Source organism: Vidua macroura, chromosome 2, assembly GCF_024509145.1.
Source record: "Vidua macroura isolate BioBank_ID:100142 chromosome 2, ASM2450914v1, whole genome shotgun sequence".
Taxonomy (NCBI): Eukaryota; Metazoa; Chordata; class Aves; order Passeriformes; family Viduidae; genus Vidua; species Vidua macroura.
In genome coordinates this window covers 4,397,709-4,469,285 of record NC_071572.1, presented here as the reverse complement: position 1 = coordinate 4,469,285, position 71,577 = coordinate 4,397,709, and the positions used below count along the sequence as shown (strand labels likewise).

General features: G+C 43.1%; 2 protein-coding genes across 4 annotated transcripts in view; both read right to left on the bottom strand.

Annotated features, from left to right (window-relative positions):
• The window catches only part of FAM3B (FAM3 metabolism regulating signaling molecule B), an 11,254-nt gene extending 4,626 nt beyond the window's left edge, over positions 1–6,628 (bottom strand). The window contains exons 1-4 of one of the 3 annotated variants that reach the window (XM_053970466.1): positions 6,522–6,628; positions 1,796–1,933; positions 928–1,051; positions 171–229 (exon numbers count right to left, since the gene is read on the bottom strand). In XM_053970466.1, coding sequence (XP_053826441.1) covers positions 171–229; positions 928–1,051; positions 1,796–1,933; positions 6,522–6,540 — 340 coding nt within the window. In that variant the 5' untranslated portion in view covers positions 6,541–6,628. Of the gene's footprint in view, positions 1–170; positions 230–927; positions 1,052–1,795; positions 2,208–6,521 lie in introns of those variants that run through there. The other 2 variants (XM_053970467.1, XM_053970465.1) reach the window with 2 other exon arrangements.
• Positions 6,629–16,127: 9,499 nt separating this feature from the next.
• BACE2 (beta-secretase 2) lies at positions 16,128–66,648 on the bottom strand. The gene is made up of 9 exons (XM_053971004.1): positions 66,271–66,648; positions 42,649–42,737; positions 35,600–35,816; positions 33,683–33,811; positions 32,330–32,464; positions 29,427–29,528; positions 25,904–26,053; positions 24,494–24,662; positions 16,128–18,585 (listed from the first exon to the last, which is right to left on the bottom strand). The coding sequence occupies exons 1-9, from the start codon at positions 66,583–66,585 to the stop codon at positions 18,332–18,334; spliced, it is 1,560 nt and encodes a 519-aa protein (XP_053826979.1). The 5' UTR covers positions 66,586–66,648; the 3' UTR covers positions 16,128–18,331.
• Between the last annotated feature and the right edge of the window lie 4,929 nt (positions 66,649–71,577).

Genomic DNA, 71,577 nt, shown 5'->3' with positions numbered 1-71,577 from the left:
TTTGTTTTTCTTACAGTAACGTGAATCAAGTTTGCAATATTTTCCTTTCCCTTCCATACTAGCTGGTACAAAAACCCCACAAAACAAAATATCCAAGCCCTCCAAGAACACTGGTAATTTATTGCAGTACACAAGTATGTCTCTCTGTAACATTTTTTTCTCTTACTTACAATTCACAATGGCAATGTTTATACCACTTCCAGCCTCATGATTCCCTGCACTTATAAGCCTGGAATTGAAATAAATACAATGTCAGTAAAATAAAATACATCTGTCCATCAGCTCTGTTGCAAAGTTATGTTTACCAGTGCAAAGTAATTTTCTGATACTTATGTTTTCTTCAGTTATTTAATTCAAAATTCTATTTTAAACAAGAGTTTAAAAATCTTGCGCAGTCTATCAGTCAGTATCCTTTAACAATGACTCTTTCAAAACGAGCCAGATCAAGAAAATATTTCATACAAGTGCAGCCAGAAAGATAAAGGAGGAAAACAAAACAAAACAAAACAAACAAGATGAAGTGGTTTTGTGGCTGCACTCTCTCTGGATTATGTCTCCAGGAAAGGTCACTGCAAGGTTTTGAAGTTATTTCACCTGTCCAGTTTGAAAAGCTGTGAAAGAACCTGGCTTTCAGAAGGTGCTGAGCAGTCAACATTCTGTAAATCTGCTATCCTACACCATGAAAATTAAAAATCCTGCTGAAAACTGACAGTCATCTGCAGCTTATATAGAAGAACAAATAAAATCACTGGAGATTAGGTTAAAAAAAAAAGAAGAAGAGTTAAATACTGTCAGATAAATTCTGAAGTTTTCCACCAGAATAGGAGCCCCTGGTAGCAGCTCAGTTGCTGCTACTGAGCCAAACCCAAACACGTTTGCTCACAACACAAAGCACTTGCTTAGGTGTAAAGTGAGAGGGGTACTCACTCCTCGTCCTCAAAACAAATTGTAGGCCTCCTCTGTTTGCCACCGCCACTGAGGATGCGATAGGCGAAGTTCCCAGGTGGGCAGGGAGACCAGAGGTCACACTTCTGCCTTTTGGGGGCTGGGGCTGCAACAGCAAAGATGAAAGAATGTTTTATTGGATGCTGCATGAACAATTTCTACATGGGATGAATCCCCTAAAGTCAACGTGCTGAACTCAAACATCTGAACACAGAATCCTGAGATCGTGGCAACTTCATCAGAGGTTGGTTTGGGCTGGAAGTTATCACTGATTTCCAAATAGGTATAACTGAAAATAAGGTGATTATTATCTGCTATTCCACATCACAGGAAACAAGGGCTACCAGGATGAAGGTTTCCTACCAACAGCTTGAAGTGAATAGTTATCGTTCTTATTTTAAGCCCTTTTTAAACACAATGACTTAGTCATAGAATGACAAAAATATACACATTAAACCACCTGGTCAGAGCTCAAAAATAATGAGAGTTTACTCACAAAGTTTAGTTAATGATTCAGCTGTTTAACACAAATATAAAATATGTGTAATAGAAACAAAGCTGCAGCTTTGCACTCTTTTGCCTGCAAACAAATAAGGTGTTCTTACATCAGTGTTCAAATAATTGCCTTTGTACACATGTAAAAATAGGCTGACATTGTGTTTCTTCAAAAACAGTGTCTGAGAAAAGGTTTAGCTTTGTTTTAATTAGCTTTACAGTTAACTTCATTCGTATAATAGCACATACCAAATAATTTCTTAGCTAACAAGCCATTCATTATTTAGCACATAAATACACAATATCAGATACAGTATAAGAAAGAAAAAAAAAGGAAATAAATACAACTACATACGCCTCAACACTGGTTTCTTTCCAATCTCTTGAAGTGCAGCAATAGATACTGTATTTTGGGGTACATGAGCAGCAACAAAGTATCCCAAATACCAAGCAGCCAAGGATGTCAACAGGAATCCAAATAATCTCAGAACAACTGTGAAGGGGGAAATAAAAAGGAAAAAAAATCCATCCAACAAAAACATAAAAATGTTTTCATAGCAACACAAAAAATCTTGTTATTTTTTTCTGGCATTGCTACCCAAACTGGCTGTTTTTTTTTTTTTTTTTTTTTTTTTTTTTTATTTTATTCACTGTGCTAACCACAGCCTTCAGAGATGTGGCAATAGAGTATTTGGTGCATTCCTGTCTCCAAGGAGAACCCCTTTTGTTTCTAAAACTTGATCTTCAAGCAGAAAATTCCCCCCAAGACTCCCTTTAATCTACATCCATAATACCTCAAATAAACACAAGGTTTAACTCAATCCTAGCAGGATTTTGACTCTGAAAAGTAAGTACTGTGTACTACAGAGGTGTTTTGCAGTTACTATTGATTTTTTGAGATGTGCAAACACTCCAGGAATGGTTTTAAATGCTGACCAAGCAGGGAATTCCCTGCACCCACGTTTTCAAAATGCTGGGATAAAATAGAAGGCCCAAACAATCCCTTTCACACAATGAGCTCTGATTCATACACAGAACCACAGAATAACCTGGGTTGGAAGGAACCCTCAAAGTTAATCTAATTTGACCTCCCTTCAATGAGCAGGGAAATCTTCAACTGCATCAGGTTGCTCAGAGCCCTGTCCAGCCTGACCTTGGGTATTTCCAGGAATGGGGCAGCCACCACTTCCCTGGATGACCTGTGCCAGTGTTTTGCCACCCTTGTTGTGAAAGGCTTCCTCCTCATATTGAATATCTGCTTTTCCTCAACACCAGAAGTGCTGACGGCTTTCCTGATGAAATACACCACCTAATTTATGATGCTAAACGAGGAAATATCACACTGCAGTAGTGGAACAGGATGTTTTAGAGGCCTGAGTCACTTCCTGATCTGCAAAGCACCATCCTTGAAAACAAGGGTCTGTTAAAGTGGAAAAAAAAGAAAATTATTCATTTTATTATCCTGAAAACTGAGTTCAACAGGACCAATGTCCAAAAATATGCAGTATGTTTACTTTGCCAGCCCTCTAGAAAATTTCTAGTATTTTGTATGTATTTTGTATGTATTATCTAGTCTGAATCTTCCTTATAACAGTTTACACTCATGAGATAGTTCTCTCCTTTCCTTCTTAGCACTGCCTTTTATAAACATTAAGATTTCTGCCCTGCCCTTTCTTTAGAACAAGGCCAAAGTTTTCACTTGTCCTCCTCAAGTCCTGTTTTGCGAGTTCTGCTACTCCTGTGAATTCTGCTCAATTGGTCTGCATCCAAGTTCTGAAAAATTCTGTTATTCTGGTTATTTATGCCAGAAGGAACTTTGATATTTTTTTTCCATAAGAGCAGACTTTATTCACACAGGTTCTGTTGATAACCCACCATAAAGACTGAATTTTTCCTTGCTGGCTACCCCCTCTTTGTATTTCTCCATGTGGTTTTTCCTGCATCCCAGCTTTAAAAATAAAAAGCCCAATGATACATTGCAGAAACATTTTGTGACTGCAGGGAAAATATTGTGAGAAACTTGCTGTGTTTTCATCAAAGGATTAAAATTGAGAGTTACGTAATGGATCTTCAGATACTATAAATTTTCCTCAGTATTACTCATGAGAAGTCTCTCACTCCACCACTAGTAGTGCTGCAAACCCACACTAAAATAATACTGAAATTACTCTGACACTTCATTTCTGCAGTGATGTGAACACAAACACTGACAAGGCCCACATGCACAAATCAGGAAGCTGCTGGAACCAAGCAGATTAACACAAACTTTAGGTCTTTTTTAATATTAAAAAATTACGAGATTTATACACAAAATATATTTAATTCATAAAGGAGGCCAAGTCACAAATTTCAAAGACAAAACCCCGGAAGAATGAAGTGAAAATGACAATTTTATTTAGAGATTTCAGTGACTATTTTTGGGGAGAGGATAGGGCATGGTGCATTGCAAAGATCTATGAGAGCACCAGTCAGGTTTTGTTTTGCTCATTCCACAGTTAGCTTGGCAGGTTTACCTTTACCATATATTTGCACTATTTTTCATCATTATTATGGAGCAACTCTGTTGCAAAACAGGCTCAACAGTGGAGCATTTTATCTAAATAGAAGAGAAAGTACAAAAGTCTAACTGCTGTTATGCCTGATGTTATTCCGTGGTGGCTGAGGAAATCATGGAACAGATCATCCTGAGTGTGATCACATGGCACAACCATGATAACCAAGGGATCAGAAAGGGCTTAGGAAAGGCAGGTCTTGCCTGACCAACCTTTTATGATCTCCTTGATGCCTGATCTCTTTTTATGACCAGGTGACCCCTCTGGGGGATGTAGGGAAGGCTGTGGATGTTGTGTGCAGTGACTTCAGCAAAGCCTTGACACTGTCTCCCACATCTCCTGGAAAAGCTGCAGCCCACGGCCTGGACAGGAGCATCTTCCCTTGCTTAAGAATTGTCTGCATGTCTGAGCCCAGAGAGTGGTGGGGAATGGTGCCACACCCAGTCACCAGTGGTGTTCCCAGGATCAATTCTGGGGCCGGTCAGGTTCAATGTTTTTATTGCATGAGGGGATTGAGGACACACTCAGTCAGTTTGCAGACAACACGATGTTGGGTGGGAGTGTTGATCTGCTGGAGGGCAGGAAGGCTCTGCAGAGGGATCTGGACAGGCTGGATTGATGGATGGAGGCTTGAATCAGGAATAGGGTGGCCACAGGAGCAGGACCCGCCTGTACTTGGCACTGGTGAGGCCACATCACAAATCCTGTGTCCAGTTCTGGGCTCCTCACTACAAAAAAGGTATTGAGGGGCTGGAGTGTGCCAGAATGGAGCTGGGGAAGGGGCTCGCCCCAGGAGGGGCTGAGGGAGCTGGGAAGGGGCTGAGCCTGGAGAAAAGGAGGCTCAGGGGGGACCTTGTGGCTCTGCACAGCTCCTGCCAGGAGGGGACAGCCAGGGGGGTCAGGCTCTGCTCCAGGGAACAGGGACAGGAGGAGAGGGAATGGCCTCAGGCTGGGCCAGGGCAGGCTCAGCTTGGCCAGCAGCAGAAATTTCCCCATGGAAAGGCTGCTCAGGCCTTGGCAGGGGCTGCCCAGGGAGGTTTGGAGTGCCCATCCCTGGAGGAGTGAAAGAAACAACTGGATGTGGCACTCAGTGCTTCTACCTAGTTCACAGGGTGGTGATCGATCAAAGGTTGGACTCGATGATCTTGGAGGTTTTCCCCAACCTAAATAGTTCTGTGAATCTATAATATTTATATAATATTTATATATCTGTAATATTTATTCTGTATTTTACTTAGGACACAAGCTTCTTAAACATTTTTTGAAATATGCCTTTTAAGGCTCAAGGAACACATTTCCCAACTCTCCTGCATAGTTTGTACCTGGTTCTCAATACTCATGGAATATTTTCACTGTCAACCAACTTTTAGGTTTGCTTTCTGGGACTCAGAAGGTATCAAGAGACCTCACTGACCCAGCTGCTGGGTCCAGCTGGCTCTCTTAGGTTTACTGAAGTTATTTATCCTGCACACATACATTCATTTTTGGGTTTCTCTGCAGACATGTGCAAACCTCGACACAGTTAAGAGCGAAGCCATAAGCTCAGAGAAAGTTAAGATAGTCAAGAGAGCTTAATATTTGTGATTAAACAATTAAAAGCTATAAAACACAAAGTCCAGCCTATATGCAGGAAAGTCAGACTGTGCTTTTGCTGACATTGGAGGCTGTGGTTGCTCAGCACCAAGGAGCAGTGTGGGGATGCTGAGCTGCAGAGGTGTTGCTGTGCCTCCCTCACTCTGTTTCTGCCACGGAGGAGCTCCCTGAGAGTTACATCTTGTCACTGTCATGAGGCAGGGACACTCACAATACTCACAGTGCCAGGCAGAGGAGGTGGCAGAGAGAAGCCAGGAGGAAGGACAGTCAGGATGGAGGCACAGCAGGACATGTAAAAAAGCAGAGCATAAGGAAAAGATGACATAATCACAGAATATCCTGAGTTTAAGGGGACCCACAAGGATCATCCAGTCCAGCACAGGACAGAACCCCAACAATCCCACCCTGTGCCTGAGTGCGTTTTCCAAACCCTTCTTGAGCTCTGTCAAGTTCAGTGCTCCCCACTTCCCTGGGGAGCTGTTCAGTGCCCGACCACCCTCTGGGTGAAAAACCCTTCCCTAGTATCTCCTCTCCTAATATCTCCCTATCCTAATATCTCCTCTCCCCCGAGAGAGCTTCCTGCCCTTCCCTCGGGTCCTGTGTCAGCAGTCCCACCTTCCAGCAGCTCACAATTTCCCTTGTCCCTCAGGTGCCTCTTGGCAGCAACGAAATCACTAAATGTAAGCCCGGTATTGGGTTATTCTGTGTTTAGCTGATTCCAAACCCCCATGCAGCCACACTTTGCTAATAGACACACCCATCCGCACGCAGCTGGGCTTGAGCAGAGGAAAAAAGTAAAAAAAGAGAATATATTTAAGACTCGAGCATGACTTATTCGAGTCTAAGAGCTGAGTTGGCATCAGCCCTCTCGCCCCTTCCCCTTGGCCATGGGGGTCTCATCCCGCCCGGAGCGGCTCTGGGGCGCATCCTACTCACAGTGCCGGGTCAGCTTCATTATTCCTCCTCCTCCTCCTCCTCTTTTCGTCCCTCTGCCAGCCTCCCCCTGCCAGCACCGGGAAGGCAGCGGGAAGGGGAGCGGCCGCCTGTAAGCGCCGCACCGCCCTGGTTTAACAACTTTAAATTACTGTCCGCAGAGAGCACCCAGCTGGCCTGCGGGACAGAAGGAGAGCACATATACCTCTTTCTTTTCTTTTTTTTTTCTTTTCTTTTCTTTCTTTTCTTTTCTTTTCTTTTCTTTTCTTTTCTTTTCTTTTCTTTTCTTTTCTTTTCTTTTCTTTTCTTTTCTTTTCTTTTCTTTTCTTTTTCTTTTCTTTTCTTTTCTTTTCTTTTCTTTTCTTTTCTTTTCTTTTCTTTTCTTTTCTTTTCTTTTCTTTTCTTTTCTTTTCTTTTCTTTTCTTTTCTTCTTTTCTTTTCTTTTCTTTTCTTTTCTTTTCTTTTCTTTTCTTTTCTTTTCTTTTCTTTTCTTTTCTTTTCTTTTCTTTTCTTTTCTTTTCTTTTCTTTTCTTTTCTTTTCTTTTCTTTTCTTTTCTTTTCTTTTCTTTTCTTTTCTTTTCTTTTCTTCTTTTCCCCCTTTCCCCTTTCCCCTTCCCTTCCCTTTCCCCTTCCCTTCATTTTCCCTTCCTTTTCCCTTTCCTTTTTTTCTCTCTCTGTCTTTCTTGCTTTCTCGCTTTCTTTCTCCCTTTCTCCCTTTCTCCCTTTCTCCCTTTCTCCCTTTCTCCCTTTCTCCCTTTCTACCTTTCCCTTTCCCTTCTGTGGTGAGGCTCCTTTCAGATCATTTGCTCCCAACACCACCACCATGGCCAGGGAATGTCTCACTACGTCAGGTTACTCAGGCTTTGAACACTTCCAGGGATGGGGCAGTGCCCCACCACCCTCACAGGGAAGAATTTCTTCCTCATATCCAACCTAAACCTACTCTCTGAATTCGGATCCATTCTCCAGGTGAACCAGTTATTTTTGAGTCAGTTGAACCCAACCCAGGGCTTTTTCCATTGGAGACCCCTCCTCCTTTTCCCACCCCTTGTCCCAGCTCTGCGATGACACAATTTCCACTATGAATTCCAGCCCATCCTTGGCTCATCTTTTCTTGTGTACCAAGTGTTGTGCACCATCACCTGAAGATTTCCTTCCTGCTGGGGTAGCTGTGTCACTAATTTTCATTTAGAAAACCACTCAAACCTCTCTGTGATTCTGCAGTTGCCCTTAAAACCTCTTAGATTTAGTTTCCTCTAAGCTCTTTTGCTCCCTCTGCCTCTAATGATGCACAGGAATTATGTTTAGCTCAGCAAACAGATGAATAAATCCTGCAGGGGGGCTCATATAGGAACTGCAGCCAGAGAGAGGCTTTTGCATTCCTCCCAGGACACTGCTGAAAGCTGTAAATGTTTCCAGTCCCTGGAGGAGAGGTGTTTCTTGTCCTTGTCTGCGAGTGGTATATTATAATACCCTGTAAATTGCAGGTAAAACCTAAGGGAGTAATTGCTGCAGGTTGTTTTCAAATGTACTGGAGCTTGCAAATGAAAAAGCAACATCCCATGAAACCTGGGCATGTGAATAATTAAAGTGGTAACATGGGACAAATAAACTTAAGCAATGAGAAGCATTGGACAGAAAGGAAGAAGTTATGAGATGGCAAGAGGAAGTTAAGGACAACATTAGTCTGACATACTTTTTAAAATATGCAATTACTTCTGCAGGAAGTTAACCTGCAAGCTGGCATATCAGAAAATGATGCCTCTGTTAATAAATGATTGAAACGGTTGAAGATTGCACTTCTAGCCCTTAAAGTAACAATAATACAGCTCTAAACCTAAAACACCGTGTGGCAACCAAATGAAAAATTAATATGTTTTTATTAAATCAAAGAATATTAACTAGGACTTGGGATAATTTAATTTTGAAATAAATTTATTGTATGAGTAGTGGTGGGTCACAGATTCCATAGGGAAAAATTTTAAGCCCTTTGGAACTTTGTCACCACCTCAATACAGTGAAAAACCCACTTCACTGGCCATCGATGTCTGTAGGAAAAGATGAAATTTTACCTGCTTTAGCCCACAAGAAAAGTGTAGCAGGTTACTTTTCATTACTGCCTAAACCACCTGGAACTACACCCAGGCATTTGCTCCAAATCCTGGTTTGCCTGGCCTGCCAAATCCCAGGGATCCAGTGGCTGAGAAGATTTTAAGTGCCTAAGGAAGAGGAAACTCTAAAATGTTTTACTTCAGGTATCTCTTCTGTATCTGCAAAAAACCCCAAATTACACTTCTTTAGTGATTAATCGAAGATGTGGGGTGCAGAACCCTTCTGAAGGATAATTTCTGATTTCATTCTGCAGACGTTCATTCTGTAATTTGAAAGCTTAGAGAAAAACTTACAAAATAATAATCTGCACTCTCAATTCCTGTAAGACCCTTTGGTGATAAGCAAGACAGGAAATCAACTCAGGAAACAAATGACACTGAATGGAGCAGGTGAATGCATCTACAGGGTCTTGCTCTTCTCTTATCATCACAAAACCCAGTCAGCAGAGGAAGTTTATGATCTAACACAGTAAGAACTACACCAGCAAGTTCCTGCTTGCCCTTTGAACCACAGCACCAACAGAGATTTTCTGCATCCACCTCACTTGACCAACAGAAGTGTCATTCCAACCCTTGTAAGAATTCAATTTGTGTTTTCTCCTTGCCCACAAATGGCCAGCAGTGGATTTTCAATCCTGCCAGGACAAGTTCAAAGAATTTAATGATTTAAAATGGAGGCAGAGTTAGCAAGGCAGGGAGACAACACTGGACTAAATCTTTGCCTGTAGAGCTCACAAGAACTTAAGAAAAATAGACCTCCTACATAAAATGTGCAGCTGGTATCTAATTTTACCTGACACTTGGGGCAGACAAGAACATGCACGTGGACAACAGGGGCAGTGGTGTGGAAGAGCAGTTATTGAACTCACCCATAATTCACCATGTGCCTGTGCCATAATGCAGCATCCTGTGTGGTGGTGACATGAAGGGGAACAGAGAAATAGAGCTGTAAATGTCTATTATAATAAAATTACTGTTGGTTTGTTTTTTGTTTTTTTTTTTTTTTTTTTTTTTTTTGTTTTGTTTTTTTTTTTTTTTTTTTTGTATACCTTAACTGTCTGTATGACACGCAGGAGCATATAGTTAAAACAAGATGAGAACTTTTAGATGCTTCTTTTGTGGATATAAAGGATTAAAGACACCTTCCACAAGATATGCAAAAATGGATCATTTAACAAAGGGCAAAAAGCAAGCATTGATTACTTTCAGTTGATAAGCTGGAAAACCTGTAAGGTTTGTGAGGCTGAGGCATTTCTGACCTGCTGAGCAATACAAAGGTGTGGCTGATTTCTGTGTTTTTCTTCTGCTTTGTTAATCCAGAGGATAAACATGTGGAGAATATATTTAACTACACTTGATCCAGATAGAAGGTGGATACATCAGCAGTCAAAAATAAATCAGCAGTTAAAAATCAGTATAAACCACCAGCCTAGAGAATGTTCAAGCTGTCCAACAATAAAAAGAATCTCATTCAATAAGAATACAGAAAGCTGAAAGTAATGTTAAATTTACAATTAAAAAGCAATCAAGGGAAAAGTAAATAGTATTCCTACTCATAGTACTTCAGAAGAATTCTGGGTGCATGAAAAGAAAGAATTTGAAGTCATAATACTTGTTTATTCATAGAAAGCAGTCTCATCTAGCTGACAGCTGTAAAAATCCAATACTCTAATGTTTGTGTAAGCACTGGCAGCACAGATCTCTGTATTCTTTACAATAACCTGTATTTCTTGGGGAATGCTATTGAATTCCCTAGCCAAACAGATGAAGAGTCAAGGTGTAGGCAAGTGGTACTTGTCAGCCTCTACAAGGAAAAAAAAAAAAAAAAGAAACCACAAACAATTTATTTTTAAAGAGTTTGTTTTGGTGGAGAAAGGGGAAAATAGTAAAAGTTTACTGTTTTAAGTGGCCATCAGAATTACACATTGTACTGTAAAATTACACAGAGCACTTGCATTGCCACCCTTCATGTATTTGTGTACACTCCACTGTCATTATCAAAAAAAAAGCCGTATTCTTGCAACAAATTCTTACTTTTGTGTTTCACACACAAACTTAAAAGCTGTTTTGTCTAAACAGGCTGGTTTTCATGGGCAAAGATGAGCAAGGGAAGTGTGAATAAACAGTTTTGCAGTTTTGGATTCAATGAGCCTGAAGTCTGGAGGGTTCTCTGAAGATGATGGTAATTTCAAGAGCATAAGTTTAAGCACAAGAAAAAGAATGAAAAGTTGTGAGCAGAGCTGTGTAATAATGGGATCATGGAATGGTTTGGCAGTGACCTTAAAGATCATCCAGTTCTGACTCCCTGCCATGGGCAGGGACAATTTTCACTAGAACAGGTTGCTCAGAGTTCCATCCAACACCTGAACACTTACAGGGATGCAGCATCCACAACTTCTGGATATTCAGTGAAGCTTCTCCTTTACTGACACAGGTGTGGCAGTAAAGGAGAAGCTTCACTGACTATCAGGACAGAAATAAGCAAAACCTGCCAGCTTTGAAGGAAAAATATTAAACAGTTGGTGTGACTCCGTGTAATTTGACTAATGCCCTAAACTTATAACACACACAATAAATACACTGTGCTGCCTTTAAAAAGTTCAGGGCTTAAAATAATGGATTTTGTAAAAAGGTGTTTAGGTGGAGGGAAGAGGGAGATAAATGATCAGAAGACCCTAAGCTAAGGGTCTTTGAGGTCGGATATTCAAAAAAGAAAATGAAAGTAACTTTTAAGGGAATTCAGGCAAAAAATCAGAAAGTGATGAAAGGGTTTGATGCCTTGTGAAGGCTGACCTAGAGCAGAGGCTGGACAGAGCTAAAGAATAAAATAGGGATTTATGAAAAGGCCTCCATGGATCCACCTTGGGCAGCACCAGAGCCCAGCCAGGGCTGCACCCAAGAGGAACCAAAATGGTCCCAAAATGCACGAGCGCTCCCGGGGGCTCTCACTGGGATCAGCTCTGCTCCATTTGCACCTTGCAGTTCATTGTCCCATTCCAGCTTTAGCCCATGCACTCCCATCCTGCTTGTTTTTCTCTCTCCAGCCCACGCTGTTTGTGCTCTTGGGCCTGAGCTTTGGATCATTTGTCCTTGGTGCCCAGCTGGAGAAGGAATTGTTTTGTCTCCCTGCTCTGTGAAGAGAGCTCACCATCCCATAATATGAAGGCCAGACCCACACACTGAAGCAGCACAGAATGTGAAACATAGAAAAGTTAAAACCTGAGGAATCAGATTTCCAAGAGTTGGAAAACGCCGCTTGGGCTCCACCTGGCGAGGAAAGAGCGCGGAGCAGGGACTGGGGACAGGGACAGGGATTTGTGTCCCTTCCCCATCTGCATCCCAGGGCAGGAACAGCCCTAAGTATTTCCCCAGTCCACGCCAAACCATCAGCAGCTCCACATTCTCAGCGTCATGCTTTCTCTGCTCGGTTCTGCCCTGTACTGAAATGGAAAGTTGAAGCGGGAATATCCGTAATTCCGCAATAAGCAGGAAAAAAAATCACCTCGGAGCTAAACTTGGCTGCCTCCCCCTCCTGCCAGGGTCAGATGGGATCTACACAGCCAGAAGCAGGAATTGAGAGTTATAGGAGGAATTTGGATGGATATAATTTATCAGCTTTGAAGTTCTTCTTAACAGGATTTTAAAAGACACACAGAATAGGTTGAAAGAATTAATCATTTATTTTACGCAGCATAAAATCTGATTTTTTACATAGTGTTTATCTGAAAATGGCAAGAATTGAAAATACAAAGTATCAATTTTTGGAAAATTGAGTAATGAGGCTTGACAGTAAGTGGGATAGAGATCCTAACATAACCTGAAGATTGAATTAGAAAGACTATACCCCTTTGCTCCAAAGTTTGATCCCATTTTCTTTTCAGTCAGTGCTAAAAACATTGCCTAATAAAAACAAAACAAAACAACAGGTGAAGAAATGCCTCTCTAAGTTGACCTTAAAGGTGAAATCCTTTCCACATTTCCTATATAACATAACAGTTATTGAAGTTTTAAAAGCCTTAAAAGATCTCTGCATCTCCATATAAAATTTGCAATAAAAAATGTGAACTGCCTGTTTTCAGGTAAGTCTTAAACACTGAACTTTGTATAGTTTATGCACACACAGAGTATTGGCTACCAAAGCAATATTCCATCACATATTGCAGTACTCCACACCTTTGTGATATCAAGAAATTGTTAGTGTCTTTTTGTTACCTCTAAACATTCTCAACTCTTTTTTTTTTTTTAACCACAGAATTTTCCAAAGGACAACCACACTACAAATACAGCCATTTAAACATTCAGCTCTATAATCCCTCTCTGAAAACACAGGAGTAAACATGCCCTTTGTAGGTTTGACTTGGCCCTGTGAAAATTTCCCTCATCAGAGGGGGACGAGATGAGAGGATTGTTACAAACAATTTCCTTTATTCAAGTGTTTTGCCTAAATACACATTGCTGTAAAATCAGAGCAAACTCAGTTGCTCAGCTGGAGTGGTTTTTAGGACAAAAAATGTCATGGATGGAGCTCTAACAGCTCCTTGTGGTTTTCCTCTCCACCCCTGTACTTCCTGAGGATGGAGAAAAAAGAGAATATGCAGGACCAGGGCATATTTCCAAGGGGGATGTGAAAGAAGTCCAGGGAACATAATCGAATGCACAAAGGAGTTCTTGGCACACAGTAAAATTCAGGGACCATTGGCACAGGTAAAGTTCTGGCTCCAATTCTTCTCTTAAGGACACTGCAAATATTTTCAACCTACAGTTATTTTTCAAAGCATTAAAGAACTACTTTAAAGCAGGTTTGTGAATGGCAAACAAGAAAAATGTATCTTTTGTTAGAAAGCTGAAAATGGAAAATGAAGACCTTAATCTTTTAGCAACTTTTTTGGGAGGGGAAATGAGAAGGGGTGAATGGCCTAGAAGACAAATCAGAAAAATCAGATTTAGAGCCAGTGAATAAGTAGGACAGCAACTATACTAAAATATATTTAAGTGATGGTTATCAATTAAAAAAAAAAAAAAAAAAAAGGAAGAGAACACTTTTTGAGAGCTACTTTTTTTTTATTATTATTATTCTAAAAATTACCTTTTGTGTTTTACTTTTTGGCTAGCTCAAAAGAAATTCTGTGTGTGCCTTCATGGTCTAATCTAAAATTCCCAGTATTTCAAAGACTACCTGACCACAAAGATCCAGGCAGATACAAACCATTGTTATATTACTACTGCACAGGCATTGATGTCAGCATGTTTTATGGTTTCCTGTCCTGCTGCTTCCAAATGCCACTGCTGAGGGTGAGAAACAGCATTGAGTTACATGGAGAGGGAAATATTCAGCAGCTGGGCAATGATCCTCCCTAAAGATGATTGTGTCCTGTGTTCACCTGGGAGGGGATAATTCCCAGTAGCACCAAAAGGCACCTTGGAGTGCTGGTTTCCAAAATATTCAGGCAGGTGGACCCTTGCCAAAAGAAATGGGGACTGTTGGATGTTGCACCTACAGCAGCTGCTGTCTTTCTGTGGCTTTTGTGTTTTGGATCCATCTCACCCAGGGGTTTGGCTGAAGCCAAGTATTTCTGCTAGCATTCCCAAAGAGCCATAACCAGGATTACTCACAAGCCTGGATTAGCATCTAATTAAGCCTCAAAAGCCAGCAAATCTAACTGGCTCAGAAGATTGCTCATATCCTGTTACCAACCTGTCTTCACTTCTCTCAACAGCAGCAAGGACTTCAGCAGCCAGAAATGAACAATTTATCAATCAGAGAGTCAAGTATGACAGGAACTAATGTCTTGGTGAAAAGTGCAGCCTTTTCTGAAAAGGATGAATCTGTTATGCTTTTGCAATTTTTAATGAAGCTAAAGGCATCCTGATTATTTTTCTTTCTGTAATTCCCTTTAATTGCACCTCCATAGGTCACTGTACCAACACCCTTCATTACACTGCTCATATTACTATTTATATTTGTATCTGAGGAGAGGATATGACAACCAAGAACAGCCCAGTTGTTGGAAACCCCTATGGAAATCAAAGCAACTTCCAGCAGCACAACCATTTTTTAATATTGGAAAATTTAAGGACCTGGCTTTCTCTCCCTGGAACTGTGCAGTGCTATGCAACTCTCAGAAGCCTTTTAATATTTAAAAGGAAAAGCTTGGTAGACAAATGGCTCATCCTTCAGTAAGACAAAACCAGCCAATACACAGCAGGGAACCGGATCAACTCATAGGTTGATTTTCGCTGATGAATTTTACAGATGTTGAGCACAGGAGATACCAAACCCCCTTGATACATTGCATTTAGGTTGATTTGACATGCACATCCTAAACACAATCCTTCACCTTAAAAACAGAACAATCCTCTCCACGTAACTTTTACAGCACCTGAACAAAGGCCTTATTAAAATGCTTCATCTGTTTCCCTCAGCATTTAAATTGCACCAAAAACCCCATGATAATATTTCTAAAACTTGCGAAGGCAGCGGGATAGAATTAACCTATTCCCGGGGCTGGGCTCAGGTTTAACCACTGGAACTCAAACCACACCCCCTCAAATCTCTGGCATGGCACCGATGGTTTCAAATTACCTGCGAGGCTGCGGCCAGGGGAATGCCGCTTTCTGACACTTTCCTGGGACGTGGTGTTACATTCCCATCAGGGGAGAGCTGGGTCAGCAAGAAATATTGATATTTCTTACAAGGGATGGTTTGGAGTGCTGTGATTTGGAGCATCCTCATAATAAATAAAGGATATTTTCCCGTATCATCTTTATTCAATGCTCTGGTTTTTTTCACTCCTCTTCCATTTTTTTTTTTTCCCCTTATGGTGTGGTTTATTCTTACACCTGAAGTTGGTTAACAGGAGCATAATATATCTCACAACATATATATTTTTTAAAATATATGAGGGAAAGAGATCACTATGAGTTACCAAGTGACTACACTTGGTTATAGCGTAGTCTATCACTGTGTTTCATCTTCCATACAAAACTGCTCGAGAGCATTATTTTTCTTAATGTGTTGTAGGCTAAAAATGAACCCTCAAGGGTTTCCATTGCTCTCCTTGTTGCCAGAGCAACAAAGCAATGCTCACCTGAGTTTCTGCCACTGTAAGTATCAATTTACAAGCCCAGATGAAGTTTGTGCTGCTCACAGGTGTCACTCACAGCATTTTTACTACAAGCCACATTTTTAGTGGGAAAGAATGCCAGGAAAACTCAAGAATATATCAGTATTGCTACTTGCTTATTGTTCCTCTTAATTGAAGTGTTTCCTTTAAAATATCTTGACCAAGGACATTCAAAGTGAAAGGGTAATACTTAAATCTTCTATATGAAATCCAGTGCACTAAGAAGACTTTGTTCACCAACTCAGAAGAAATCTCTTTAAAAAGTCTACTCAGAACCTTTCCCAAGAAATGCCTTCCTAAAGCTCTTTGTGGCAAGGAGATAGGAGGTTTTGAGGTGAGGGGAGCAGTGATGAAACTTTTTATCAGCATACAAGTTGTTTTCACTTTCTGAATTGAAAAAGGGTTTATTGTTTAACACTATCCATCCAAAATCCATACAGTGTTTCTGTTTGAAACAAGTGACAGAAGCATAACTTCTATTGCCATACTGTAGGAAAAGGAGGAATACAACTCTGAAGTTATTTGTTACATGTAAAACCAAAGCCAGGAGGACGATATGGAACTCTTAATGAAAAGATATTAATAAAGAGATATGGAAAATAGAACACTGAGAAAACAGTTAAGCTCTATGGCTTATTTAATGGAATTCACAATTTTTCTCCTCTTAGAAACTAAGAGGCAGAGGAAGAAGGAGACAAACTCACAAGTCCTTCCTGTTTCCAACTTCAAATTCCACGAGAAATCATTTTCAGACATTGGATCATAGTATCAATTATTTTACTCTACTGAGCCAAGCAATCTGAAAGTGCAAGAATTGAAAAGAAAACCACAGGCACTTCCAGTTATGACGTGAAAGACATAAGTTAGTTAAAAAAAAGCCCCACAGTGTTTTATTTTCACACACATGATGTGCACCTCTGTAAATGCACCATTCCTGAAAGAAAAAAATAATCTTTCCTTATTCCATGCAGACTGAGATGCAGAGGCAGTGTGATCACAGAGCTGTATGAAGGGATTTTGGGCAGAAAATTGTCTAGGCAAGGGATTGAGAAATTCAGAGCTAAGCTTTTTTTTTTTTTTATTTCCTCATTTCCCATACAGATATGCAAACTGCTCTGCTATCAAAACGAAAACGAATATTTTTTCCTTTTTTAATGTATTAAAAAATCTTCAGCTTTGCAATGTTTCTCTTTCCAATCCAAACACTTAGGCCAGTGTTACAGAGAAACCTGCAACTAGAGAAAAGAAAAACTGTCCTATCTGCAAAGAAAACACCTCGTTCTGACCTCAGCATGATGATCTGCACTTGCAGAATGGAAGCCTGGTCAAATATATCTTCTCCTGCTCTCTCCCACTATTGTTTCCAGTCCCACCACGTGTTTGTTTTCAGCCAGGCAGGACACACACACTTTTGATTTGATTGATGCCAAGCTGAACACTTCAAGCTGAAAAACAAGCCAGCATAAAGACTTTCACTTCACAGCCTGTCCATAAAGACAGGTACTTCTCCTTTGAATTTCTAGGTTGCTGAGCTCAGCCAAATTGAAAACGTTGTCATTCTACAGCAGAACACAGACCCCACTGTCTTGTCTGTCCATACATATGCAGATCAGCCTTTTCTAAATATCAAACTCGGAAAAAAAACACAAAACCCCACACGAGGGGGAGAAACTGAAAGGTTTCTTTTTTTTTTTTTTTTTTTTTTTTTCACCAAAGTGGAAAGTCAGGAAGTATTGATTTTTATAAAATCCCAAAATATTCAAAGCCAAGTAGTTCCATTTGGTTGTATGGAGCATCTTTTGTGCTTCAAGACCAGTTCTAATCCACACACTCACCAGTGGTAGCATCCTTGTAAATTAAGAGAGGTAGTCTTGTTTTACTCTAAGGCTGAACAAGTTTGTTTCCCAGTTTTCACCACCTTGGACTATTCTGTTACAGCTCTCAGGGAGGGTGACCCTCTCAAGTAGCAGCAGTGATCTTGAGGGAAAGAAAACACAAACCAACATTTCTTCTTGATCTCCCTTGCTTTTTCTCTGCTGCTTAAGTCTGACTTTTCTCCCTCCCCCACACCATAAGCAGAGTTTCAAAATAAACTGATGTAAACAGAAAGCAGTATTCATTTAATGCAATTAATAAGAAATTTTTTGTTTCTCTTTTTCTACAGTCGGGGCTTGATTAGTTAGAAAATACTGACAGCTCCTTTTGTTTTGTGAAAGAGAGATGGACAATTTTGTTCAGACAGTGGAAGAACATCATGGTGTGGCTTTTTATCTTTTTTTTTTAAACTTTTTTTCTTTTTTTTTTTTTTTAAAGAAGGTACTGTAGAGAGCATAAAGGCTCACTGTACTGCAGTAGCAATTCCAGTACCGTAGCACTTCAGAGGTGTTTAACAGTGCTTTGGTTCAGAACCGGTGTTAGAAAATAAAGCTATAAAAGTCACGATGCAGGGTATTTGGTGGGATTTTCAACAGCGTTTTGTAGGAACGTAGAAGGGACTGAGGAGGCATTGGCTTCTTCCCCTTGGCAGAGCTCTTTGTCCTTGGTCCCGTTTTTAAGTCTGTTTTTGGGGTCCAGCCTCTCATTTCCACCGGTGGCGCACGAGGGAGGACTCGTCGTTGACCACGTCGTTGTCCGTGTAGCGGTGCTGGCAGCGGGGTGGGATGAGCAGCAGCACGATCAGGACCAGCAGGATGATCCCACACAGGCTCATCAGGGCGTAGGAGGCGATCCAGAGCATGGGCTCGTGGAAAGAAACGCTGGCAACGCAGTTGCTGGCCACGTCTGCTGTGGTGAAAGGGCCCTCGATTTCAGAGACGGGCGAGCCGTCAACTTCTGGGGAGTTACAGAAACAAAAGGATCAGGACTGCAGACACCAGTTAAAAAGTACTTGTACATCCCTCTCCCTCTGTCATCACACATCTCGGCACATTCGTGTTTCACCACATTTCTCATTGCAATAAAAACCTGTCTTAGGTTGGAAATGGGTGTGTATTCTATTCCTATCTGTGGGGCAGTTCTCTGCTGTTCACTGGGCAGTTTTTTCTTTATCTCTCCCACAGCCAGTCCTCCCTCCAGGAGATCTCTTCTGTTCATGGGCCATTAATTATTAATTATCTTCTGTTCATGGCCAGTGAGTGTCCCTGCATGGCTGAGAAAATTCCATCATCCCATGGGGAGATGCTCCGCCCAGGGGGAGGAGCCAAGCATTCCTACCTGGATACAATCTGCCCTGGGGAACACCACAGCAGCCTTTGCCCACTGCATTCCCAGAGGAGCAGCTTTCTTCCCCACTGCATTCCCAGAGGAGCAGCTTTCTTCCCCACTGCATTCCCAGAGGGAGCCCAGGCCCATCTCCAGCAGCCCTGGAGCTTCTGAGGAAAACTCCAGCCTTCTCCAGGATCCTGCTCGAGCAGAAGCACAGCTGGCACTGCAGGAGGGCTGAGCCACCATGGAATGGGACTGCTGCCACCACCCTGACCCACACGCTGCCACCAGGGCCTCTTCTGACTTTGGCAGTGGTTTTTTTTTTTTTTTTTGTGGTTTTTTTTTTTTGTTTTTTTTTTTTTTTTTTTTTTTTACTATTGCATTTGTATTTTTAGTTTTCCTATTAAAGAACTGTTATTCCTATTCCCATATCTTTGCCTGAGAGCTCCCTAATTTCAAAATTATAATAATTCAAAGGGAGGGGTTTACATTTTCCATTTCAGGAGAGGCTTCTGCCTTCCTTAGCAGACTCCTGTCTTTTCAAACCAAGACAAAAAACAAGAATCCCCTGTTTATAAAAAGGGACTCTGAAGCATAAAGGAGACTGTGACTCTCCCATATCTCCACAGGCTGTCTAAGAGAGGACAGGCATTTCAATCACTCAAAGCCCAAACCACTGGATCACTTATTTGCCTCTGCACTAATCTTTCAAAAATATCCATTTAAATATCCTACAACTTCCACCCTGGTGTAGGGCAGAGCCTGGGTGATTTTTTGCTTGTTTCTGGTATTTCCAGCAACTGGAAAAGCATCTCAGGTGATGCTTTGCTCTTCTGTGTTTGCTGTTTTCCTAGGGAGCAGCAGGAAGGTTCATCAGCTTCACAGATACCTGAAATGACTTTATCCTAAACACAAGGTGCAGTGTGGAAAGCAGCACAGACCCTTTTGTGGATGAAAATGCAGAAGGAAGGGGAGGTGAGGCAGGAGAGCTGGGTGACAGCTGTCCACAAAAGGGGAGCGGAGGAGAGGAAGGCCAGTGTCAGGAGTGAGGAACAGGGACATGAAGGAGCAACAGTGCTGGGCCAGGAGAACTAACCCAGCAACTCAAAAATGATGACAAAGTTAAGACAAGAAGCAGTTTTAATTCACTCCTCTAGTCAGCCACTTCCATGACACATCTGAATATTTTTTCATGAAGGCCTCAGTTTTAACTGTCCTGTCTATTTCTCACACATTTTACATGCAGGAACACTCTTGCCTGATTGGAAGCAATCCCATCTACTAAAAACTGTATCTCTTATTTTCACATATCTTACTCACAACTGCTGAAACCACATTTAAAGAGATTACCATAAACTACCCCCTTGGAAGGAAGAAGGGAGCCTGGATTTTGTGAAGGTGACCTTTAAGGTTCTTCAGGTTTTTAAAGAAATGCAGAATAGTTTGGTTGCTTTATCTGCATAGATTTTGGTTGTCATTCGGTCCCTGGCCTCATAAGACCTTGTATTATTTTAAGATTTTGTTTTTGTTAGATTTAATTCAATTTAATTGTGGGCTGCTGTTGAAAGGGACAATCCTGCACCCTCACTCCTGTCCCTCACAGCCCCGTTCGTGTTGGTGGAGGGAATGGGAGGCTGCAGCTCACAGATCAGATGGGAGACCAACCTTCACAACAAACAAAATGCCCAAACAAGGAATTTTCTGTAGAATCAACTCATCTGAACCAAGCCTTTCTCCACCCCTAAGTGTGGGAAGACTCCTTTAGCAGGAATATGCTGTGAGAGTGAACTGGGGGCACCCGAGGCTGCACCCACGAGGACCCTGGCACTGGTGAATAACCAAACACCCACTCCCCAAACTCATTAGATGGTAAAATTCTGCCTAGAAGGTCTGTAGAAGAAATGCCTTTTGTCCAGAGCCCCAGGATTGCACTTTGCAATTATTTCTTATGCAATGATTTCTTCTGGACATCTCACCCCCTCACACCATTGGTTTGTCTCTATGAAGTTCTGCAGCAACACCAAACTCAACCACATTTAATACCAATTTGAAATGCAAGGCCTAAATATCATTACTTAGTTGTATTTTGAAGAAGTGGGGGGGGGAAAGAAAAAGCAGCACAATTTTCCACCTTGGAAATAACTTTGAAAATAAACAGTCTCTAATTACTCATTATTTGGCTCCAGCACAATAATTACTCCTATTAAAGAAGACAACACAAAACTGTTGCCATAGTGGCTGACATTTTAAATTGCATTTTGAGAATGCCTGATAGCAGCACAGCCTCTGCTTTCTTCCCTCCAAAAGGGAAAAAAAAGTTTTCCCTCACACTCTTCCACCCCCAGAGAAATTGAGAGGAAATTTGCCTAAATTGTTCAAAGAAGCCCTTAACATAAACTAACAGTCACACACACCCAGCATATTACACATTAACTGAATTATAGGATTTTGATGTATTATTTTAGAATATCTGGTGGTACCTAACTACAGTACTTGTGTAACCTTGAATAAATGAGATTTTCTTCATTCTTGATGATTACAGGACAAAAAAGGTGCCTCTGGAAAAATGCTATTTTCTGACATTTGTGTAGAACTCAACACATGCTAGCTCACCCACTTGGGTGGTTACAAAGGCAGTAAACCTGGAATTAGATAAAATTAATTATAGAATTGTAAGGTGCAGCTTGAAGGAGGCCCCTGGAAGTCACCTAGACCAGGTTCCTACTCAGAGCAGGACTGTCAGCATCAATAGATCAGTTCTGCTGCAGATTTATCCAGCCAGGCCTTGTAAAACCCCGAGGATGGGGACCCTCTTTCAGTGCTGTACCACCCACCTGGTGAAGAAGAAACTCCTCATGTCCAACATTCCTGAATGTCCCTGGTAGATGTTGTTCTTTGCTACATAATTTCATTTTCACTTGCCTTGACTTGCATTCAGCTTAGGGCCTACTAAAACCCCAGTTCCTTTCCACAGGGCTATTTTTTTTTCCTTTCCCCCCCCCCCTCCTTTGTTTGGAAAGGGACCTTAAAGATTATCTAGTTTAAACCCCCTGCCATGGGCAGGGAACTTTCCATCAGACCAGCTTGTTCAAAGTCCCATCCAGCTTGGCCTTGAACATTTCCAGGTTGCTTCACTAAAACCACCTCTTTGATCTGAACATCCTGTCTCAAGAAGGGACCTGATCCAAAAACCTGTCCTAATCATCCTGTAAACACTGGGTTATCAATAGGCAACTCAAAATTATTTGTCTGAATAAGTCTTAAAGGGTTTCATGTAATGAGGAAAAGGCAAATTTCCTGCTACAATGGAAGAGCTTCCTGCAGCCATCTAACTTTCCTCATTCTTGGTACATCCTGGAGAATGAAAATGGTCCAAGGAATAATGAGGGATAAGCCAATTCTCATGTCTAGCCAAGTCTGAAAAGTAACCCGGAAGTTCAATGAAATTAAGGTTTTTAGTCCTGGTCCCATAATTTTTGTATTCACCACGTACAGCTCTAACACCTTACACAATTAATTTGATTTAATTTAATGTTCACACTAAGAAAGCACAAATCATTGCAAAGCCACACTGAACGGTCTTTAACATTCCTCTGTTTCTGAAGATTGGAGCCACCAGTAATTCAGTTTAATTTATGCCCACGAGCTGACTAGAAGGCTTCAAATAAATGCCATTAACACAGTTGCCACGGAGGGCAGGGCTGGCCTCCAGTGGAAGCTTCATCCCTCATCCTGTACTCACAGCCGTGGCTCTCTCATCCAAGTGCTGTTAAATATGGAAACCACAAGCTGTGAAGGAGTGAAACTCAGCATAACTGGCACAATCCAGCAAAATGTCATCTGCCTCGTGTGAGTGGAATCTGTCAGCTGTGTGCGTCTTGTCTCAGCTGATTCCTCAGGAAGCCGAGTTCTCGTGATGCTGGGTGAGACATGTGCAGAAAACGTGGACAAGGAGACAAGGAGGAAATGGCTTGGAGCACCAGCTGGGTGTAATCACGTGTCCAAGCTCGTGGAAATTCCAGTGGCAGCTCTGTTCAGCAAGCTCAGCTCTTCCTCTCTGGCAGAACTGCATGAAGTGGTCAAACTGTGCTTGCAGGTAGCAATACTAACACCAGGGTGTTGTTGTTATGGTTCTCAGATTATTTTTCTCAACAAAGAAGGGCTGGCAAAGCAGTTCTGATGCTCAGCAGCTGCCTCGTGTCCCCTGCTGACCACGCATGGTCCATGTGTTCTGTCAGATGCCCCCTCCTCCCTCCACTGATGGCTGCAGCAGGACAGGGCCAGGAGGCAGCTCCACACTTGCTCCAGCTGCAGTCAGGAGGCACCAGGAAGAATGAAAGGCAGGAAAACCTGGCCTGCAGTATTTGTCCAGCTACACCCTCCTGCCAGATGCATTCAAAACGTGTCTTTCATCACTGCCTGGCACCTCTCAGAAGCGTCCATAAAGCAACTCATATCAATATCCAGATTTTCTCTGGGAGCGAGCTCAGAGCCAACAAGGCTGAGCTTGTTAACAACGGAGAGATTAAAAAAAAAAAAAAAAATAAAGCTTTAAAACTGCCCTAAAGCTACAACTCAGCCAGCCAGTATCTCTGTTTTTCCCCCCATGATTGTATTAAGCACTTCAGTCCTATCTACCTTTACCTTCTCTAAGACCTTAAAGACACATTGCCAGTTCCAGTCCTTTTCTCAGGCAAACCTCAGCTGAGACAATGTTTTTCAGGGCACAGACCATTCCTGTTTGGGACAGAGACCTGAATATGGGTGCACATCCTTGCCCTCCTCTCCCACTTGGAGGTTCTTGTGATGTCAAAGCAATGTCTGAACAACAAGGGGAGGAAACCCCAAAGCTTTTTGGGTTTTAGCTACCCTTGGTGAGGAAAGTGAAATCATAAAAGTTAACCAGCACAGTAAAATCAGACAGAAATGATGAGCTTTTTCATATCTCCTCAGAAGCTAGCTAATAAATTAATGGCTTTCTGCTTACAGTGAGAGAAGTAATTGTTTACAATTAACACAAACACTACGAGTCTTAATGTGAGTCCCATTTTCACCTCAGCTCTTTCTTTGCCAATTTCTGAGGGACTGAACAGGCTCAATTTACATTAAGAGAAAAGTGTGAGTAAGGCACTTCACTGCACACTGCAAGAGTTGCTTGAAGAATCCATTTATGCACAGCTCAGAGCAGGAACCAGCCCAAAATGAAGCTGCATTAAAAACAGGGACTTGTCTGATGTAACTGTTGGGGAAACTGCACACACAGACAGATGTCCCAGAAAGATCATCTCTGTGAGAGGGAAGAACCCAGCACAGATACCCAGAGCTGAGGCTGATTCACTGCATGCCAAAAGATGTTGCAATACAGGTTTGGGTTTTCTTTTTTTCCCCTTTCCTTTGAAATGTGAGTAACTTGGAATTTCTTTAAAATACACCTTTCACACTGCAGGAGTACCCACACTTTCTGCCAACAGATACGTGGCAAAGGTGTTTCTCTGAGTTTCCTCGCTCCCCAAATCCTGAGAAATTTTCCTCTTACCTGCACAGGGACTCACTGCAAAGCCCACTCTCCTCTGGGCTCTGTCAAAGATGACATAAAATCCTTCCATGACTGTAGCACCAATGACCAGAGCGTTTGTGGAGGAGGAGATGCCGAATCGGTAGCACTGCAAATTATCTCCTATCACAAGGATGGGTTGAATATAAAGCTGTTAAAAATAAAATAAAATAAAAATAAAAATAAATTAAAAAAAAATCGGAAGCCAGAGTGTAAAAAGCAACACCTCAGAGCAGGTAGAAGTTCAGACATTTTCATTCTTATAGTTCAGGCATGCAAATTCCACTGGAAATGGAGAATGGATAGGGACAAACGGATTTTTGTACATGATTTAAAACTGGTCAAAGCTAACAGGCAGGTAAAGAGGTAAAGCTTGTGGACTCTAAAATGAATTTGAACACAGTCAGTCACTACATGCAGGTCAATACATCCATAAGGGAAGGATGGCTGAGGAAGAACTTGGGAGATGAACTCAAATTAGAGAATAATTAGTTCTTAAAAGAATTATTAGGATGGAGTTGATTCAGAGAGCATTCGGTGTCAGCTTCAAGGTTCTAGATTTTATCAATTCAAGTCACATTTCACCCCCTGTCTCCTCGGGGAAGATGAATGATTGCCAAGCTACCTGATCAATACAGAAAAAGCTTATCATAAGGCTTTACTATATTTAAAGTTAAAATGTACTTAATCGGTTCATTCTTTCCTTTGCTCCTGCCTGTCCCTTGAGGTAAAAAAATGTATTAGTAATGTTAGACAATACCAGCCTGTACTGCAACTTACACTGGGAGGAGAAGCCAGAGAAGAAAGACAGAAGTGGCACATTATATTCTAAATATAATGGTATGGATGGAATATTAATAAAAGATAAGCCAGGCGAGTTACAGAAACTGGTGAAGAGCTCACAAAGGGTCATTGCCAAGATTTTCATATTCAGAAGAAGTGCTCCAACTCAAAATGCCACGAGAAACAAATCAATTCCCTTCCCAAAACAAGAAGATCAAAATGAGCAGAGACATTCTGTATTGACATCTGATGTGGCCAAAGCTCATGAAAACAAAACAGAAACTTGCTTGGTTTTCCTGACAAACTGAAAAAAAATAATTCCCAGCTAGATGGACTGCACTGAGAGGGAAACTGTGCTTCGTCCCTTTCCTTTTTGCTTTTAGGTTTGACAAGTTTGTTATTTTCCCTATTTAAAAATTGATTTTTAAAATTTGATTAAAAAAGGCTTCCTTTGCATGCAATAAGCCTGTTACTGCTAAATAATAACCCTAAATAATAACCCTACTAATTACCCTGTTACTGCTAAAAATAGCTCCTAGTTTTTTAAGAGCATGTGCTTTATAACAGTAAAAATAAATGCACAGATGAATAAACAAAGAAGGTTGAGACCTGTGGTAGGATAGAGATCCGAAACGACCTACTGGAGTTTTCATCCCTCAGGTAAATGGAGAGTTTGGGAAATAAGGACCAGGGTTTTTCAGTTCTATCCCAGCATGCAAGCTGTGTGCCAGTCCAGAATTCAGAAGAGAATTCTTGTATCTGTAAAACAAAGCAAACAAACAAAATTATGCTTAGAGATTCCAGCCATTTTTGATAGATCTTTGTGAATGAGCACTGCCACTATTCAATGCTTTCATTTCCATGGAGAAATTCAAGAACACAAATCTGAGCTGCTTCTTTAAGGACCAAGGCAAAATCCCAAACCCCAACACCCAAACCAAGGTGTGTCATGACCCATCATGGCCTGGAGAAGGGCGAAGAGGCAAAAGCAAGTTTAGCTCTCCTTTCCCTCCCCATTTCTGTCCCATTATTTCCTCTACTGCAGTGAACACGTGGCCTCCCTGAGCCATCACTTCCACAATGGGATTTTCCTGCCTCCCTCCCTCCCCTCTGACCAAACACCAATGGTTTTACATTTTACATTTTATAAAAAAACACAAACCAAAATACAAACCACGCGAATATATAATGAGATAGTGAGGCTCCCTGAGTTCCTCATGCACCTACAGCTCTTTACTGAGAGTTTTGAAGCCAAAGGCTAAGCCAAATATCTCCTGGCATCTGAGGGAATCATTTGCTGTAATGGAAAGAAACACACCCTCTGCCTCTTTTGAAGCCCTGTCACTCCCTAAAAATAGAACCTGACATGCTTTTGAAATAAATCTGATTAACAGTATTTTGTAATATATGCATGGAACTAACAAAACAAAAAGCCAACCCCTACAGAGCTTGTTTGGCTAAGACAAACATCTTGCTCAATGCTCCTGCTCCCTGAAGCTGACCTGCTGCCAGATCTGAGCAAAACCCTTCCTCATTTTACTGCATTACTCTGGCTGGTTCCTGTTCCCTCAGAAAGCAGCAGAAGGGAGGAGCTTGATCTGAGGCTGCACAGCTAAAGCCTCCCATCTGGGTGAAGGAAAAAGATGGAATCCAGCCTCTGCACTCTCCTCATTTGTATTTATCTGTCATATGGATTATTCTGTAAGCATCAGCTCATTCATTAAAATATGGCATTTTACAGGTGACAGGCACTCACCCTCACCACACATCTGCCAATGAAGTGTTTGTTAGAGCTGCACAGAGACTTCTTCCCATTTCCAGGTGCTCTGCCCTGTTCTTGGGCCTCAACAAGCACAGACTCATGTGAACAAGGAGATTTCTCACCACGAGCAAGCCTTTTACCCTGAACTCTCAGCTCATGCTGAAGTGCATCCCTTGGCACGGGGCAGAACACTCTTCCCTCCCAGCTGAGTCCCAGGCCAAACCTGCTGAGAAACACAGCTCTCCTCTCTTTCCATTTGCTCTTGAAAAGCAGCTCTGAGAAAAATTGCAAGGTACCACCCAGCCAGGTCAGGCCAAGCCTATGAAGTGCTCTGTTTTAAGTGCCTGCTTTAATTTCCCAGAAAGACTGCTTAATGCATTGCATTTCTTTCCCTTCCTTCTGCGCACTGCAGCAATGCATGTGGGAGATTTGAGTGCATGACACCCTATTAAAATAAAGATTTTAGGATTATCTGAGCCTTCCTTTGTTCAACTTTCTAACTTAACACTGTATTCCTGCTGTCCTGACTTTGGCTCAGTGAGGTGTAGTAGGTGCCCCCCTCCCTGGCTCATTTCTGCCCATCTGCCAAAATCACCACCCTTCAACACCAAACTGCATCATAACAGCTGCTCCCTAAAAGCCTTCAGTCCAAATAATTTAAGTTTAAAAAGCCATCTGCACCACTAAAGAGCATAGAGCTCACAGCCTTGTTTTTGAACTGAGCTGAATAAAGAAATGTGTCACACACAGTTATCCCAGTTTATCTGAGAGGGAAAATAACATCTGGCTGGGTGCTCTTAACAAGCTGTATGGAGCAGGAACTTGTTAACCTGGCTCACCTGTGGTCAGAAAAGTGTGTCTGACTACAGCAGATGATTTTTTTCCAGTGGTACATCTCCTGGCAGAAGCACAGAGCCGCAGTTCAATTGCTGAAAATACCCATTTTCCTGACATTGCTCCTACACAGCTGGAATCCCATCCCTTCACCCTGTAACTAGTTTCTTATTTAGTAGACTATCTCCATTGTTTAGAGTTGTCAAAGTAAGTTCTGGGGTGTGTGCAGGGAAAGGGGTAGAGCAGGAAGGTCCTTGAGATTAAAAAGAACTCAGAAAAAAAAAGGTACTTTATGCATTTTTAATAGGAACAGAAAAAAAAAAAAAAAAAACATTAAGCAGAGTGAATGGTTCCCCTCTAATACTTTATTGATCTGTCCACTGTTCCCTTATGACGTGGAAGGCCCCACTTCAAATGTCCTGACCAGCATCAGAGGGGAGTGTGGATCACTGTGACCACTTCCCAGGAGCATTCCTTATCCACAGGGTGACATTACAAGAGCTCCTGGGCTGGCTTCTTTCAATTCTCCCCCCACATGGACTGAAATCGTTCCAGTCAACACTGAAGTGTTGTGGAAAGAGAAGAACTCGTAACTGGTACATTTATTTCAGATATTGGACATCTGCAGGCAGTGAAGAACACTTCATGCCAAATCTCTGCTCTCCATTAAATAGGGAAAAGGATCTCAGTCTTGAATTATCAGCACACAGGCAAACACTGTCTTTGGGGCAGCTGCTTACTGTGTTTCCTGTGATTTGCATCAACAACCACTGTCTGATTGTGAGTCCATGACAAAAATATCGAGTTTGTTCACACTGAAATAGCTGGTGTTTATTCCTCCTCTTTAACCTTCTTGGTGCTGTTCCTTGTATTGAACAAAAATTTATGAATAGTTTTTAGTAATCAGAAAATGCTGTTTCAGCCACTCTGCACACAGAGAACTCCACCATCCCTGTGCCCTACTTCTAAAGCCCACTCTGTTTCCAAAGAAAGATGCTTTTGAACATAAATAATTCAATAATGAAGGTCAAAAGCAGCTTTATTGATATGAATAACCCTAATGAATGGCATTTATTCCAGACAGCACTAAGAATTATACTTGGAAAGGAACTGCTTGCAGCAGCAGGTTCTCCTACTTTATAAACACTCTGTTTTGAATGAAAAGACTGATTTTTGCACTCTTAATACTTTGAATCAGAGCAACAGGGATTATGTCCGTGTTTCTCAAATGCTTAGAATAAAATACACCATTTCTGCCCTATTTCTGATGCATGTCCATACACACACTTCTTGTCTGCACTTGTGGCCCCCCTTTTCCCTCCTCCCTTTTTTTTTTTTTTTTTTCCACTTCTTCCTTTCCATCAAAGGCCATTTCTCCCTTGTTAACAGGGCTAGACCAGGGAAGCTTCTGCTCCCCTCAGGTGAAAAACCCATGACTTGCAAGGCAGGCAGCAGAGATGACACTCCTTTCAAAGACCCCGTGATCCTTGAACAGGAGTTTCACATTTCTGAGCAGGTTTCGTGGCATTTTCTTACCAGGGACGTGCGAGCTATTGCCTGCACCACAGCACTGAAGACTTTCTCTGGCAGTCGAAGGAGAGTGGTTCCACTGTCTACTATGGCTTTATCAGCATTGTACTGGGGAGGGGAGAAAGAAAAAAGAGAGAAGTTGTATGCTGTAGTTACTGTAAAGCAGATCCCACTGTCTCCTGAGCAGAACAAAGCTGCTCCTTTTTGGCAGCTGCCTTGCCAGAACTGCAACTTGTCAGCAGCTCTCTCCAGCTGACAGCTTCAATCCCAGTGAAATCTGAGAGCAAAAACAAAAACAAACAAACAAACAAAAAAAAGCAAGATGCTATCATCCTAGATGCAAGAGTGGGTTTATCTGCACAGGTCAGGAAATTACTGTGTCACCACAGCTGGTGCAAATGGTCACAGTGCTGTAACAAAGTGAATTCTGGCCCCTCTCAGAGGGGGCAAAAGCACTTTAATATTCAGTAGAGAGGTGTTAAACACCCTGATGCAGCTTCTAAGCTCTAATCAAGGTCTCTGCTGGCATGAGAACAACTCTAGTTTAAACACAACAGCCTGTTTTGATGGCTGGCATATCTAATATATGAATAAGCACAAAAAATTAGGCCTTATTACATGTCTATACTGGCTCAAGAGCACAAATGTCACACCTTTATCCCTTGACTGCTGAAAACCCCTAAAGCACACACAAAAAAAACCCAAAACAAGTACAAAGAAATTTGAAGTTTCAATCTTGCTGCCTTAAAATCTGCACAACAAACCACGCATAGCAAACAGCTCTCTTATTACTAAAAGTTCAAACCTAAAATTAAGAGATTTCAGCAAACTTCAGATACATTCAATGAGGTATAAACTTTTAAAAGGGTAAATCTTTTTTCATGAACTCCTTAAAAACTATGCTTAACTGTTTGGGGTGGGGAGGGGGGAAGGCAAGTAGCAGTGGCAGCTATTTGCATTACTTTTGCTGCCAGTTTAGGCAGCAGGATTAATATAACTGAGCTGTGACATGTTTATGGCATAATCATAAGACACAGGATGATATACAACCTAAGCTACTTAGGAGGAGGTCAAACAGCAAGTGAATTTAAAATACACTGGTTTGGATGTTATCAAGTCACATGGAGTCCCTTAAGGGCAGTGACAAAAATAAAACCCACCAAAAAAGTAAGAAAAAGTAACTCTTGACAGTTATTTCTACGTTTTTTGAAAGAGCTGCTATGGGGCTGCCACACAGAGCTGAGAGAAAAGCAAACAGGAAAACATTTATTACACACTCAGAAATACTTCTAAAGAGTAGAAAGAAATGCCAAGGCATTTTGGAGTCCATTTTAACAGATTTGCACCACAAAACACACAATCACTGGCATCCTGGAATGCCATCCTTGGGAAAAAAAAAAAAAAAGTAGTTAAAAGGGTTGACCACTGATATAAACCTGTGCAAAAATCTGGGAGTAGTGGGATGGTTCACATGGGGACGGAGCACCTGGTTTTGCCTTCTTGGCTTTCCTGGTTAATATTTACCAGTGCAAAGTGCACTTCTGGCAGCTCAGGACTTCTCCCAGCCCCGGCTGCCAGGCTCAGGGCCACAGCTGTGCTGGAGCTCTGGACACATTCCCAGCTTTGAAGCAAGGGGAGAAGTTTTCCCCAGCAAGGAAAGGAGCAGTCCCTGGTGAAGGCTGTGAAAAAAAATGTTCCATTTCCTAGAAAACAACAGAGAGGAGAGAGGGCTCCTCATCCCAGAGTGAATCATGCATCCTCTGCGAGCTCCTAACCAGCCAAACTTGCATTGTACTGCTCCTGTCTTACTGCTCTTCCTCTGAAATTCTGTGGAATTTCTGTGGGAAGGTCTCCTTTGATCCAGGAAGGCTTGATCCTTCTGCACCAGTGAAAGCAACCCATGGCTCAGAAAAGAGCAACAATTACAGGAAACTTTCCTGACACACCACTGAATTTTTCAGTGAGCTGTTTTCTGGCAACAGCATGTATTAAACTAAACCACTGAAGGGCTCCCCTTCAAAAACATGTTGACTGTTTTTTAAGGCAAGAAAGAAAAGCAAACATTTGTTTTAAAGGACCAGTGGTTTTGCTTTCCTAACAGCACAATAGAGAGAGGCATTTAAATAGACCTTGTTCTGCTTATTGAGTTGAAAGATGTTGTGGCTCATTTTAAATAATTGATATGGCAATATGATTTCAATATTTTGCATGGAAATATAATATTTATGCACATGTTATACTGGAATAATGAATTTCACTTAATTTATATGAACTATAAAAACTTTAAACTTATCACATCCCAATGATCTCCAACTAAGAGCATCAGAGCAGAATGAAATTAGGATGTCTAAAGAAATTGGGGCATAAAAAATACAGAACTAAAATTAAAACATGAATACCAACAAGCAAGAGTAAGAAAGAGATAAAGCACACACATACACATATATCCTCCACAAAAAAAAAAAAAAAAAAAAAAAAAGAAATGCATTTGGAATAAAAATTGCAACAGCACAGTCTCATTAGACTGATCTAGGTACAACAGAACATTATTCTTAATACAAACAGAAAGCTTATCCATCAGGAATAATAACTGCCAACCACAAGAGAGCAAAAGTTGATTTCAAGAACATAAAATAAAAAAAAAGGAAGCCTAGGATGAGAGCTTTAGGAAGCAACCCAGGGTGACACCTGTCCACTGCCATCATGAGTTGTGAGCTCAGACAGCTCTACAGGGGTCAACCCAAAACCTCCCATTTCCTCTGTTTGACCAGAGCTGCTTTAATTCAGTTCTCAGGACACTGCAGTGCACATCTGCTTGCCAAGACAGAACTGACCAAGCAGGTTTTTTTTGGTTTTTTTCTCAGCCAAACTTGCATTTCACAGAGACAGGAGCAGAGAAGGGCCAATACCTCTCTGCAGTCCAGCTGGAGGTTCTGCCCCCCGACCTCCAGTTTGAGGATTTCCACCTGGTAGTACCACTCCTCTTTGATGGGTGTGTACCAGATATCCCCCGTGTACAGACTCGGCTCAATCCCACCCAGCACCTAAGGGAGAGAGGAGAAGAAGTCACATGAAAATCCCACGTGTTTAGTTTTGGGGCAAGTGCACACAAAAAGGGGGACATTTAATTGTGATACTCAGGGGCATCCAAGTTTTAATTTAGCACCATTGGTTAGGATTTTACTGTCAGGTTCTCTGTCAATAATAGAGCAGTATGAAACATCTAGACATTAAACAGATAGTGCTTCAAACAGAATTCCCCTACTGGGCCAAATTATCAGCATTTTCTTTCACCTACAACCTCACACTGATTCTATTATGAAAACTCCACTGTTTTCATTTTAAAAACAGTATCTTCAGTGGTTAAATCTAGGCAATGTATAAAAATGGAACAGAATAATAAACTTACATGTGAAAAATCTGCTTTATCAGATCAGAAAAGCATTAATATTGTCCAAGAAGATTTTATTTTTTCTTACACACATTTGAAATGGAATCCCATCCTGTCACTGCTATCACTCTTAGCTCCCATCAAAACTTAGGCTGAGGATGGCTGGGAGCATTTGTGGACTCTCTGACTCTGAGCTAAGCCTAAGAAAGTTCTCTCTTGGTCTCCAGTTATATGAAAGGCATTTACAATATGTGAATTTTCCTCAAAATAAGTATTTGTGATCAGCTCCTGTGCTGAGATGTTTATTTCAGCATCATTTGGGAACAGTCATTCCATCTCCCAATTCCAGATACATAATTGGCCAATTCATGGTCCCACTAAAAATGATGGAAAGATTTCCCAGAGTAACAGAAAGCAGGAGATCTGAGCTACAGATTTTTCCCTTTAATATGTTGTTAAAAAAAAAAAAAATACCCTTGATTCCTCTCCCCCTTTTCACATCACATAAAAAAAAAATACTGTAGCATTTTGATGAGATTGAACAAATTTAACAGCTGAATAAGGGACTACTCAGTTTGAGAAATATAGCAGAATCTGCCCTGAGGAAACACCACAACATTCATGTTTTCCTTTGTTAAAAGATGAAAAGTTTACTCAAACTTGGGAGAGAAAAAAAAGAATTGAGAATGAAAACAAATAACACTTAAATTTTGCCCGAGGGCTTAGCTTTTCTTTAAAAAAATAGAAAACATTTAAAACACTAAAGTTTAAAATACTAAACACTAAATTTGGCAGAAGTGGGATAGTCAGAGAAAAGAGGGAGAGAGATGAACAAAGATACATTTTCCCTCTCCTATTGACAGATACCCACAAGACTACCTCCGTTGGTACCACTTCCAGAAACAGGGAGTCCAGCACCACACATCTGCAGGGAGAAAATGTTGGGGATCTTTGCCTGCCTCACGAGGGAATCAAAGAATGTCTCCACAGAACTGGAAGGCTTGAAGGTGTTGAAAAGCAAAACAAACAAACAAATAAACAAAAAAAAAAAAGAATTGCAGGGTTCGTTAGAAAGTTTCTTCACAGAAATCAGCAAATCTTTCAAATAAGACCACTTTTCATGAGTAAATTGAATTTCTGACAAGCATCTGATGAGAGTTCTAGACATAATAAGCCATTAAAACCCCAGTATCTGTCATTTTTCTGTTTCTGTTGTTTTTAAAAACATTTTTACTCTTGACCACTGTCAGCCCTGCTGCCACCAAATCCCTAAAACATAGGAGTAATTTTCAATTGCAGTTTCCAAACTCAAACACCAGTTTCAGGCAGAAACTCTCACCAATTATTTCTGTTTGGAAAAGGCTTTGTGTTATTAGAACGCTCAAAGGTAACTTGCCTTTCACACCTTTCCACAGTTAAAAAGCAGAATTTTAAAGTCAAGATTTTCAGTTTTTCAGCACTGTTGAATTGTAATGAACTTTGAGTTGAGTGGCCCAAATTTCCTCTCTTTTCTCTTAAAGAACTTCATATCCTTCACGCTCTCTCCAGCTGGGTACTGGCCAGGTTCTTCCTGACACTGCAGGTCCTGTTTTCCTTTGCAGTCACTGGAGTGCTGCAACTTCCCTGTAATTCAGATTTGTGTGCATGGAGGTGAGAGGGGCCAAGTACTCTCAGTGCACAAAGCCCAGAGCAGCCTCAGAAGCCAACAACCCTGAAGTCCTTGGAAGAAGGGAAGAACAAATGCCCTGAGAACTCTGTTTGCCCAAAGCAGAGTTTGAGAACAGCTCCTCTCCTCTCCTCTCCTCTCCTCTCCTCTCCTCTCCTCTCCTCTCCTCTCCTCTCCTCTCCTCTCCTCTCCTCTCCTCTCCTCTCCTCTCCTCTCCTCTCCTCTCCTCTCCTCTCCTCTCCTCTCCTCTCCTCTCCTCTCCTCTCCTCTCCTCTCCTCTCCTCTCCTCTCCTCTCCTCTCCTCTCCTCTCCTCTCCTCTCCTCTCCTCTCCTCTCCTCTCCTCTCCTCTCCTCTCCTCTCCTCTCCTCTCCTCTCCTCTCCTCTCCTCTCCTCTCCTCTCCTCTCCTCTCCCTTCTCTTCTGCTGACAGTCCATGAAGTCAATAAACACAACTCTCACACAACTCTGGAGTAAAGCAGACTCGCCAGGCAGTGCTGAATCATTTGTTCTCTCTGGGTAGAACTTACTTTGGGATGTGAAGGTTGAAAATTGTAACTTTGTAGTTTTCCAATCGAGTTTTCAGCTTTAGATTTTAAGGTTATACATTTTGGATTATAAATTTCAGGTTTTAATTGAATCTTCTACCTGAATTTCCTGCCTCCAGAGGAGCAGGATGTGCTTGGTTCTATGTTCCTGGAAATACTGCAGCTAATATTTGTTCTGAAATTATCCATCCACCTCAACTTTTACTTGATGAACGTAGAATGAACTGCTGAGGACTTTGCCTGGGACCAGTTTTGAAAAGTATCCTCAGAGCTCTAATACCTCCCTCCACACACATCCCACAACCACACTCTGGTACTGCAAGCTCTGTAAAAGCTTATTCATTCCAGAGGAGCTAAAATCAGCATTTCCATCACCAGAAAAGCAAAAATCCTCACATGGGACTGTGGTACTACCACAACCCAATTTATTCTTTCTGGAACAAAGACAGAAGATCTGTAGGAAGGAGTGGCTGGAAGGGTGGAGCCTAATGCTGACAGATCATCTGCTGGCTTGATTTTAACATATTTCTATTTATTGTCCTTGTGAAAGACAATCAGGGGGGAGGGGATGGTTTACCTTGGCTAAGGCATCATAGGCAAGACCCAGGATCCCGTGCCATTTAACCCCTGGCAGGAAGAAGTTCTCTGACTCGAGGATGGTGGCAATGTTGATGGTGTAGCTGCCATAGAGTCCTTTGGGCATGGTGATGACATCTGTGCCCAGCACTCCCGTCCAGCTGCCTTGGCTGTACTTCACTGTCACCTCAATCCCTTGAGATCTGTATGTGCTTGACCTTTTAAAAGGAAAGGACACACTGATGCATGGGCTGCTCATTTACAATGCAAGACAACAGAATTTATTCCAACTCAATTTTGCCCAGAGAGGGAAAAAAGAAAAAGGTAAATTAAGTATGCAAAATATGTATTTATACTGCTTGTAAAATCAGGAAAAAGCAGAAATTAAAAAACCGCAAAACTCAAAGCCCCATTTTATCCAGAAGCCATCAATAACTCAGATCTTCACAATGTGTTTTTTTCAAAAATAAATAATCTAAGGTATTATGTCAACTACTGCAGTGTCCCTGACTCAGACTGGTCCCTAGGAGCAACACTCTTTTAACTGGAGAAAGAATGTATTAAATGGCACTAGGAAATGGAAAGCTGCTGAATTCAAATCTAAAATTGAAATGCAAAGCTAACTGAATAGCTGTAGACTAATACCTCATTAATATTCCTAAAAGATCCTTTTTGGGTAAATTGGAATATTATTGTGAGTATCAGCAGTATGACAGAGGTTTCCTAAACCTGCAGTTTGACCTATCTCTGAGGAAGTAAGTAGAATTTGATATCATTAACAAATGATTCACTGAGTTGGAGGAGAAAAGGAACTAATTTTTTCTAGACCAGGGAGGCAAAGCCAAATGAGCAGTTGAGTATGGCAAACAAAAGAAGGAACTGAATCCTGTTTAAAAGGCTTAAAAAAAAAATTAGTAAAAGCTTCAATAGATTTTTCATTTTAAAGACCTGTAATCCATAAATATTGTTATCATATCCCACCCACACCTCTGCTGAAGAGCTTCAAAAGTTCTAGATCCCTCACAATTTACTTTGGATCCTCTCCTTGGCACACAGTTTCCTCTTTTGGAGAGACAGATGACTACACTCAGTTCATCTCAAGAGACTTTTCACAGCTTTTTGGAAAGTAAATTAAGAGGGGGGAAAGCGTAAAATAAATTTATAACAGCATCTTTACATGTGTGCAGAAAAATAGAAAGGGCAAGGGTTTATCAGGTGCAGATACTTTGATCAACCCAGCTTTAATCTAACAACCACATGAAGTGGCTTCACAGGCCCTGTGCCTGAGCTCACCAGCATGAATTTGGGGTAATTTTCATTATTATGAGGAACAACCTTCAGATGGCAACATGACCAAGTCCCATAATTCAAACACTTCCTCCTGAGGAACACTTTGGCCATACAGACCATGCAACTGACTCTTCCATGGGAGGGAGGCCAGGCTCTAACCCTAAAGCAGTTCTTGATACTCTCAAGACCTCACTCTTCAAGGGTTAACATCCAAGGCAGCAGAAATACATGAGATAATATTTTTAATAATTTAAAATGCAGGAGTTCTGGAGGTACTGCTATTGCCTGCATCTGATCACTTCCACTGCTCCTGTGTAATTCTGCATTTGTATGACACTTACACAGAGGAACATCTCTGCTCAGGCAGGTCTTCAGAACACCTCTGTGACACTGGCAGGACATTTTATAAATCAAAATAGAGTCTGAATAATTAGCGGCACAAGGGAAACTGGGGGACAGGAAATGAAAGGGAGAATACTTTTCTTCATGTAGAAAAGTGTCAGGCTGAGCAGCAGAGGAGGAAACATCTGAAATCAGAGAGCAGATTGAGTGCTGGGAGAATAAAGCGAAGCAAATCTGCAGATACAAGCAGTGCATGACTAGAACAGCAGCACACAGCACTTCTTCCATAAGCAGGAAGAGCTGCGGACCAGGACACAGAAAGACTGGATTCATTTTCCAGCACAGCTGGTGACCTTTCCTGTGGAAAGGTCCTTCCTCACCATTTGTGCCTCAGCTTCCCCACCTGTAGAAATGGATATGAAGACACTCATCTCATTTGTAAAGTTCACAAATGTCATATTGAAGAGGAGGAGACTTTATTACTTCCTTCAAGGAGCAAAAATGGTAACACAGGAAGGGACCTTGCAGTAATTCATATTCTGTTCTGCAAAACCACTTCCCCATCCTCTTGCACATAATAAGACACTATTTTTTTTCACCTTTCTACCTCACTGATCTAAAGGAAGAAAACTTTAGAGTTTAAAACTAGAAATTTGCTGTAATTCATGAGCCGAGTGTTTTAAAACAAACACAAAGCACAGAAAAGAAAATGACAAACAAGCTGTTCTGGCTGTGATGAGGAAAGAAGAAATTCACCTCTTCCAGCAGGACAAAGTATATCTTAGCCAGAGGCAAGGAATAAGGGCTCCTAGATCATGGTGCTGTAGTGATCCTACTCCCTTCTCCCTCTCCTTCTATTCCTACCTTCTCTCCAAAGCAGCCACCAGAACCCTGGTCCTCAAACCTCAAATGGATCTTGAGCTCCAGCTGAGCAAACCAGCAGTGGGGTAATTTTCCCTTGCAGAGTCCACCCTCATTACCAGCACACTGCATAGGACAAAATGCAACCAAAATCTCATTTCTCATGTCACAATCCCTTTGCAGCAAGCTCAACATGGAAACAGCAAATCTACCACGTGCAGGAAGCCCTGTGTAACACCAACCTCACCAAACAACTTTAAGACAAAGCAGACATGAAAATACAACAGAAATTATTGATTTTTAACCGAGAAGTCCCATCTAATCTGCAGGGCTTCCACAAAAAGTTTACAATTCACCCCAAACCACAACCAACCTCACAGTGCACACACAACCAACCTCACAGGATCACACTGCAAAAACAGCAAAACAAGCTGCTTTGTTTCTTTTGTTTGATGGCATAGAACTTATTGTTACCTCAATTTATTGTCTATATCTCTCTTACCTCCCTATCTCTTGGAAAGATCGACTCTTGAGCAGCTTGCTTTTGAAGCTTCAGATGGTGAGGCAGTAGTACTCTTTATTTATTTACTGAAATAAAACTGGATACTGTTCCTGAATACTGAAAGCCCTGAACATGTTAAATTTACATACTGCTGCAGAGCCATCACTGATCACTTGGGTTCAAGTGTAAAAATCCCTTTATATGTCTGTTTAAGTAGCTCTTTTATCATAAGTACTCAACAAAACTACTTGTTATTTTCAACAGCATGAGAAACAAACACTGTGATTTCTTTTCAGTTCAGGACAAATCAGGTAATTTTGCAAAACCTTATACATCGTGGCGACTTATAGAGCATGATTATCACAGCAAACTCAGAACTTTTTACAGCAAAGGTTTGTCAGAGCCACTCAAAAGCCCGAGTTGTAAAAGACTGCATGGTAACAGCTTTACTCATGTTGTAAAGAAAGAGCCAGATAATTAAACAGCAGGATTATATCACATAGATTACATGATACACAACATCATTTAACAAGTTAGTTCTGGAATTGCTCCAGGAGGGCTCTTCCTGAAAAACACACTCTGGGTCCTTTGAAACAAAGATGATGCCTTCCCCATGCACCCCCCTCAACTTCAGTCAAAAAAGAATCATGCATTCAATTTCTGATTTTGATCATCTGAATAAAATTAAACTAAGAGTGTGGCACCAGGAAATTAAGCCCCATCACTCTCTCCAACACAACATGAATATTCTAATAAGCACACATCTATAACTCATAACCCATTAATTTAACAAATTACTAATCTTTCTTTCCCCTTGTCTTCAACTTGAAGTTTAAGATGTCGGAAGCACTCCATGACAATATAGGGAAAAATTGCAGGAGCGATTACCAGATGAGAGGAAACCCCTTTATCTGATCTTAAGTGTTCCTCCTAGGAAGGTAGAAAAGTGCCCATGGGTCATTTTTCTCATTTACACATGGGCAAAGGTTGCTCTTGGGTAATTTTACAGATCCAGCTGATGTGATATCAGTGCCCTTGTTTACCATCCCTGCAAAATCATGACAACCAAGTGTGCTGGTTTGGGCTGGGGGATAGAGTTAATTTTCTTCACAGCAGCTAGCACAGGCTGTGTTTTGGATTTGTGCTAGAAACAGAGTTGAAATAGAGAGACGTTTTTGTTATGGCTGAGCAGCTCTTGCACAGAGCCAAGGCCTTTTCTCCCTCTCACCTCACCCCACCCCACCACTGCCAGGCTTGGTGTGCACGAGAATTTGGGAGGGGACACAGCCAGGTGACCCCAGCTGACCCCAGGGATATCCCACAGCATGGTGCCATGCTCAGCTGGGGGAAGACGGGGGAAATGTTTGGGGTTTTGGTGGAGGAGTGAGTGAGTGAGTGGTTGTGTGGGGCTGAGTTGCCATCAGGTTTTAAATCACAATGCCAGGGAAAGTGTTCTGACTGCTGGGAAAAGTCTGTCCTAAGGCCAGTCTCAAAAAGAGACAAGCAACAGCACCCAAGGAAATAGAGGTGACTGGGCTTCACCTCCAGTCAGGAAAAGTCTCAAATAAAACTTCCTGGAATCTGTTTCCAAGCATGTGAACGACAGTCATGCAGTCACAGACACTCAACGAGGAATTTCACAGGCACACCACACCTGACCGATCTCACTGCCTCCTACATCAAGACTGGAGGCACAGATGAGGAGAACAGTGGCTGTAGCACATCTTGCCTTCAGTCAGGCGTTGGACACCACCTCCCATGGCATTCCTGTTTGGAAGCTGAGGATGTGGGGCTGAACAAACCACCAGGCTGCACCCCTGGGTCCAAAGGAGCCATTGACTCGTGACAAGCAGAGCCCCGGGAGTTTTGAATGGAGGGAAAACTCCACAGCCTGGAGAAAAGGAGGCTCAGGAGAGACTTTCTCACTCTTTACAAGTCCCTGGCAGCAGGGTGCAGCCAGGTGAGAGTCAGGCTCTTCTCCCTTGCAAGAGCAACAGGACAAGAGCACACAGCATCAAGCTGTGCTAAGAGAGGCTCCAGCTGGACACCAGGAGGAATTTCATCATGGAAATGGTTGTTAAACACTGGAACAGGCTGCCCAGCGAGGTGGTGGATGGACATCCCCCCCGGAGGTGTCCAAGGAAGGCCTGGACGTGGCACTCAGTGCTCTGGGCTGGTTGACAAGGTGGGGAGCAGTCACAAGTTGGACTTGATGGTCTTGGAGGTCTTTTCCAACCTCAATGATTCTGTCGTTCTGGGAAGGTCTTCATCAAGAACCTACAGGAAGGACAGACTGCACACTCAGATTTGCATGGGATCTACATCAAAGGGAGCAGCTGCCAGAGCCACGAGTTACATTTTTTGAGGTTCAGGTTGGACAACTGGAAATATTTCCTCCCCAGGAGACTGTGGCATGGCACTGGAACACTCTACCTGGACAGAGCAGGGATTCTCCATCCTCAGAGGTTTACAGGACTTGGCTGGGCTCAGCCATGGCTCACGTGCGCTGGTGACAGCTCCAGCTCATTTGGGATGTGTGCTGGTGACCTACAGAGCTTTCTTGCAACCAACAGTTTTAGAAGATCTACCAGATTTTACTGGGGAGAGGATCCTTCCAATTTACTTATTTAAATGTATGTAAAATATTTAAAATGGAAGAAGCACGACCCAGGAGTCTGCTAATGTTTGTGTTCTGAGCCCACTGCAGGATCAGTGCAACCTAAACCAGAAACTCTTGCTGCAATTGCTCTGGACTGTAATGACTTGATTTTGAGTAATTTTACAAAGTACCTTTAACTAAATCTTTAGGGCCTGGACTTCAAGGTTTCATTATTAACCTTATATTAAAGTTCTCAAAACACATGAGAACACCAATCAGAGGCTGTAACCTTCACATGATTTCAGCCTGTCTTTCTCCACACACAAGCTCTGCTGTTGATGTTTCTAATGGTTTATGTTTTGGATGAGCAAGGCCTTGTCCTTCCAGTCTCAATAACATCAATTAAGAGAGGGAGAAAGAATGCTTGCGCTTTTAATTCTTGCAATTAAGTTTTCTCTAGCCACTGCCTATGGAAGGGGATAGCTGGCTGGCATGGAAAACCCTGCAGTAATGCAGAAACAGCTATCAAGTGCAAATTCTGGATTTTCCAGACCTGTATCATGTCAGCATTATGTGAAATATCTCCATTAACATCTAAATATATGGCAGGAGGTGAGGCTACTCTGGTAAGCAGCATGAAAATAATGGATTTCCCTCCATTCCCAGTAAATCTTACTGGAAAAAAGTGTAAAACCCCATGTTGAAACTCATGTGAGATAGTGAGAAGGGTGATACTCCCCAGTTTCCCAGCACTCAGTATTTTTATCCATATGCTTCAGCTAAAGATAGACACTGCATTTTGGAGAAGTTTACCTGAAATAATTGAAACTAGAGAAAGGCAGAAAAGAAGGAAGAAGAAGTGTGATTCAGACAGACAAAGCTTGGCTGTGATTAATGTCAGCTTATGCTAAACACAGCAAATTTAGTGCATAACAAACACCAGAACCACCAAGTTGTATTTTATAAATAACCAGCTTCATCAGGGTCTGTCCAGATCACTGACTGATTGAGGCCTGTGGCCAAACTGAACAACAAATTAGGTTTTGACTAAGTAATTTTGCTTCTGGATGAAATGTCAAGTAACTGATACAATTCCCGGCTTTTAATTTTTGTTTTCAAACAAAGGCAAAGCATATTGAAACTTTTAATTCCTTGCACGTCTATTCAGGTAAGAAATTGGCTGAAATTGGTGTGATTTTGCAAATTATTTTCACCCTGTAATCATCTTCTCTTTTCTCCAGTTCTAATTAGTGCTGCTGGTGTTCACCCAGAGCTCAGCTGCGCTGCCACCAGTGGGGCTGTTCATGGTGTCAGGCAGGGTTTTGCACTTGGCAAATCCAAAATTCCCACCCCATGGGATGTCACAGGAGCCCCAGGAGCTGCCTTATCATCCTGTCTTGCATGGAGGAGCCAGAATCCCCCTAATTTCCACCATGGGTGCAGAACAGGTACTTACAGTTCGGGATTGAAGTAGGATGTGACATCAGGATCAGGCACACCTGCTACAGCAAAATTGCTGCTCCCAGTGTCAACCAGAATATTTAACTGCCAAAAAAAAAAAAAAAAGAAAAGAGAAGAAAAGAAAGGGGAGATGATTTGCATATCCAATTAAACAAATTGAAAAAGAAACACTGCAGTTTTTGTCTAAACTATCTTCAGTTTTAAAATCATGGTGAGCACTGCCCTGAGAAATAAATTTAGTGTCAGTTTTGGGAAAGATATGCTGCTGCAGCCCATCCAAAACTTATCCTGCTGAAATGCTTTAAAATAGTCCCTGTGAAGGGGGAAAACCCACCAAGCCCACATTTGCACAGCAGATGAATTCCTGATCATCTCAAATTTCTTTTTGGCCCAAGCCCACATTTGCACAGCAGATGAATTCCTGATCATCTCAAATTTCTTTTTGGCCCAAACCCATAAATCTTGGCAACCTGTCCAGAACACAGGCTGAATTATGGACTGCTTAAAGCTCTCTTTGTCTCAGAGCTTGTGAGATTTCAAGGTAGGTGCAGAGTGCAGGTCTGGACAGAGATAAGCAGAACCATGAAGCTGCTTCATGGATTGGAAAACACAGGAGCAATGCCCGGCTCATCCTGAGCAGCAGCAACCTTCCACAGCCTTTACCACTTTTAAAAATGAGGATGGCAGATTTATTAACACTGTGATTGAAAGGTGGCCTAAGAGGGGGCCACTTGTTTGGTTGATGGGGAGGGTGATTTTGGCTGAAAATTGCCTAAACGTGGACAAAATGGGATGCCTCCCTTCCCCATCTAGCTCAGGTAACAAGGCTGCTCCATCACAGCTGCACGATGGCAAAGCAGGACCACTTCCATCGGTGAGACCTGGAAACCACATTAGGTACAGAGCCATTAAATGGTAAGTTTAAGTCAGTCAGAGACTCTACTGCTACCAAAAGCAATGGTCACACTTTTCCCCTGCTCTTGGCTGGATGCTTCCCAGGCCTCCCTGGCAAAGCCACAGGGCTGTGATGCAAACCAGATCAGGTTCCTCACCCACAGATACCATGAAAAAATAGCAATCTGCCATATCAGACAGCCACCCCAATGGATATGGTAGGAGCAGATACCAGAGAAGGGTGATTCCCTCCTTTGGTGACAACAGATTGGCTTAAAACACCTGCTCCCCAGAAAAATATTAAAGATTTAGGAATTTTCCTGTAGGAGGGAGTGAAGCATGAAGATTTGGTTGGCCATGGCTTAAAGCCAGCTCAAACCAGCCCCTTTGGTATTCCCAGTCACTCCTTAAGATGCGATGCAGCTTGGGATGTACAACAGGAGGGGATGTGGGAAGGGCAAGAGAGAATGGTCAGGGAAACAAGTTTGGTGTTGACAAAGGAAGTGGAGAAAAAGGGCTGAGCTCAGAAATGAGTGTAAACACAAAGGAGGATAAAGCATTTGAAAAAGATGTGCTGAATACGTCGCTAATAAGACTGAGCGTAGACAAAAAGTGTGAGTCAATGTTTAAAAACATCTTTGGTTTGTTCACAGAGGAGAGGGGAGGTGATGGTTACCCTTGTTTCACCCTTTTAATATAGTATGGGACTGAGGAACTCTGAAATTTAAACAAGAACACAAAACCAAACAGAAATTTCTGAGAATCTCTTCTGAACTGCAGGCACACTCTGTCATTGGTATTCCCAGCCCTAATCTTGCAGAAATTTTAAGACTAAAAAGAAACAAACCAACAACCTTAGCCAAGCTGCATCCCAGATTTTAGATTAAGCAAAGACAATACATTAAAATTTATTTTACAACCACATGAGCTAGACAGAGACATCTAAGAACAAAAGGACATCCACAAGCTCACATGGCTCCAGGAGCTGAGGCTTTAAAAGAAAATAAGAACCTCTGAGGCTCTGCAATAAAATCCGAAGTTTGCTACATAGTTCATTTCCATGCTGTCAAAAGCCTAACAGTTTTTCAACTACCTAACAAAGTACAAACTATTCATTCCCCCCCTTTCTCCGGCGTAGAAATCATATTAAAAATAAACAACAAAGAGCAGCTACAATGTGTGCCTGCATCTATCAGGACTGACAAAATTTGCCTCAAAGGGGTGCTGCAGGGCTTAAATTAATTAGCCTTTCCCAGGTAGTCTGTGATGCTTGAGCAATGGGCACTATAGATCATCTGCATAAATACATGTAGGTGTTGCCTTAGCCTCAGTGATGTGCATGGCACCATACACGGAGGAGGACTTGGGGGAGAAAAAAAAAAAAAAACAATCAAAACGAAACAAAAATCACAAAATATGACACATAGGAATGCTATTTTACCCCCACACCTTAAATACAATGTTATCATCACGGAATTCACAAACCATCCATGGAAAGGGCAGATTTACTGCCCACAGCACGGAGCAAATCGAGATTTCAAGAAGAATATAGATAACCCCCACAAAGAAAGAGGGAGAGCACAAAGCTGGCTAACCATGCAGGCTCCAGCCCACTCGGACACAGCAGCGCTCACATGACAGATGCTATTGAGGCTGACATTCTCTAACCACATGTTTGTGCATAATGAGATGCAGGCGGCCGGGGCAGACACTGATTTATTGTAGTCCTCACAATAGCGCCAGTGATTAGCAGCTCATTTTGGGGTGGGTATAACTTACTGAGTTCCCTTTCTCTCCTGAATTTTCTTTAGTGCCTTCACGTCTCATTAAGATGCACTTTCATGTTGTCTCATTCCCCGGGCTCATGGAGCTGCTGGGGCAGCTCTGGAGAGTCACAAGGTGGCCACTGAAGGAACCAAGGTCCAGGGCTGTCCATCCTGTCCTGTCCTGCTCAACCACGGACAGCAGCTCTGCTGAGAAGGACTTGGGGGTGCTGGTGGGTGAAAGGCTGGACATGTCCTCGGGAATGTCAACTTGCAGCCCAGAAAGCCAACTGTGTCCTGGGCTGCATCCACAGCAGCGTGGGCAGAGCTGAGGGGGGAATTCTGCCCCTGTGCCCTGCTCAGGTGAGAGCCCATGTGAAAAACGCCAATCACTTGTTTTTTAAAATTTCTGAAGTTTAATAATAATAAAATGGTTATAAAAATAGTAATACAATTAGATTAATAAAAATGTAGAGTTAGGACAATTACAAGACAATAAAAAGCAAAGAATTACGGACATCCGGATGCTCTCGGGCACTTAAGCCACGACAAGCATGCCTTGTGAACAAAGGAATAACCTTAAAAGCAATAGCCTGTTGCGTATTCCTACATCTCATACATGATGCATAAATTCCTTGCAAATTAAGAGCTTTTCTGGTTTTTGTCAACTTCTTTCCCTTAATCCTGGTGGTTCCATAAAGACGGAGAGAAGGTGGAAGAATGTTTGTCTTTTCTGATAAGGAGGCTGTGACTCTTTATGGGCCCCGTCACTGCCATCTCTGTGCGAAGAATTTCTTGATTATCTCATCTCTTTCTTGAGCTAGCTAAAAAGTACCTTACATAGCATAGTTTCTATTTTAACATTGTGTTATGAGTTAAAAATACATTTAACACACTACTTAAGAGAATTAATACAGAATAACTTTCCAACATTACACATATAATATTCATTGTAACACTTGCGAAAAGCCAATCATAAAATATGCATTTTTCACAGCCCACCTGCAGAGTTGCCCCAGCCCTGTCCCAGCCCAGGGAGGAGCTGGAGCTGCTGCAGAGAGCCCAGAGGAGGCTCCAGGATGAGCAGAGGGCTGGAGCAGCTCTGCTGGCAGGAAAGGCTGGCACAGCTGGCATTGTTCACCTGCACAGGAGAAGCTTTGGGCTGAGCTCAGGGTGGCCTTGCAGGGCCTGGAGGAGCCCCAGGAAAGCTGGAGAGAGACAATTTCCAAGGGATAGGTCACAAGGAATGGCTTCAAACTGCCAGAGTGAGTTTAGATTAAATATTAGCATTAAACCAAATGAAAAACTACTTTCCTTTTGCTTTTGGAAGAAGCAAAGCCTTTTTTGGGGATTTTTGGTGGTTTATTTTGTGGTTTCCAAGTTCAATTTCAGACTCGCACAACAGACACTGAGAGCAAATGCACTAAATTGTTTCTTCCCCCTAAAGGTCACCTTAACCACAGCTGTGGGAAACTAAATCTGCACCTAGTAAAGTACCTGGAGATTATTTTGCTGCATTTGTCTGCATTTCCTATATGCAAATAGAGTTGTTATTATTAGCACGAGGCTCATAAATATCCCTATTTTACAGTAAGCAAGACAGGAACATCCACCTCTGCCATGACAAACTCACAGGGGGAGTCTGACACTATCTATATGCCATTAATTTGTGGTTGCAAAAAGAAGCAAATCCAAACTTGTTTACTGAAAGTCATGAGTGCTGAAAGCAGAAGCCTCGGAGGTCATGCATTTTACATTTTTTTCTATTCTGAAGGGGTAGAAACACTAAAAATTCCCCAATCCCAATGATTTCTTTCAACTGGAAGTCAAACACTTTGTCAATGCATCCCTTAAACTTTCCACTGCTTGATTTAGCAGCAGCATCAAATAGTACTTACTGCATGCTACACAGCTTCAATAATTTAACTTACCACTATGCCTTTAATATTTTTAAGCCTTCCATTGTTAAATATTGTTGTATTTTGCTACCAGAAAAACCAAAAATTGCCTATTGATGTGTTATCATTTTTTCACTCAGCAAAGCTTTGGCTGTCTGTGGTTCAGGCACCTGCCCTGGTACAGCAGGTGATGTCAATATGACACATCCACACCAGACTGGTTGTTATTCATGCCTCATTTAACTGCCTGGCGTAAAACAATTTGCAGTTATCCACCATGCATTCAGAAAGTGACTTCCTTCACATTTTCAAGGGAAAGTGAGAGCAGCAATCATTCATTTTTTGTTGCATAGAGGTTGCTCCTATCCCTTAGCTGGGACAGAAGTTGCCTCTGTTCTGGCACACACCCTGTTCAGACTTTGTAGAAGTTCCTCTTCCCTGTTTTAGTTTGAGGTTGGGAGGTTTTGGTAACATCCATAAAAATATACGAAACAAATCCCACAGACTGAAAGTGCAAAATGGATTTTTTTTTTTTTTTTGTGAAGAAGCTGTCTGCATGATTTAGCATCCACAGTCTTTTCCAGGTGTGGAATCCTGGGGCTTGCCTGCAAACCTGCAGCTTTTGATGTGATTCACTGAACTAGGGATACTCTTCATCCCCACTAAAAGACTAGTCCATAGAGAAATCCACTGTATTTTTTTTTTTCCAAGTTCATGGGTCTGATCAATCCTTTTAGGTCAAGGAATAAAGTTCCACCACTGGACAGGCTAACTTTCTACAGCTACTTGAAAGGAGGTAGGAGTGAGCTGGTGTCAGTCTTTTTTCACAGCTAACAAGTGACAGGATGAGGGGGGATGGCCTCAAGCTGCACCAGGGGAGGTTTGGGCTGGATATTAGGGAAAAATTTTCCTCAGAAATTGTTGTAAAGCACTTGACCAAACTGACCAGGGAAGTGGAAAAGTCATCATCCCTGGAATTGTTAAAAACAGGTGGATATGGCCCTTGAGAACATAATTTATTGGTGAACATGGTACTGGGCTGATGGTTGGACTTGAGCTGAAAGGTTTTTCCCAGCCTTAACTATTCCATGATTCTGTAAAGAAACCAGACTGCAAAAATGTATTTGGCTCTTCACTCCTGCCTCAGCTGAAGCATAGGGAGTGGGGGGAAAGAAAAAAGGAATAGGATTTGCACACACGGGGCCATAAATACAGAAAACAGCCTTACATTTATTCTGGGGTTCACTCAAAACTTTAATAATTGATTAGATAATTGATAGTTTCCTTCACAAGGCAGCAGAGCAACGAAGGGGGCTCTGTAAGAATTCACAGAACCACAGAATGGTTGGGGTGGAAAGGACACAAAGCTCATCCAGTCCCTGCCATGGCAGGGACACCTCCCACTGTCCCAGGCTGCTCCAAGCCCCAGTGTCCAACCTGGCCTTGGGCACTGCCAGGGATCCAGGGGCAGCCCCAGCTGCTCTGGGCACCTGTGCCAGGGCCTGCCCACCCTCCTGAAGGAAGAATTTTTTTCTGATATCTAATCTAAACCTACTCTCTTTTAGCAATCTTTTCACGATGAAAACTACAAGCCATCATGCCTCCTCTGGGATTTTAACTCGACCCAAGGGCACCCCTTTCTTTTCCCTTTCCTCTTGTCCTCAGTAAAGAGCACAACCATTCCACACCAGTAACATTCACGCGCCACTCAAAATCTTTCCATGCTTTCATGATTTCTCCCAAAGCACCCACTTAAAATAGGGTTTGTAATTCTACATGCTTGCTGGAGCATGTCACACAGTGAACTATGACAAAGCAAAAAAGTTTTTATCCCCACGCAGAAACCAGAAATAGGAATCATCCCATTACCTGCTCAGGAGCTGTTACCACACATCACAATGTAGATGTAGAAGTCCACCCCATCTCACCCCTGAACTTGTACTATCTCTTAATTCTCTTTCTTATTTTGTCCCAAACATAATAAACCCTCCAAAAAATAATCTGCTAGACAGTGGTTCAAAAAAAAAAAAAAAAAAAAAAAAAAAGAAATGGTTCAAAGAAGTGCTGCTTCTTGTTAGGGATTAGCAGCTAGAAATCATTTGGGTAACAGCTCTTCTTTTTCAAGCTGGTTAATAGATAGGAAAATTAGTTGGCAATTTAAATGCTGCCTCATTTAACACAATGATTCCTAATTACATTATCAGCCCATCTGGCAAGAATTGCTTACAACCATCACACAGAAAAGAAAACACCAGTAACTCTATGCTGTGTTTGCCCACAGTTATTATGTGTTATTATTGGCACTGACTGTCAGTAAGGTTATTTCAGTAATTTGTTTCTACAAATTAGTAATGTTACAATATACAGTGGCTTTTTAAGCACAAACATACTTTATGGTTTTTTTCTCCCCTGTATTACTTAGAGTTAGCATTTACAGCCTACTTTCTAATAAAAAAAAAATATCAGAAGGCTAGGCTTTAATATAGATTCTTCATCTGTTCCTCTGAAGATGTAGAAATAAAAGCAATTTAAAAGATGAATTAAGAGAAAATTTTGGAAGCATTTCTAGATGTAGAAGACTGCAAAGTCAGACATAAACCTGAAAAGCCTCCACAATGACAGATTTCTCCTTGCAGAATGATATGTACTTTGTTTAAAAGGTTAAGACTGAAAACAAAAATAGGTAAATTTGTTGGACTGGCACACTGCCTATGAACATGGGGGCAAGGATGGACTCTCCCATTTCTCACTGCTCACAAGCAGTCCCTGCACTGGAAGAACACCTCACCCCAAAGCCAAATGATCCTCTGCAGCTTGGATGGAATCATACTTCACCTTGGAGGAGGAGGAAGAGGAAGGCAGACCCACATTTTACACCAAGTTCAGGAGGGGCATTTCCAGTGTTGCCCTGAGTGAGGTCACCTCACCAGAGGAAACAGACCTATCTGCTCCTACCTCCAAAAAACCCCTCCCATGGTCACAAGAAGGGTTCACCCATGCAGCCAACATAAGAGAGGCATTGTGAGGAAAGAAAAAAAAAAAAAAAAAAAAAAAAAAAAAAAAAAAAAAAAAAAAAGAGAGATTAATTTTCTAATGACGTTTGTTCAGCAGGTGGTGCCCACATTTTACTGCAGCTCTGGGGATGCAAAGGAAGGTGATTTATTGCTGCACGAAAACGTGGGCAAACCAGAAGGTCAAGTTTATCAGCAAAGATAACTCCTGCTTTCACAACAGCAGAAGTTTGTCACAGAAACTGTGCTGTGTTTGCAGTCTGGGGAGTTAACAGGAGCACCAGTGCCAGCAGCAGACCAAGCTCTCCAGAGAGTGTTTGGCCTTTGCTGCCATTCCCCTCACTCCATTCCCAGGTGGTGCCAGGACCTGGGAATTACATTTACTATTTTTGCATTTACTATCTTCACATTCACTCTCTTCTCCAGCCACTTAAAACATCTATTCCCAAACACTCTCACACCCTCACTGGGCCCAGCAGAAGACCAAGAGTTTTTCCCCTCAATCTCTCCATGATCTGCACTGCTAGAGAAGGAATACTTCTTTTTTCCTGCCTGAAAAGCAATAATCTCTTTCTTTGCCAGAAGATTACAAAGTACTATCTGGATTAGCCAATCTATCCGTGTTTAAGAGCACTGCATGCTTCTGTAGTGGAGATTTGTATAAAAAACACAAATGCTAAAATGACAGATTGCTCTGAAGTCTAAACTTGCTAAACTAAATTGTGAGTTGAAATATGAGCATCTGACTGTGGGACTGATGAATAGTCATTTTGAAGAAAAATATTACAGGAAGTGCTTTATATATATTATCATTTTGACAATAAGGGAAGGCTATTATGGTTTAAAGACAAAAAAAATAGTCAGCCAATCAATCCTGGTAACAAAACAAAATATCTATTCTTCATTTCTATGCTCTCCTTCCTGCCAATGCCCTCAGTTCCCTAAACATTAGCATTCTTTCTGCACATGCCTTCTCATGTGCTATCTTATTTTTCAGGCTGAAATTTATTTGCTGTGTCTAGATTTATCATACAACACATCCATCCTATTCATGCTATATGAACATGCTTTGCTGTTGAACATGAGCCATTACTTGCTTATCTTAGAGCTGAGTGAATCGTAGCAATTTTGTCTCATTGCCTTTTCTGAAAAGATTAACCTTTTTTTTCCCTCTTTTTTATTTCCTCCCCCCCCACATACGAGTTTCTCTCCCACCTCACACCCTATAGACAAAACCAGGTGTGTGAAGCAATCTTGTAGTTCACATAAACCAGCTGCAGCTGAAGTCATGCTTTGCCCAAAGCACTGGGTTTTAAGGAAAATCTGGACTAATTACAGAGTAACAACAATAATCTAGAGGTGTAGAGAAAAATCACCTGTAAATAAGCGTTGACAGGCTTTAAATGGCTTGAGAAGATGAAGGAAATTTGTGACAGTCTTTTAACAGATGTAGGGGTGCCACAGAGACCCCCAGGGAGCCAAACCTTCAGAAGGGAGCCAAACCTGCATGGAAGTCAAGAGGTGCCTTCATCAGCCTTCCCCAGGCTAGGCACCAACCCTTAAGCACAAGTAGAGTTAGTGCTCACTGAGAGCCGCAGAAATCCTCCCAAATCTGAGTGAGGAAAATCTGTACATTTGCTGTACTTATACCACACACGTTCTTGAATGGAAAGATAATGAGTGCCTAGACAAATGGAGGATTAACAAAACCCCCACAAACACTCTGAAATTCAAGAACAAGTGCATGAGACATCAGCTATTTGCAGCTATTTGCGCCTAAGTGCACACAAAGCTCTTGTTAAATCCAAAAGCCTGTTTCCACCTGTTAGTAGGTGTAAAGGAACGAAATTAATCAATTTCTAGGTAATTACAGCACAGCACTGACGAGACAGGGAGGCTGTAAGCCAAATGCCACTGGAAGCAGCTCTCACATTTAACTGCAAGCCTCGAGAGGAATCCCAGTGCCCACGCAGCCTTGGTTTAGAGACAGGCTAAGTCTAAGCCCTGTGTTCTAAATTAGCAAGAGTCTCATCCAGAGCTCACCCCTCCCTCCCTGGAGAACAGGGTGACTTAAGGTGCTGGAGACACGGCTATTAATTCAATAATTCCATAGCTAAAAAGAGCTTAACTCTTGGGGATGTGTTGTGAGTGGCATCACCCATTTCACAGGCTCCTTCTCAGCATAAAACTCTTTCTCACTTGGAAACCAGAGAGTGTCACCACCCCAGGGCAGACCTGCTGGGCACTGTCCAGCAGGATTTTGAGCTCTTTGGGACATCAGATGGAGCTAAGGATCCTGTAGGAGGACCTGAGGAGGGGGAGAGCTTCCAGCTCCACAGTAAACAGGGCACTGTCTGAGGTGAAATGTCTGCTGTGGCTGTTCTGCTCACCAGCACTACTTAGGGCATGATCTTTCTAAAAAGTATAATCATGTCAAAGAATTTTAGAGGTTGGGCTTTTTTAAGGGAGTCACAAAGAAAAAAAAAAGGAGAAATCATGCTACTACCTTACCTTTCAGAATACAATATTAAGGAGAGCTTTTTGCCTTTTTTTTTTTTTTATTTCTTGGGTTAAGGAAATGAAATCAGTAAGCCTACATTAATGTATTATACCCAGTGAATGATTACAGTTAGAAGCTGCATTCAGTTCAGAATTTCAATTTTCCGAGGCTTTTGCTCTCCAAAATTAGCTTCCAATTTATTTTGTCAGGTCATTCTTTTCCTCTATTGCTCATTAGACTCAGTGAAACTGCTGTCAAAAAAAAAAAAAAAAAAAAAAAAAAAAAAAAAAAAAAAAAAGCATTTTTAACTCTTCTTCTCTACCTAGCGTCAGAAGTCCTATCATAAAAAAAAAAAAAAAAGCTTGTTTTTGAAACTAAATCAACAACCCTCCAACTGCAATTATACCAAAACAGTTTTACACATATGTACAGAGCCAAGCCATGCTAGGCAAACTCAAGAAGGCTTGAAGTGACTAATCTTAAAACCTTCCTCACCCTCTAGGTGAGTCACTGCCCATGTTTACTGTGCCATCTGGAAATAACAAAATTCATCAGGGGAATGAAGCCCATTCCTAATATTCTTGAGCTTAGGCTAGAAGGCATCCCTAGCCTCATGAGCACTGCTATTTTTTTTGTAATCTCCCTTCTGCCAAAGACACCACAGCCCCCTTGCCCTTCAGCAGCAGGCAGAAGCCCTGCAGCAGAGGTTCAGTCCCACTCCTCTATTCCTACTTTCTTTCAAAGGTCTCCCTCATACCAAAGATTTGAACTTCAAGCTCAATTTTAAATAAGATCCTGGCTTTCAAATTGCATTGGAGATGTGAAACCAAGCCAAAGCTGTTCCTTCAACACTTAAGAAGGTTTTTTTTTTTGGTTGGTTTTGTTTTTTAGAGATGCTCTTTACAAGAACATAGAGAATGGCTTCAAACTGAAAGAGAGTAGGGTTAGATGGGATATTAGGGAAAACTTCCCTGTGAGGGTGGTGAGGCCCTGACACGGGTTGCCCAGAGAAGTTTTGGATGCCCCTGGATCCTTGGAAGTGTCCAAGGCCAGGCTGGATGGGGCTTGGAGCAGCCTGGGACAGTGGAAGGTGTCCCTGCCATGGCAGGGGGTTGGAACAAGATGATCTTGAAGTTCTCTTCCGACCCAAGCCATTTAATAATTCTTTGATTTGAAGGTAGTGAGTAACACTGAAAAAAGGCTACATTTTGGAGCCAAATAGAAAGAAAATGAGACTTGCAGGACAGCAGTGAGAAAAATCAGATTTTTCAGAAGGCTGCATGCCAGGTCTGATCTCTTACCTCTCCTCTCCCCTTCACCTCGCTCTTGTAGTGACACGATTCTTTCCAGGTTTTTTTTTTCCCTCCTCTGTCAAGATGTTAGTTTTGGAGATGAGTGTTTGTTAGCAAAGGTTTTTCAAAGCCTGGAGAGCTGTGAGGAGGAGAGGTGAAAGCAGGACACCCCTGACTCATCAAGTCTATCTGTTCTCCCTGGAACGAGCTCTTCCCAGCAGCACTTCCATACCCACTCTGTGGGGCAGCACTCATTAGAGCATCCTCCTAGCTGCACTTACTGCCTGTTTCAGGAATTCCTCCTCATGTTTTTTTGGTGCTTCTCTTCAAGGACACTGAATGCTTAGAGATATTTTCCACTCTGTTCTCCTAAAACGCTGTAACAAACCCAAAGTGCAGAAGTTTTCCCTGGGTTTTCTGTATCTGCTCACCATAACAGCGAAGCAACCAACCTTCCCAAAACATGGAAGTCAATGGGTATGATGCCATGGGAACACCCAGCTTGCTGCTTAAGACAAGTTCAGGGCTCTGAAAGCAGCCTGTCCCTCCTGGAGGCCAGGAAAGTACAGACATTCACCCAGTGAGATCCCTGGACTGGCCAGGAATGTTGAGTATGGAGAGGTAAATAAACAAGCACACACCTTGGAAAGCCAGCTATGGACTCCCTGTACTTCAAGGCATGACCTCTGCTATAAAAATGCCAGGACTTGTTCTTCAGGCCTGGTTTGCAGCACTGCCAGTTTTATTTAACACAAGATCTGGTTGTGTCAGCCTGAGGAGCTGGAGAGGCTGATCCCACCCTCTTAGCTACCTTCAACCACCTCTTCCTCACCTGTCATAGCAGCTCCCACCTCTTTCCTCCCTTTCTGCCCAGAAACAGCCACCATCCCACACTTTCACACACTTGCTGGGCTGGTAGGATGGTAAAGGGACATGACTGGATCTGACAGTGCAGGCAAAGGAAGGGAAGGAGGGAAAGACCAGGATAAAACCCACAAGTTCATCAATGTCAGGCACAAAGACTGGAATTTGGTTATTCTGATCGTGTTTCCTGTTAGGAAAGTTGTGCCACACCTCTGGGGACAAGGTGTAGGGCCAGGCAGCTTCCCAGTGCTCTGTGCCATCCTTGGTGGCCACAGGAATGTGCACAGGGAGTCCCAGGTCTCAGAGCACAAACAAGGTGATGCAACTCCAGTGGTTTTATTTCCCTGGCAATTAATAAAGGGAATACAACAGACGGAAGGCTTTTGCTCCCCATTGCACCTGACCTATTTAGGATATTGCCAAGCAGAGTTTGATTGTCATCATGGGTGTTCCTCGGAATTATACAAGGGAGTTAAAAGGCAGAAATCAGCTTTATGCTCCACATTAGCAGGAAGGACTATTTGATTGGGGAAAAAAAAGAAAAAAAAAAAAAAAGGAAAGAAAAAGCTGTTAACCAATGATATGTTTGATTAATTAAAAATAAGAATCATGCTTTTTATTCATATTTTTTCTAATGTTTTTACTTAAAAATTTGGCAGGACAATTTAAAAGGCAGTTTTGATTCTCAAGTGAAGTAAGATATGCTTTTAAAAAAAATTCTCTGTTTTGAAAGCAGCACTGTTCCTCCCCTGCTATTGGTGTAGTTTATTTCGCTTTCTCCTTCTCAAACATTCATACTTTACTCTTTCCCCTGGCTAATGCTGGAGAGGCAGCAGCTCTGGGAAATGAACCAGCTTCGCCCGTGGCTCATACATCATTACAATTGTTAACCAAGTTCCACTATAAAAATCTTGATTACACAGGAGAACACACAGGCATGCAGGAACACAGCTTCATTTCCAGATACCAGATTGAGTTTGTAGGGCAGGAAGTTAAAAGACTTTGTTATGCTCTCGGGTTGATAAAGTCTGCCCGGACACGCCATAACAGCAGCTCTCTACAACCCATTCCTCCACACAGCAACAATTCCAGTGTCGGAATGAACTTCCTTCTACTCTGGCCAGGGGTTACATCCCACTGTGTGATTGATGGATGTGTGATGGGAGCTGGAATTGGATGGTCTTGAGGATCCTTTTCAACCCAAACCATTCTATTCACACCACTGGAGCTGATGCTGCTCAGGGCACTGGAGTTGTGGAATTTTGCCCACTGGCAACAGCAAGTGCTGTTGTGCACAACTGCCATGGAGAAAAGCTCCCAAACCTGGACAAAAAGCTGCAGCAAGTACCACTGGCATCTGGTCACTTGCCAATGACCAAAGGTCATTCAAGGTAAACCTGAAGGCTCAGCAGAGTGCAAACAAAAGTTAATTTTCGCTGGAACATGTAGCACACACCAGCGTTTGTAACCACAGCTCCTGAGAAAATTTGTGAACTTTCCCCACCCCTCACATGGTTTATCTCAGTGGTTCTAATGCAAAAACCTGGCACTTTGGTTCGTGTGAAATGTTTGTGTTATTCCCTGAAGGACTTTGCTTCTGAGAAGTAATGAGAAGATTATTCTCTGACAGTTAAGCTGCAGCACTGTGACTGCATCAGATATTACATTGCTCCAGCAGCTCCCAGACTTTTGGGAAGTGTGACCACCTTCGAACTCCTCTGTCTTATTTGCAACCCGAGAGTCGCTGAGAAGAAAAATGAATGAATTAAATAAAAATCTCTTTAGTCAGAGAAAAGGTAGGAATGATGAATCATTTTCTGACACGCCTCACACTTCACTCTTTCCTGTAGCAGGCATCTATCAGGCAGCACAGTGAACAAAAGCACAGCCTTTCCAAACCACGCTTAGGCAGCACAGTAATACTGCCCTGAAGAGCTCAAGCTGCTGTAGTGTGCTCTGGTTTGAATCACAGAATCATGGAATGGTTTGGGTTGGGTAGGACGTTAAAAATCATCTAATTTCACCCCCTGCCATGGGCAGGGAACCTTCCACTAGACCATGTTTCTAAAAGCCCCATCCAATCTGGCCTTGAAAAGATGCCACAGCTGTTAATTTCTTATACTGCAGACACTGACATTCAAGGTTTCTGTGTCAACAGAAATAATGGAATTCTGGAAGTAAAGTTTCCATTTACATAGAAAAAAAAAAAAGTGAGGAAAAAAACCTCCCTTGAGATTTCACAAAGTCACAATTTTGAAAACAGATCCAAATCCTACAGTCAAAACAAAACACCTCAGTATTTTATTTTCTATGCCAAAACTATTACTTCCAATGTCATTCTTCAAATTCTTTTTCTTCCCAAATGCCACAATAAAATGTTCAAGTTGGCACACGCAGGACCCAAGCTTCCATATGATGACAAAGCAGGTAAGCCTTTTGTTCCTGTAGAAACCCCAAATCCTGATCTTCTCTGGTGTGAAGCTTCTTATGGAAGCAAAGTAGGAAGCAGAAAGAGCCTGGGTGGTGAAAAAATTCTCACATCTGGCCTTGACCTGAGCCTGAGCACTGGGTGGGCTCCAAAGTGCTCTGCTAAGAGCCACTTTCACAGGCAGATCCACTCACAAATATCAAGGAGTTACCTGAGAGATGGCTGACAAAAGCATCCAATTATTTTTCCCTTGTCAAATGGCAGGAGCTGGCCTTTAATCCCTCCCTCAAGTGGAAAGGTGACTCTCAGTTCTTGAATTGTCATGTTTTTTCTTTAAATCAAAAAATGCCAGTTTTGGCGTTTTGGATCCCTAAGGATGGATTTTTCTCTGTATTTAGGGAGGAGAAGCTTACCAAGTGTTACTGCAGCATTAATACCTTTCCACTTTTAAAATAAGACCAGACTAGGATGTGAGACCAGCATTTTCCCTGAACACATGCAATCTAGCTTAATAGCAGTTTTTGCTAGTAAATAGGTACAAAAATAAGCCAACCATAACGCTAAATAAAATCAACTAATTTTAGTACTTGCAAGCTGAGCAAAGAGCACAAAATCTACAAGTAATTTGTTTTTCACAATATCAAATTATTAGTAAGCAGTGGTGAGGGAAAAAAGGATTGCAGAGTGCAATTACTGTCTTAACAGATTCCCTTCAAAAGGGCCTAATTATGACACATTAATTGTATTCAGTGAATTGTAATTTTCACTCGAATAAGATCTTTCTCCCCCATCTAGCTTGCTTTCCTCAAATTCCCTCCCCATGATACCCCACAGGTTTCATCTGTTAGAGAAGGATTTCTTTAAAAAAAAACAAAATAAAAGTCTAGAACATTCATCCCCAGCTGCCCTCCCCATAAAATACTCTTAGACATAAAAAAGGCAGCGAGAGCAGTAGGAAAGACAGGTAAAATGAAGAATGAGGGAAGAACTCTGAGGGAGGAGTGAGACCAGGGGGAAAAAGGTGCTATTTTATCAGCCTTTGGCAAAAGAGGGAGCAAACATTGACTCTGGCCTGAAGCTTTCTGAAGGCTCCAGGGCTGACTTTGCTATGTGGCTGCTCTCAGACATGCATGGACAAAAGTCCATCAGACAGCCACACCTGGGGCAAGGCTGCTGAACTGGCTGGGCCTGTGGGCAGCAACAGCTGCTCTCACCCTGAGGGGGAGAAGTTTTCAGAGCTCAGTGGTGAGGCTCTGTTCTGGTTTGAAAGCAAAACCAGTGAGATACTCCAAGTCAGAAATACAATTTATTAGGAAAAGGGAAAAGAAACAAAATACATGTAATGATACAAAGGAAAAGCCACTGACAGAGTCAGAATACAACCTGACACCCCTTTGGCCAGCATGTTGGTAGCAGTCCAAATTGGAATGGCTGCAGTCCTCCTGGAGTGGCAGATGTGGTTCTGTTGGAGCAGTGATCCTGCAGAATTACAGAATCACAGAATCACAGAATAATGAGGTTGGAAGAGACCTCTAAGATCATCAAGTCCAACCTATGCCCTAACACCTCAACTAGACTACAGCACCAAGTGCCATGCCCAGTCTTTTTTTAAACACATCCAGAGATGGTCATTCGACCACCTTCCTGGGAAGACAATTCCAGTACTTTATTATTCTTCTGGTGAAAAATTTTTTCCTAATATCCAACCTGTACCTTCCCTGACATAGCTTGAGACTGTGTCCTCTTGTTCTGTCAGGGAAGGGTGTAGTCTTCCTCTGAAGGTCCAGTGGAAAACCCCAGCTGCTCCTCTTGGGAACCAGTGGAAAGGCTGAGTCTGGTGTCCCCAAAACCCAGATTATATCCAGTTAGGAATGCTTGGCTCCTCCCTCTGGGCGGAGCATCTCCAAATGGGATGTTACAGTTCTTATCAGTCACACAGTGACATTCAGTAGCCCATTATCAGCAGATGTCTCCCCAGAGGGAGAACTGGTTGTAAAAGAGATAAGGAAAACTGCCAACTTAACAGAAGATAACTACCATAGAGATGGCAAATGGAATACATCTTGCTTCTCAATCTGGGACAGGCTCTCAGGTGATGCCAGGCTGCTGCATCCCTCGCTGTGCCAAGTGGGAGCCACCGCAGCGAAACCAAAGCTGTGGGGTTGGTGCAGACCAGAGCTCTTGCGGCGCGCGTCCGGCCGCCGGTGATCTCTGACCCGGCTGGCAGCAGAGCAGCTGGAGATGGGCTGGCAACAACACCCCAAGGGATCTGTGGGGTGCACAAGGAGACCCTCTGGTCTCCGGAGCTCGACGATGCTGTGGTTGCGTGGCACAGCAACAAGGAAGGGACGGGTACAAGTGAAGCGCCAACACTGAAGATACTTATGAAATAAATAAAAAGGGCACAAATGGGGGTTCAAAACAAAACATAAAGAGGCTGCTTCAGAATATCCCAAAGTGGGGACCACACACACACACACACACACACACACACACACACAGTCTCTCACAGAATGTTCTAGAAGCCTTCTGGCCAATCACAGGCTGTTGATCTCCATGGCCACGCCCAATTGGTCCCAGAGTCCTTTGCTCATCCTTTGCTCCTCACCATAAACTGCCTTAGTTGTGGCTTCTTATTTCTTGAGGCCTGATGTTTGCTGTCTGTGGTGTGGCTGTGTGGGCAGTCTCTGGCACATCTCCTCCAGGGCAAGCTCCTACATTGACCTCCTTCAGGTGCTGCCAGTGGTGGAGGAGCTCCCCGAGCTTTTCGAGCCAAGGGAAAAGCACAGTGGGTTGCTCATGCTGAGGTTCTCCTCTCAGCTAGGCTGCTCCCAGCCCAAGTGAGCCGGGTCCTGCCAGTCCAGCTCCTTAAAACCGCGATCCAGTCACGCGGTGGGCTGTGGTGGAGGCATGAGCAGAAAGGAAATTATGATCTATCTAGTCCTGGGCTACTTTAAGTGCTTTGAAGGGCACTGTGCTGATGGATACAAATTCAGGTGTAAAAGTGACCTTAGAACATGTTCTGTGTTTGCTTCATCAGCTTGGATCTACAGAGCAAACCCAGGCTGGAAAGCAGCAAGATGAAGGACAGGCCTGTCAATAGCAGGAAAAAACACTTCCTTTTTTTAAGGCAGCTGAGAGCTGCCTCCTTTTCTTTGAAGATTTGATCTCAAGCCCTAATCTATGCTGAAATAGAAGCAACAGGTTCCTTCACTTATTTACACAAGTTGTTTGTACAATTAAATCTGTATTTTACAGCCAGTAGGAAAAGGGGGAGAGAGGTCTGTCCAAGTCACACTGGAGAGGCACATGTGAGAGCCATTGTACCAGCTTCCTTTTTCAAACAGAGCTGTACTTGACAATGACCAGACAACACTTCGGTCAGACTCGTTTCACTTACACTGAGTGAGGACATTTCAAAAATTATAATATGTGGAGGCAATGTAATAGCTAAGGTGTCCTCACATACTCGAAGTCATAAGTGCTCTTCAAGAAAATGAAGACCCCTGCAAGGTGTAGTAGCTTTTAAATCTGTCTTGCTACATGCAATCCCTAGAGCTCACAGTCCTCTAGTTAGAGAGGGGGGAAAAAGGGAAAAAAAACCCACAAGAAAAACCCAAAGAAGAAGAGAAAGATTTCTTCCTTAATAATCCAAATGAACCAAACACATGGAAATTCCACATGGGTTTTCTTTCATCCGCTGTTTCATTTTCATCTCATTTCTTCTCCAAATCCCAACTAATTTACACTTTATTCAGGCAAAACAGTTATTTGCTCTCCCTCTACTTTCCTCTTTCCAGATTTAACTGATGCTTTTTCCTTGATAAGGAATGAAATGCAAAGTGGTAAAAAATGTGAGCCTGACACCTATTTCCACCACCCCTGCTCCTCACAACAGCTCTTCTGCCCTGACCCACCAGGATCTGAATTCAGGATTGCCTCAACCAGAGACCCTGGATAATAAAGCTTCCATCACTTCTCTGAAGAGGAGAAAACTCCTTGAAAGGAACAGTTAGTGGGGCTCTAATCCCTAACTCTGGGAGAGAAGCACATCCTGAGGAATGACCACGGTGAGCCTCTTCCATTCAGTGTAATCAGCACTCACATTTTGGGTTATTTCTATAGTACAGGCTCTACTACCCCCACGCAGCCTCTTTTGCCAGGGCTAATTTTGGATTGAGGAAAGTGCTAGAATGCTAATTTTTTGGTCAACCCCAACCTGGTATGTTTGCTTGCTTGTCTTGGGTCAAAATCACTTCACAGCCCACCAGCCCACAGCTGTTCACTGTATTAGTCCTGAATTACAACTGCCAGGTCCTCGTCCTTTTTATTTTGCAGGTATCCAACAACAAAACCAATCAAAATTGACTCAAATCACCATTTAAAAATGGGAATATTTTTGCATTTCAATACTATTTCCACTAGCCAGATCTGGAAGGATTTTGACGCTGCCACCTCAAAACACTCCAATGCACCGTAGATCTTGTCTTTGCTTTTCAGCCTTTTGTTTTTTTCAGCTTTCATAAAGAACTCAAAAATAAACACAAAAGACTTTAGTAACTACTAAAAAAAAAAAAAGAGACAGAAAGAGACACTTGAGATGGAACCTGCCTTCTGATATTTGAAGAAAGAAAGATCAAATTTTAAAACTCCTTGTATCTAGAAAGACAGTGAGCCCCTTTTCAGCAAAATTAAGAAAGCGGAGCTGAGCTTGTTAGGGAATAGTACAGCACCAAAAATCAGATTACAAGAGCAGTTGAATCCTTCCTCACTTCTTCATTCCTTTCAACACTCAGGGAATGAGAGCTACCACCAATTAAGGAATAATGGCTGCAAGTTCAGAACTTGTTAATGTCTGTGTACATCACCTTCAAAACACGAAGCCATAAATTCTGACTCCATGACACACTAGAGGTATTTAATACATATCCTTCTTTATCATTCCTGTCTTTAATAGATGGAAGAAATGGAAGGGAAGATAACCTCCCACCAATTAGGTGGGAACTGAAGTTTGTGTTTTGCAGTGGGGGCTGTTAGACCCAACATCCACACTGACCTTAAAACTTGGGAGCAAGTTTATAGAAGGGGTTTTTGCTCACCCTGTGCACACAACAAACTGCCATTAGGATAAACAGCAGATTTAAAAGCCTCTTCACGAACAGAATGAAAAACTGAGACTGAAAGAAAGGAGCTGTGGCATTCAGAGCACAAGTTGGATCCTTCTGTGGTTAATCAGACCGGAGCTCTCAGGGGCCGAACGCCTGGCGTCTCTTTCACAGAGAGCTGCAGGAATAACATTTACCTGTTCTCCATAAAAACACAGCTTGGAAATGCAGTGGGATCAGCAGGACTACCACCACCTTGTACAAGAGACAAGAAGAAGCAGTGGTACTGTCCCTGCAAACATTTAATGCAGTCCAGATGGACTTCAAGAAAGCTGTGAAAGACATGAGATTTTTTTAAGTGTTTGACTATTCTTTTGGTCAAAAGCTTGTAGGAGAAACAAAATTAATATGAAGAGAACTGCAGTGAAGATAGCAAAAAAATCTAAATGATCTTGGATTCAATTTCTCACAGTGCTTATAATCTCAGGGTAGGCAAAATAATAAAAGATAGAGCAAAGGAATTCCATCAGATTATTTAAAGAAATAGCTAAGAACACTGCACACAATTCATATTGGGCTCTTGCCACCTCTTATTTAAATCTGGAACTGGAAGAAGTGCACCTATACAGACAGGTATAAAGCCCATAATCCATCAGGAGTAGGACACATAATAATACATCCATGAAATAAGGGACAAATACATCACACCCTTCAATACAACAGACCTTTTTCACCTTTCACATAATTCTTAAGTAGGTCTACATGTGAATGAATAAGAATTAGTGGGAGTAATAACACTTGACACCAACCTGGTAGCTGGTCTGGAGATCTGATAGGATTAGGAAGGATACTGTATCATAAAACTGGAAATGATCAGAAACACTTTGGCTGCAAACACTTTGCAAAACTGGATTGACTGCATTGAAGTTTCCTGTTTTGGAAATAAAATAAATTTTGACTTCACACAGCTGCTCTATTTTTGTACCATCAGAACAAGTGTTTCAGAACTGCCATTGTGAATCTCAGTTCTGTGCTGTGTTTATCTGCTATATGACAAATCAGAATTGGAACGAAAGCCAAAAAGTATGCCTTAAATGACCTGAAAAACGAGATTCTGTCATAGTAGCTTCCTTCCAAGAACAGGAATTAAAAAAGGAAAATTTCTAAAAATGCAGCTGAGCAGTAAAGCAAGCCCTGTAGTGCTGAAGCCTTTCACAAATGTTCATTCCCCATTCTGGCACAGCAGCTTCCAACACTTGACGCACATGCTCCCGAAGTCACTGGGCACCAACTCTACTGTAACCACGACATCAAATCTGCTTTCTCTTCTCACAGCCTGCTACTTGGTCGTGGTCCACCACTGCCCTGCGAGCATTTCCCCATCCCCTCTCTGCTCCCGTGCAGAGCAGGAGCTGTGCCATGCACCTTCCTGCTCCGAGAGCGCGGAAGCGCAGCCGCGCTGCTCCGCTGCTCCTCGCTGCCAGCATCCTCCTTCCTCCTTGGCAAAATGTCAGGGCAGTGCTCCTGCTCCCTGGGCTGGCAGTCCTGGGACAGGCCTGGCTCGGGCAGGCAGCTGGGAAGCCCCAAGTTGGAGGGGGAGAAAAGCAAAGGAAGGTGTCCAAGCGTCACTCTGCAGCGCAGCTTCTGACGTGAAGCAAAGTCAGGTTGGGAGGAGCATTTAAATCAGGAAAAGATTTTCCTTTTCTACACCATCATGCACAGCCCACTCCCAACTCCAGCAACGACTTGCCCAAGGAGCTTAACACAATCCAACGCTTGGCACTATGCAGACACTTGCTTTTAGTAGCAGCATGTGAAGCATTCAAGTACCAACAGCAGCAGCTTTGTAGCTTTATACTACTCATTGCAAAGCAGAAAAACAGCAAGCACATTTGTGATCTTTAAGTCTTCTTGTTTCAGACAGGGAATGAGATAAATTCATCCTCATCAAAAGTACAGAATAAATTCTAACTGCACTCCACTGAGTCATTACACACCAAGATCTGACTTGGGAAACAGAAGCATTTATAATCTTACTTACAACCTCAGTGGGTCTACTTGTGAATAAAACCTCACATGTGCTAAACCAGTGGTAGTCTTTAAAATAATTAACTTTGCAAGAAGTCAGAACTAGTTTGAAGTAGTAAAAGCTTTGCAATCAGATTCAAAGCATGTTTTTTTAATGTGGAAAAAATAAAAATCAGAGGCAAGTCTAGCTGAAACCTTCCATCACCTGTAATAAAAGTGATACGAGCTGTTAAGCATAAGTGAAGCCTGTGGGTGTACTGAGGGCAGCACATTTATCCCTCTTAGACCTCTAGTCATATTATTAAAGGCCTGTCACATTTTTCCTTCTGCATTTCTTCCCATTTCAGAATGCCCCTAGACATGTAAGGAGATAATATACTTGATAGTAACTTTTCCTACCTGAAGTTATTTTTTTCATCTAAGACATGCTGAATTGGGTGATTAGTCCAATCAAATCTGGTGCCTCGATTCTGGCAGAAGCCAATATTGAATGTTTGAATGTTCCCTGGAGTTATGAAGCACACACCACACCACACTAACAGAACTAGTCAAATATGCATCACTCAAAACAGAGGAAAAATTATTTCATGGCCTCTGTGGCTACTGGGCCACATCTTGATATGTCAGACCTAGTTATGGGTTTTAATTTTTTAAAAAAATCTCTATTTATTGATCATAAAACAATGCCAGCCTTTCTCAATGTATGTATTGATCCCAGTGTGATATCTTGTGATTAGAGAGATGATGTGGCCAATCCTCTTACATTCGAGAGGCAAAAAAAGAAAGAGCTCACAGACATCCAAAAATGCAATGACGGCTGAATGCTCCCCATTGGCTGCACATTCCAGCATTCATTGGCTTTTTATTACGTAGGGGAGTTAAGCAGAAGAATAAAGATTTTTTTTTTTTTTTTTTTTTTTTTTTTTTTTTTTTTTGTGTCTACACTGGGAACCTCAGGACCTAAACTCCTGAAGCAAACACAAAGTTCTGAAGGAGAGCCCCGAGGGCTCTCAGGAAATTAATCCCCGCTCAGCTGACTAGTCATCCCACCAGCAGCCCAGCACCGCTCCTCCTGGGATCTCATGACACAGATGAAAGAGCAACCACACGGCAAAAAAAAAAAAAAAAACCAACAAAAAAAAAACCAAAAACAACTCGAAACAAACTTCAGCCACACTGGTGGAGGCAGAGAGGGAAGATTCAAGGCAACACGGTTTATCTGAAAACAATATTCAGAACACACACACGTTCTTTGCCCCGTTAATGAGCAACACATGGATTCCCGGCAGAAGGGGCTGGTTGTGCCCAGCCGTCACTTAGTTTAGCAGGAAGATGCCGAGTGATTCTCCAGGGAGCACCGGGAAGATCTAGCAAAGCACCCAATCACGATGCAGAGCAGCTTAAAAAAGCAAAGAATAACAAAAAAAGCACCCTCTGTCTCTAAAACACGGTCAGTTCGACTGGCAGAGCAACTCGCTTCGGATCCAAACGCCGAGACACAGCCTAAAAGAAATCCTGGGGACCAGATCCGCAGATTTCCCGAGCAAGGGCAGGACAGGGCAGCCGGGGATGCTTCTCTCCTTTCTCTCCTCCCTGCGGGTTCGCGGAAAGTCGCTGCTGCTGCCGCCGCTCCCCCGCGCCGGGCACCGGCTCCGTCTCCCGGGAAGGGAGGGGGAGAAAGGGGAAGGGAAGGAGGCGCCAGCGCCGAGCACCGGGACAAAGTTGCGTTGGAGCCGGGGGGGGCGGCCGAGTCGCTCCCACCCAGGAGAAGTTTGGCCCCCTCCTCTCCATCCCTCCCAGCGCCCCCAGCCCGCAGCCCCCTGCCCGCTCCTACCGCCTGCGGCGGGGTCCCGATCAGCATCTCCAGGTAGTAGCCGCGGCCGGAGTCTCCCTGGAGGTTCTCCACCATGGCTAAAAAGTTGAGGGTGCCGCCGGGATCCGAGGCCAAGGCCAAGCCGTCCGCAGCCCCGGGGGCATCCTGCTGCCGGCTGCCGCTCGCCGGCCGCAGCACCACCGGGGCGGGCGGCGACCCGGCGGGGGCGGCAGGGTGGGACACGCGGAGCGGGAGGGAGAAGAGCGCCCGGCAGAGCCCCGCGGTGCCGGCCAGGAGGAGCAGCAGCAATCCGGGAGCCGCCGGCGGCGTCCCCATCCCGGCGGCAGCGCCGGGGCCGGGAGTCGCTTCCCAAGTGCGGCGGCTCCGGCCCGAGGCAGCGGCCGCCTGGCTGCCAGACTGGAGCAGCCGACGGGGGGGGAGGAGGAGGAGGAGGAGGAGGAGGAGGAAGAAGAAGGGAGCGGCTTACCCACGCCCCGGCTCCATCTCCCCCTCCCCCGAAGCGAGCTCCTCCTCGCGTTTCTCCCGCACGGCCCCCGGGCAGCCGGAGCGCTCGGAGCTCCGGGGGCCGTGCGGGGAAAGTTGCTCCGACCCAGCGCCCACGGGAGAAACTTCCCGGCTCGGCTCGGCCCTGCCCGCAGCCCCGCTAACGGGGCGTGACGGCACGGCGGGGAGAAAAGTTTCCGAAAGCCCTAAAGGGAGAGCGGCGGAGCGGGGACCCGCGGCTCCGCTCCCCTCCCGGTGCGGTGCGAGGGTGACCGGGGCTCCGGGCTCCGGCAGCCTCCGTGGGGAGCCGCTCCCATCGCGACCCCGCGGGAGCGGAGGCTGTGGTCGGGCAGGAGGAGAAGGAGGTGGGGATGCGGGGTCACTCGGGGATGCGGGAGCGTGTCCCCGTGTGCCGGTTCACACGGTGGCGGCTGGTGTGAGGAGCGGGCGTGTGTGTGTGTGTGTGTGTGCGTGTGTGTGTGTGTGCGTGTGTGTGTGCGTGTGGAAATTCAGCTGCTGCACCGGCAAGAGCGAGGCACGCAAGGCGTCTGCTTGAGAGAGCATGCGAGGCTTTAAATGTCTTCATCATGCACGGAATTAATACCGGCAGTCAAGTGCGGCCTTTTGAAAGATGGGAACGCTTAGGGTGGAATTAGTCTCGACATCTCTGGAGTAATGACAGTGCCTGATGGATCGTTGGACGGAGCGGATAGTCCAAAAACCTTGAAATGTGACACTGGGCAAGTCTAAGCAGAGTCACTCTGTGGTTGTTTCTGGCTCTTCCCCCAGTCCTCGGTTGTAGATAAAGTTGAAAAATAGCCAGCTGAAGTCATGTGTACTCTCGGTGTCCCCTGATCAGTTTGCTGTCTTAGGCAACCACCTGGTCTCTCCCTGTGTGTAAATCTGTGCAGAACTGTGTGGACTGAGATCCCTTCTCTGCCAGAGTAAACTGAAAGAGCTCCCCCCTTCCCTTCCTTGAGCTGGAGTAATCGTCCACAAGACTTCCAGGTGTTTCACAGGTATTAAATGAAGTTTTATTAAGAGGTAGACAGTGTTCATTCCCGGGAAGGCTGTTTGGGGGAAGGATACTCGGGTGAGGCTGTTAACCGTAGGCATTTGTCAGAGTTGCTTGAAGAGGATAATCCTTAAAAAGAAGGTGGGAGCCCACCTTCCCTTGCTGAAGGAAATGAGGGGTTTTCACATTTTTTTAACTGATGTTTTCATTACTCTGGCTCTGTCACCTCAAATCTGGAGTCCTTGTGCTCACTTTGTAAGGCTTCCCTTGGATCAGTTCAGTACTTCTGGTGCAGCTGGATGCTTTTCCCCCTGCATCCATGGCAGGAGGGGGATGCAGACCCCGTCCTGGCTGGTGGAGCTCTCTGCAAGAAGGAAAATGCTGCAGGGGAAGGACCTGGCTGGGGGCTGGAGGAGAGGTTATAAATGAAGCTTCCTCTCAGGAGGTTGTTATGCTTGTGGGAAACCACACACCTTGGTAAGAGGTGAAATTGTGCAAAGTTCCCCTGCTGCACAAAGCTTTCTATTTGCCTGACAAGTAGGAAGGTGAAATATTGCAGCCCTGGTCTGTCTAGTCTCACCTGCTCCAGACAGAGGGAAAATGCTGCTGTGGGCTGATGGCAGCTGAACACCTGAGGGAGTGGCAGCCAGGCTCACACAAAGAGGTTATCTCTGGGGTGCTACAGTAATGGCTTTTCCTAACGTGGCTGGGATAGTGACAGGTTGCATTGTAGGGCCTGTCTAGTCACAGCTGAAGCCAAAGGGGAATTAAACTGCTTGGGGCTCTTCATGGGTGAGCTGAAAACTGGAGAAATGCCCCCGCCCCTTTGGAAAAGGGAATGGGAAAAGTAATCAGGAGTATAATTGAACACCCCCTCAGAGTGGTAGGGATGTATTTAGAACAGTCAGCAGCTATGTGCATTTTGTTTTAATTCTTTTACAGTACAGTAAGTCTTCCCCCTTGCTGCTGTTGCTAAGATACATTACCACACTCCTGGCTAAAGCAACTCCAGCCAAAGGAGTGCATAGTTTTCAGAGCATAGAAGATATAGCATAGCCTTTAAGTGTTGAAGAGAAAACTTGTCTTTTTTTCTTCATGCTATTTGGTAAAAGTTCTTCTCGTCCCGTTTCCCACAGCCCTGGATCAGTCTCACAGTAAATGCTCACCAGGCAGCTGCTGTGTATGAGATGCTGTGTGTGAGATGCTGTGTGTGAAATCTTCCTGCCCTCCCATGGCATCATCCCAGCAGGGCTGGTGTGCAGCCTGCCATGGGGTTTCTGCCTTGCCTCCCCTGCTCCTTTATTTATTTAAGTATCTGAGAAGGATTAGGCTGGGCCACATATAGGTGAGAAGTTCCAGTGCATTTCTGAACACGGGCAGGAGTGTGCCTTAAAAGTGCAATGTGAACAGCTGCTTGGGAAAGGAGATATAAAAAAAGTCCTCCCAGAGAGCCAAATGTGACTACATCCAAGATGTTCCTCAGAGGGGAAGTCATCTGTATGCAATGAATGCCACAGTCAACATGCATGTTTTGGGTTTTTTATGTATCACATACAGAAAATAAATGAAATGCCAGAAATAGACTGCAGTTTAAGTGTCTGTACGCTTTGTTTTCTACAATATTTGGTGAATCTTGTTTCTCTCTATTTCTGTGATTCCAAATATGTGTTCTTTGAGTAAATAATAATAAAAGTAATTTTAAGTATCAGTCTCTGTGAATAGGCCTTTTTTTTTTCCCTTAAAGTCAACTGTCCAAATATAATTTTTCAGGTAAATCTTGACTTTAATCCAACTCTGCATTAATTCAATTTGATGGCACCGTGGTGCTTTAAACCTTGAGCCACTTGACAGTGAATTAACATTTGTCTCTATAACACAACCTTCCACCAGTATTTACAGAGCACAGAGCATCATAAAAATGCAGCTGCTCTGTGCTGTGGACAAGGTGTGTGAACTCAGTCAGAGGGGACAGTTGCTCTGTGGAGATGTTAAATCAGGCCTGTTGAGAAAACCAGCAGGAACAGAGAAGGCATCTGAGGATGCAGAGGAAGTGCTGGAGCTGATCTGAGCAGAAGGAACTGTGTGTGGCTAAAAAGAGATCCTCTCCCTCCCGAGGAGGAAGCTATTAGGGGACTGCTCAGATCGAAGTGTTTCTCTGCTGAGCTTCTGAAGGAGTCAGGCTGACCTGTGCTAGCATTACACAATGATAAGGGCAGATGGCCACAAGGACTTCTGTCCTAAAACTGCTGTGTCTGCTTTCTGCGTTCTTGCTCTTAGCATAATCAATACTTTGGTTTTAAGAAGAGTGATTGTTCTTTACTGTAATTCCACAATGCTCCCGAAGGAAACCCAGCTGAACTCACAGCGTGCAAAGGGTTAATTCTCAGAATTCGCTAACCCAAGGAGAGGAGAGGTTTTGTTCTTCCTGGATGTGACTGGGAAAATGTCTTCTCTGTCAGTGGTTGTCTTGAAAAAGCAATCGGCTTTTTCATATTTTGGGCCTAATCCAGTGAAGGATGGTACAAGAGGGGTGTAAACAATCAAGGGGCAGCAGAGGCCACGAGGTCTGGCTCTGCTTTGTGTCTGCCAAGGTTTGGCTCTGTTTGTCCTCAAAGGCCACGAATAAATCAGCTGGCCCATGGGATGAGAAATGTGCCACCCAGGAGAGCTGTTCCAGTGGCATCCCTGAAACGTCTCCTGTGCCAAAGGGGGGGGGCATGGACACTTCTGGGACTTTTTAAAGGATGGAGTGTCTGCCCTGTGTGTAGAGCTCATGCAAAATGAATCTTGTGGCTGAAGACCCTGTGCTTGGGGATGTAGGTGCAAATCCTTATCACCATCCATCTCTTTATTTTGGGTAGAGGATCTGTGGGTGGAGGTGTCTTCTTTGGTCGCTGCACTGTCTGTGCAGTGAGTTTTCTGAATGATGCTATCTTCCTTTGGCTGCAGTTGAACACGTGAGGGATGGAGCTGCTCTCCCGTGAGGAAAGGCTGAGGGAATTGGGACTGCTCAGCCTGGAGAAGAGAAGCTTCAGGGTGACCTAATTTTGGCCTTCCAAGAAAGATGGGGAGAGACTTTTTACAAGGCTGACAGGACAAAGGGCTTCAAACTGAGAGAGAGCAGGTTTAAATTGGATGTTGGGAAGAAATGCTTCCCTGTGAGGGTAGCAAGGCACTGAAAAACATTGCCTGGAGCAGCTGTGGCTGCCCCTGTATCCCTGGAAGTGTCCAAGGCCAGGTTGGACACTGGGGCTTGGAGCACCCTGGGACAGTAGAAGGTGTCCCTGCCCATGGCAGGGACATGGAACTTGATGAGTATTAAATTTCCGTCCAATCCGAACCATTCCATGATTTTATGATCCCTTTTTCTCTAACAAAGTGGCGTGTGACCAATCAAAGGGCAGAGATGCAAAATGCACCTTGTTTGGTGCTTGTCCTAGTGCTAGAGCAGAGGGGCTGTGCAGAAGCCGTGATCCCTCCTCTGTGGAAAGGAGGAGGAACCAAGGAAGGAGAGGCAGAAGCAGCTGCAGATCCAAGTGGCTCCAAGTAAGGCCTGCTCTGCCCACGTAGTCTCAAAGGGCAGCACAGAGCTGAGCTTAAGGGAAGGCTCATGACCACCCTGGTGCCACAACACCATTGATATATTCAGTATTATGTTTACTTTGACTGCTTACCACCTTCTGTTTGGGTATTTCTGGTCTGGTGTAACTCATTGCTGCCTGGGGAGCTGCCATTTGAGCTCCTGCCCCACATCTGAGGCAACCTGCAGAGCCTTTGATAAATGCATTGACCACTCTCACAAAAGTGTT

Bases quoted from the DNA above. Each gene is read 5' to 3' on its own strand.
- BACE2 (XM_053971004.1), bottom strand. From the start codon at position 66,585: ATGGGGACGCCGCCGGCGGCTCCCGGATTGCTGCTGCTCCTCCTGGCC. The intron at 42,738-66,270 runs GTAGGAGCGGGC...TTTTTTTGGCAG, and splicing joins TCGGGACCCCGCCGCAGGCG to TTAAATATTCTGGTTGACAC. The intron at 33,812-35,599 runs GTAAACCATCCC...AACACCTTCAAG, and splicing joins CCTATGATGCCTTAGCCAAG to CCTTCCAGTTCTGTGGAGAC.